The 52,105-nt window shown below is 37.8% G+C and overlaps 2 protein-coding genes and 2 long non-coding RNA genes across 6 annotated transcripts in view; all 4 read left to right on the forward strand.

Moving 5' to 3' along the window:
- The first annotated feature begins 4,101 nt into the window (after positions 1-4,101).
- LOC126824434 (temptin) lies at positions 4,102-6,797 on the forward strand. Its single transcript, XM_050553658.1, has 3 exons — positions 4,102-4,361; positions 5,954-6,110; positions 6,736-6,797. The coding sequence occupies exons 1-3, from the start codon at positions 4,182-4,184 to the stop codon at positions 6,795-6,797; spliced, it is 399 nt and encodes a 132-aa protein (XP_050409615.1). The 5' UTR covers positions 4,102-4,181.
- Positions 6,798-10,799: 4,002 nt separating this feature from the next.
- Positions 10,800-13,186, forward strand: LOC126825651 (uncharacterized). Its single transcript, XR_007682083.1, has 2 exons — positions 10,800-10,933; positions 12,502-13,186. It is a non-coding gene; the product is annotated as an uncharacterized LOC126825651 (long non-coding RNA).
- Positions 13,187-14,916: 1,730 nt separating this feature from the next.
- On the forward strand, positions 14,917-30,203 carry LOC126825650 (uncharacterized). The gene is made up of 8 exons (XR_007682082.2): positions 14,917-15,053; positions 18,001-18,088; positions 18,961-19,152; positions 21,416-21,490; positions 22,864-22,947; positions 23,310-23,438; positions 28,131-28,214; positions 29,007-30,203. It is a non-coding gene; the product is annotated as an uncharacterized LOC126825650 (long non-coding RNA).
- A 5,705-nt stretch (positions 30,204-35,908) lies between these two features.
- Positions 35,909-52,105, forward strand: part of LOC126825634 (scavenger receptor class F member 2) — a 17,832-nt gene continuing 1,635 nt past the window's right edge. The window contains exons 1-10 of one of the 3 annotated variants that reach the window (XM_050555361.2): positions 35,909-36,114; positions 37,954-38,069; positions 38,820-38,966; positions 40,016-40,153; positions 42,672-42,797; positions 44,378-44,491; positions 45,071-45,097; positions 46,037-46,115; positions 47,118-47,264; positions 47,934-52,105. The exon at positions 47,934-52,105 is cut by the window's right edge and continues 1,635 nt beyond it. In XM_050555361.2, coding sequence (XP_050411318.1) covers positions 37,964-38,069; positions 38,820-38,966; positions 40,016-40,153; positions 42,672-42,797; positions 44,378-44,491; positions 45,071-45,097; positions 46,037-46,115; positions 47,118-47,264; positions 47,934-48,318 — 1,269 coding nt within the window. In that variant the 5' untranslated portion in view covers positions 35,909-36,114; positions 37,954-37,963 and the 3' untranslated portion in view covers positions 48,319-52,105. The remainder of the gene's footprint in view (positions 36,115-37,953; positions 38,070-38,819; positions 38,967-40,015; positions 40,154-42,671; positions 42,798-44,377; positions 44,492-45,070; positions 45,098-46,036; positions 46,116-47,117; positions 47,265-47,933) is intronic. The other 2 variants (XM_056101893.1, XM_050555362.2) reach the window with 2 other exon arrangements.

A 52,105-nucleotide genomic window follows, 5' to 3' on the forward strand; every position in this document is an offset into this window, starting at 1 on the left:
ATATAAAGCCATTACTAAATCATGTATGATGATGTTATCGCGTACGCTTTGGTCTTTAATTGCAAAATTTAGATATCATTCGCTAGTACCACGAAAATATAAACCGTTGAGAATGGATCTTTAACATGCTATGAGTAAACTATCTGAAGTATGACTCTTTAAAACATGTTGGAACAATAAGCATAATATACACACAGACGTTTACAAGAAGCAATAAAGTCATTCAGTTAATTTAACAGATAACTCTGCTTTAGATTTTAAAGAAAATTGTGTATCGTTGAAATGTCAATATAAATCATTTTATGTTTTATTTCTTAAAATCAGGTGCTTTTAACTTCCAACGTTTAAATCGAAATGAACAAAATTATCTAGGTATTTAACTTAAAGAATTGTCAGAATAAATCATTTTATGTTTTATTTCTGAAAATCAGGCGCTTTCAACTCCCAAACGTTTAAATAGGAATGAACAAAATTATCTGTGTATTCAACTTAAAGACTTAAAAGCTTCTTAATATAAAATATTCTCATCAAAAATGAGCTTATTATACGCTAGAAGTAATTGGGCTAGTCGTCGTCGTCGTGGTGGTGCTTGTCGTGATGGTGCTTCTCATGATCTTTGTCATGATCCTTCTCGTGGTCCTTGTCATGGCCTCCTGACACTTGGCCCGTTACCCCGAACAATGTACTACCACAGGAGAACGCCTGGAAAGAGCAGGCAGGGGATCCAACAGGTTCACAAATACCTGAAAAAGAAAAAAAAACCAATTAAATAAGTTCAATGTAATATATACATGTATTGCGTAAAAAGGCCCTGTTCATAATTCGTTTGAAATGTTTTCTAAATTGAATCTATGAGAATGCTAATCCGTAAAAAATATGCCCCATTGGGAGGTTTTCACCTTGGGCATCATCTCAGTATATACACCACAAGAAAATGCTGACCACAGTGGCAGGTTTAGATCTGGAGTCCCAGGGACCCAGGCTCCTAATCCTAAATAACAGTATAACAAAATACACTTATTATTCTATCTCTATGAAACGTGTAGTTTATTGTTGATTTGATATAGATGGTGGAATTGGATGTTACAGTTCACAAATATGCTACATTCGCCTCTGTCTGGCGAGCTTGGGGATAAATATTTATCTTTTTGCTACACCCTGTTCTCTAAAAATGGTTTGTATTTAGAGTAAAGGCAAAGTACCATTGCAGATTTCGTCATAGACCAAGAGATGCCAATAGGGATGGGGCACCTACGACAATATCTGAAATGGGTCTTGGCTTTTAGCCCTAACCGACAGACTAACCTGGATGTCCCGTTGGTGCTGGTAGATTGTGACTACCGCTACTGGTCCATATACAGGAAGGATCACCCAGTTCTTGTCCGTTAGTTTTACCATCTTTGTCCGAGTCTGCCATACACAAACCTTTACCCCATTGCTTATTGTGGCGTTTAAAGTCCTGAAAATATAACGTACAATTGACTAAATATAAAACATGTTCAGATTAGTGACCCGTTCGAGGCAATCTGATTAAAACACGGATCCTATTTTGTTTCGTTTTTATAGTTCAAAATTTCGTTTTACTAGGATCTGGAAGTGTTGTTATCATTAACGTATTCGGAATGGTGTGAGGCATTAGCCAATGAAACCGTCTGTTACGACGAGCTTTAGGGGTGTTTTGCACGGACCTGCGGGTAATCCACTAGTAACACCAATGCTGATTGGTTAATCAAATGTCTGACGTGATAGAGTCAAAAGCCTCTCGTGTCAATTAATCAAACATATCCAGATTAACCCTATAACCTCAGTGGATACCAGTTACATTTCTAAGCGTACTATAACCTCAATGGATACCAATTATATAACCAGTGGATACCACTTATATTTCTAGGCATACCATAATCTCAATGGCTACCAGTTAACATTTCTAGGCGTACTATAACCTCAGTGGAAACCAGTTATATTTCTAGGCGTACTATAACCAGTGAATACCACTTATCTTTCTAGGCATACCATAATCTCAATGGCTACCAGTCACATTTCTAGGCGTACTATACCTCAGTGGATACAAATTACATTTCTTTGCGTTCTATACCCTCAGTTGACATCAAATACATTTCGATGCGTACTATAACTTCAGTGAATACCAATTATATTTATAGGCATGCTATAACCTCAGTGGATACCAGTTATATTTCTAGGCATGCTATAACCTCAGTGGATACCAGTTATATTTCTAGGCGTACTATAACCAGTGAATACCAATTATATTTCTAGGCATGCTATAACCTCAGTGAATATCAGTTATACTTCTAGGCATGCTATAACCTCAGTGAATACCAGTTATATTTCTAGGCGTACTATAACCAGTGAATGCCAATTATATTTCTTGGCATGCTATAACCTCAGTTGATACCAGTTATATTTCTAGGCATGCTATAACCTCAGTGGATGCCAGTTATATTTCTAGGCGTACTATAACCAGTGAATGCCAATTATATTTCTAGGCATGCTATAACCTCAGTGGATACCAGTTATATTTCTAGGCATGCTATAACCTCAGTGGATACCAGTTATATTTCTAGGCGTACTATAACCAGTGAATACCAATTATATTTCTAGGCATGCTATAACCTCAGTGAGTATCAGTTATATTTCTAGGCATGCTATAATCTCAGTGAATACCAGTTATATTTCTAGGCGTACTATAACCAGTGAATGCCAATTATATTTCTATGCATGCTATAACCTCAGTGGATACCAGTTATATTTCTAGGCATTCTATAACCTCAGTGGATGCCAGTTATATTTATAGGCGTACTATAACCAGTGAATGCCAATTATATTTCTAGGCATGCTATAATCTCAGTGGATACCAGTTATATTTCTAGGCGTAATGTGTTTCGACATCAAATACTAACATAATATTATAAACATATTTAGATAGTTAGTTTCGACCTTTTGACCTTAAGATTGCTTCAAATGTATCAATTTTGTATGTCAAGCAGATAGTTCGGTGAAATGAGCGGTTTTCTTTCCATTTTTTTTATGAAATCATTTAAATTTTGTATATGATGTGTAAAATATCCTTGTCGGACACTTTTTGCACTACTTCACCAAATACATTGACACCACTATGGCCATCCAGTGGATCGTTATGACCTACAGCTTGCCAGATTTCACTCGGCTTACACGGATGTTTAACCTGGTGACCATTCGGAATTTGATCCATATAATCCTTGTGACAGGATACCAGGGAGAGGCTAACAATCAAAATAGCTACACGCAACATTCTTGAAGTTTTGCAAAAGTTGATATGCTTATTTATGGTCAAGTTAATGCTTGTGTGACGGTTTTATAAAGTCGCATTATTTCTTATCGCGAGAATTAACATCTGAATTTCGTATCTCTTAATCTAATGCAGAAACCCGGTCAATAGTGCAGATTGGGTTTTGTCCAATATATTTCGATCTAGCCGTGCTGGTTCAGTGAGTTAAACACTGTCTCGCTAACCAAGACATCTCGGGTTCGCTCCCGGCGTTGGTCTAGAAGGTTCCTCGGAATTTCAGTGGTGCAGGACGGAAGGCCTGACCAGAACACTGTCTAGTCATCCGGAAGAGACGAAAAACAGAGGTCCCGTGCGCCCGTAAAAGAACCTTTGACAGTTGGAATTCAAAATAATCTGCCTCATAGCACAGTGTGGGGCGTGTGTCCGTCTTCATTAGCCCACTCGGTACAGAATGGTGTGGACGTTCTACTCCATTTCATTTCATTTCAGTTTATGACAAACCCAACATGTATAAACGAACAATCGGGGTCCCGTTTACTCCTTGGCCTGCACGGAAAAGACCCCTTGGCAGTTGCAATTGGATTAAGAGTAAGGAGATATGCCACCGCCTGGTCAAACTTTCTTTCATAGCACACTGTATGGTGTATACCCGTCTTCATTATCTCGGTTGCTGCCGAAAAATAGGACGTTTAACCCCATTTCATTTCCAACTACTTTAGTCTAGGTAGCCACTTTAATGTGTTCACCGAAAGAAGATTAGTTGTTTCTCCAAATTGCATTTAGAAAAATATTGTCACGAAGGTTACACTTATCTAAGATAGCTGGCCGCCTGACTAGCTTAATATCTGAATTAAACAATTCATAATCGTTTCGGTAATCATCGGCATACAAAATGTTCACATGTGTAATTCTTTTTATTAATTTATTCGTAGCTGTGTCAGGACTCTTCATTTACCGCGAAAGAATACCGAACGGCGATTCTGTACCTAATCCATGTGGCACTGGTGGTATTTGGAATGGAGTTGGGCATTATAACCAAAATGGTGGTGGGACATTGAATCCGTTTGGACTTGTGAGTTACACAATTCTATTTATTTTACGGAGGAGGTGGAGACGGTGAGGCGAACACAATATCACAAGAATTGAAATAGGGTTTAGTGTCTTCCGGGATAATGACCCCCGGCAGCGTTCTTTGTGGGGAATTTCGCCAAGACCCCGTCGCTTATTGAAATTGGGTTCAGTGTCTTACGAGGGGGGGGGGGAGTTGGATGGCTGAAATGTTTGCACGTGCGCGCTGTATCATAAAGTCTTTCATTGAGTCAACTGGCGTGGTTTCGATTCCCCGGTTGTACGTGACGAGGAGTAGGGTCGCATGTCCAACCTCGTGGGTTATGCGAATTATTGAAATGAAAATTAAACCATTTGTTAGTCCCGAAATGACCTAGTTTGTGTCAAGTGGACGTTAAACCCCATTTCTCTCTCTCTCTCTCTCTCTCTCTCTCTCTCTCTCTCTCAGTGTCTTACGTTTCTGTACCAACTGTGATGATCATCCCCAGCAGCGTTCTGTGTGAGGAATTTCGCCCAGGCAGCATTAATGTATGTACACGCTCTGGCTTAAAATGTAATCCTACATTCTGCTATCCATGTCAGTTAGAGTCAATGTAAAGCGTGTGTCTATCTCGTGTATCTGGAAACATGTTAGGTTTAGTCTCTGAATCTCAGCAGTGAAAGTATTTTAGGTGTACATTTCTTTTAATTCTAAGGACTATATACTTAAACATACATTATGCAAGAGCAAAATCTGATTATTGCAAGTCTTAATTTAGGCTTCAGATGTTATAGAAATTATAAATTAGAACTTTATTTAAACAACAAGACCCACGGATGGCTCGGCTACAGCTCGGATTTAAATAGTATTTCACTTATTAATTAATTCAAATATGGCGCATCCTGATGAGAATACGTCAGTTAGATCGAGGCTAAATGATAGAGTGTACCTAGCGAGGTTGCTGTAGAGCGTTTCCGCATGCCATTGAAAACTTTACTTGATAATCGAGATATGTAGGTGGAGTTAACGCCTGTCAATCAAACAATCGGCCAAGGTGAAGGCACATTTCACTACCATTTCTAGTCAAATATTACAACGATGATAACTATGTTCAGAATAAAGTAATTTGACTGAAATTTTCAATATATTCTTCTTTCATCATCTACTTTTGAACTGTTATAGCAAGAATGGCCAATTCTCTATAAACGACCCCCATAATGTATCTTTAAGACCAATTGCAACCTCACATGTTTGATGCGATGCAGAGACAACAACATCATCCCCAAGGGCCTACGACACAAGTTCCCCGTCCAGTCAGCAGAGCCCCATGTGTCATAGGCCTTTGATTTTGTTGTTGCTATGTATGGTTTCAACCTTGTTGTTGTAATTTTGTCTATATATGTTGGTTCAAATTTTGTTATATTGTATTAGCTTGAAAACGTTGAGAGAATACTCTTCGAAACGTCGCCTAAATAAATCAGTAGCTGTTTTCCATAAGTATGTTTATAGTTTATTTATCTGCCCAGTTACTAAATGCCAATTAAAGAATAAGGACTATATACTTGTCCAAAAACTACCCGAGCTACTGTTGATTACAGCTATGTGTTATATTTTAGGAGTTTTCACAAAATTATCATATGTGGACTATAGCTTTGTGTAATGCTGATAGTGATGGTGATGGGAAAACAAACGGCGAGGAACTGGGCGATCCGTTTTGTGATTGGACGCAGGGTGTCAATATAAATCATCTAAAGGACACTACTGGACATCCGGGTAAACTCAACGATGATGGCTTGAGAGAGAGAGAGAGAGAGAGAGTGAGGGGGTCGATTCTTAGCTTGTACGTGACAACTAGTAGGCTCGCTTATCCAACCTCGGGGGTTTTCCCGGATCTTCCCGTTTCCGCCCACTGCTAAAGACCCCAACGCACAAGCATAGTATTGAAATAAAATTAAACCATATGTTAGTCCCGAAGTGACCTAGTTTGTGTCGACTGGACGTTAAACCCCATTTCTCTCTACTAGTGTAATCGAACCAGGAAATGACCCTGGTTAGTGAACCAACGCCTTATCCACTGCCCAACCCTACCCGAGCGTGATTACGAGGGGTGTAAAGTTTAGTCCGGATTCAACGATGAAAATTGACCGAAAATAGTTATCTCTCTAATGACTGTATATAGATGGTTCATAATTTCTATAAATTATGCTAATGCCTTTGTCAATTATTTGATATAAAATATTGTAAACTATAAATGTTATTTCTACGAGACACATTATTTTACTGACCGGGGGAAGCAGCGCCTGTACATCCCACCCCACCCTTTTATCCTGCTCTTTGCCATAGAGGCACACATATAAAATATAATGTTTTATAATGATATATATTATATATATTCTAGGTATATGTGAACCCATTGGATCTCCATTATGTGCTACTCAGGAAGGCAAATTCAGCTGTTAGAAATATACTACTACTGACACAATATAAAGTTTCTTTAAAAAAAGTATTTGTTGGGCATTTTTATTTTTCAAACCAGGGAGAAATAAAAAAAATCCAAAAGATAAAACAAATATATGCATGAGGAAGAGGTATTTTTAAGATTAAAACATGAAATGAAATGAAATAGGGTTTAACGTCCTATTGCTCTGCGGCGAATGGGCTAAGGAAGGCTGACATACGCTATACAGTGTGCTTTAGGAGAAATTTTGCCCGAGTAGCGGAACTACGTCCTACTCTAATATCGACTTCAAACTGTCAACGGTTCTGTTACTTGTCCATTAATGTGTACAGACGTGACTTCAGATGTTCATCCCATCCCTTGCCAAGACCCCCCCCCCCCCCCCGTCCTGCACCACTGAAAAGTGGGACCACCAGGTTAGCGAGCCAATGTATTACTTACTGTAGACAATATTAATATTACTAGATCGGTTTTAGTAGTAATGTGCAGAAATTAAACCGAAACAAAGTAATAATACATGTTAGGAAGATAAGGGGTATAATGGAATGCCAGTGAATGCAGTTTTGAAATCGGCTGCAGTACAAACTGAAATGAAATAAATTGGTTTGTGAAGACCAATCTGGTTAAATTACAGATCTATATTTCGTTTCGTTTTAATATACTTTCCATGGACAACCCTACGGTCAGATCTAAATATTAAGGCCACCTGCAGATTTCGTCAAGGTCACGATATGTAAACAGGGTTAGGGCATGTGATTGATGCCGAGGATTGTGGATTAGCGTTAGGGTTAAAGCTAGGTCTAGGGTTAGGGTTAAGGTTGGGGTTGGCGGACAAGTAAAACCAGATTTTGAAATATAAAATACGAAACGAAATATAATCTGTGTTTTAATCAGATTGGGTGAAGACGGACGTGCGTCATGCAGTGTGCTATGGGGAGAACGTTGCCTAATCTTCCTCGAATTCCAACTTTCATATATCTTTAATGGTCGACAAAATTCAGTGACAAAAAGACACGTACATGTTGTGTGTCTGGGTTAGATTCTTTTAAATTCTAATTTTATGGCATGTACATGTAAATTTACTGACATGTATAAGTTCGAGGCAGCAGGACAATTTCACAATTTATTAGGCCTATTACAATAATTCATGTGTGCACCACTCTTTAGAAATGTGTCATAGTGTGTGCACACTCACGAGGTTAGTGACGCTATGCTTCTTGTAACTCCCAATCCCGACTGTATGATCCACAGGTTCCTTATTTTGAAGCAACCGGTAAAAACTTCTCCTTGACTAGTATTTCCAATGGTTTTAACCATCAGGATGGAGTTATCTTCCGTTATGCCGAACAAAATTGTCAATAAAAAAACATTACACCAACTACAAAATAAATAGTACCTAAGTTCATTGAAAAAAATAAAAAAATATGATAGGTCCTAATTGTAATGTTATTTTATTCAACCGTTTGCTTTCAGGTAGAGGGGGGTTGGATGGCTGAATGGTTAGCATGCGCGCGCTGTATCATAAAGTCTGTCATTGAGTCGACTGGCGTGGTATCGACTAACATATGGTTTAATTTTATTTCAATAATTCGCTTGCGCGTAGGGGTCTTTAGCAGTGGGAGGAAACCGGAGGACCCGGAGAAAACCCACGAGGTTGGACAGGCGACCCTACTCCTTGTCACGTACAACCGGGGATTCGAAACCACGCCAGTCGAAATTAGACTACCAAACAAACATTCTTTAATACATCAATTCTTTTTAAAAAAAAAAAAAAAAAGCTATTCCTCTTCTTGAATTATCAAGCGACGGTCACACAACCGGTTGAATTGTCGCAGTCGGTTGTCAAGTCATTTGAAAAATGCAAATGTCCCAACTAAGCTACCATAGTTCATAGAAAATAAAAGACTCCGTAATCGCGACTTTGTTTAAACAAAGGGAAGTAATTCTCAGAGGAACGCATGGTGCAAGAAGAAAATTGAAAATTGCGACGTTGTTGGTAAACATTTTGATGTTATTAACTTAATTTCACAAATTGGCGAGTTGTTATTAGAACATATTGCCAGTAGCCTGTGGCCAAATTTCAGGAAATAGTAGTTCAAACATTTAATTGTTGTTGTTACTGTATCCCATCACTGATACATTGCGGCAATTGGGGAATTGCGTAAAAACCAAAATTTCAGGTTTTGTCACATTTTGATTTTCATTTGTGCTCTTTTGTTAAACTTTCACGAACACCGAACCTACATGTAGTTAGACAAAATATTATCATGCTCTAGTATTTATATACCCATCCAAAGAAAAGATTGGAGAAATTTCTTTTTAAAAGCAAGACCTATTATTATACGTAACCTGAAATGCAAACCATTGTTTGCAATGTGATCTAGATTACTGGATATTGATTCAATTATATTTCATTTCGGTCCGCGACATTTTGGACTCAAGAAAATATGTCCTCAATGTTTTGGACTCGGGAAGGTGACATTTCAGACTCAGGTACGTGACGTTTCGGACTCAGGAATAAGTTGAAAGGAAAGGTTGAACACAACTGTCAAATCAATCCTATAATAAACCAAAAGCGATTTTATAAAAAATAACATGCAGGTAAAATTTACCGCTCGCAATCAAATACAGCATGTGGAATCATGGATCACGCACCATATAGATCTCTCAATATGCAAGAAACTGCAAAATTTTCATTGTTGAATGTTTATGAAAAGAATGTTTCATTTCTTTATATCTGTAATATGTATATAAAAAAAATGAAAGAAAATATTAACATGAAATATGCGGTTATTAAAAGAATCTACCAAACGATAAAACATAGTTGGACTTACGGTTCTTTATCATCTTTTCCCGTAAAAGTAATTTATTTTTTTTTAAAAAGAATAATATGCTGTAGAATTTATTTCAAAATGAACTACACTAAAAAACAAAAGTAAATATTTACTCGACATTCACTGTTTTTACAAGCCTCTGGAATTTTTTAACGATAATCCGTAAGATACACTACACGTTGACATGCATTCCTCGACAAGCTTGCCATAGATAGCAGTACCAATCGATAAATTAGTGCGTACAAAGAAAACTCTTTTTGGAAAATATTAGAAATGGCAACGATCAAAGTGGGATGATTAAAGCTGATTAACTGATAATCCCTATGTTATTGTAGTAAGGTGCAAAGAAACCTTACAGTTCTTTAGTAGACGAGGAAAAACGTGAGTGGTCAATCAGCGATAATGGCGGCCGTGTGTTGATTCGATTATTCCGACTCATGTAAAAGACATTTATGCTTACACAATTATAAAAATATTAGCAGTATTACTAAATTACACAAATTTTCAACAATATTTTATTGTCAAGTTCAATACACAAGCAGTGTAAAATCAGTGTTATCTTTTTATTAGCAGTCTCAAGAATCACCGATCAATTAAATAAAACAAAACAACTATCGGACTCCCATAAAACGCCCCCCCCCCCCCAGCCCCAGCTATTACAAATATATCACACAAATTTTCAACAGTCTTTTAATTATTCATACGAGTCCGAAACGTTGCCAGACAGAGTCCGAAAAATCAAGTAAGTCCGGACCGTCTCAAACTGAGTCCGAAAGGTCGTCTGTGTTGAGTCCGAAATGACGCGGGACAAAAATGACGTGCTACCATTGATTCTGGTGATAAATCAAATAACCATCATAAACAGCAGTAGTAGAAGAATCACCGCAGGCCGTCTCTGACAATGTGAAATACTTTTTTATTGCTGTGAGCAGTATATTTTGACTAGGATTCTCTGGTCTTTGACCGTTGCTTGGTTTGAATCCTAGTTGGAACGTCACTCAGTAATAATTAGTAATTGTATTTTATGAATTGCGTCCTGTATTTCTAGTTTAATTATTAACTGCCACTGAAATAAAACCATTTAGCTATATAAATAAAACCATTTAGCTATATAATAAATTAAAATAATAAAACTCCTATCTTTTAAATACTAATATGTTACCTTTTCAGATTTTCCTATAATAAAATTGTGAAACTAGAGCTATAAGAATGATTATACCAGTTCGATGTTTTACGTGTGGTAAAGTTATTGGTAATAAATGGGAGGCATATATTGGTTTATTACAGGTGGAGTATACCGAGGGGTATGTATACTTATTACTAATCAACATCTTATTTTTCTCCTTAAGAGCCGCGGTGGCTCCGTGAGTAAGAGAGAGAGAGAGAAATGGGGTTTAACGTCCACTCGACACAAACTAGGTCATTTCGGGACTAACATATGGTTTAATTTTATTTCAATAATTCGCTTGCGCGTAGGGGTCTTTAGCAGTGGGAGGAAACCGGAGGACCCGGAGAAAACCCACGAGGTTGGACAGGCGACCCTACTCCTTGTCACGTACAACCGGGGATTCGAAACCACACCAGTCGACTCAATGACAGACTTTATGATACAGCGCGCGCACGCTAACCATTCAGCCATCCAACACCGCCCCCCCCCCCCCCCCCCCCCCCCCCCCCGTGAGTAAGAATCTGGCTTGCTAACCAGGTCTTAAGTTTGCTCCCATTGGTTGAGAAAGTTCTTTGCGATTGTCAGTCGTGCAGGACAGAGGGCCTGACAAGGACAGATTTCTCTAATCTCACACCACATTGTTCATGCCTGTATTCATTATTCCAGTTGGTGCAGAAATGTAGAGCGTTGAAGCCCATTTTATTTCGTACTACAGCCTCTTTTCAAAACTGCAATCACTACCGTCCCATTATACTATGCGGCCATTTTATTATCTTGACTTACATGCATGTAAAAGAACAGTTGTAATTTGAAATAAGAGTAGGCCGCTGTCAGGGCTAAATTTCCCTCATAGAACACAGTATGGTGTAAACCTCTCTTCATTTACCCAGTCGGTGCGGAGAAGTAGGGGCGTGAAATTTCAAAGCTCCAAAACCGGTCATTTGAATGGGATAAAAAAACTGACGTCCTGTGTACACATTGATGTTCACGTAAACAAATCCTTGACAATTGGAATTCGATAAGGCATAGTGTTTTTTTACTGTTTGTCTGATACACTCATAAAATTAATTATAAGGTAAATCTGATCAGTGTCCTTTAGCTCTCGAGGTGATCACACTATGCAGAGTTTTTTGAGGGAGACAACGTACAGTGCTACTGCCTACTCTTATTATAATATCCAACTACTCTTATTTTAACAGGGAGCCGCGGTGGCTCAGTGAGTAAGGCATTGGCTTGCTAACCTGGAGGTCTCGTGTTCGATCCCTGCATTCGTTGAGAAAATTCATCGGGATTTACCGGCGTGGTTCCTTATCAGTTGTGCAGGACAGATTCTGGCAAGGGACAACGTATAGTCGTTCAGATGGGATGATAAACCGCGTTCCCGTGTACAATTTGCATGCATGTGAAAGATCCCTTGGCAGTTGGAATTCGATATAAGAATATGACAAAATTTCCCTCATGGCAGGCACTGTATGGCTTATACCAGTCTTCATTATCCCAGTCGGAGCAGAAAAGTAGGACATGAAACCCCATTTCTTATTTTAACGTGCTGCTTCTGGTACATGTATACCCTTAGCCCCGTCTTCCTTAGCCCAGTCGAAGCAGAACAGTCGGACGTTAAACCCCATTTTATTTCGTATACCCTTTGGACCACTAGACACTTTTGTTTTATTTGATCTCATCAACTGATTTTTTCAATTTCAGTGATGCCTTGGATGCTCTTGGATTACGAAGATATTGCTGTCGAAGAATGCTGCTTTCTCATGTGGATCTTATTGAAAAACTTCTTAATTACGCCCCTCTTGAAAAATAATCACTTTGATTAAAATGATTATTAAAAAACAATAACTGTGAACTTTTTGAAATAACAATATAAATATTTTGGAGCTGAAATGTGTAAGCAGTGTTAATAGAGATTGTTAAATACCAGGCTGGGAATTAATGAGTTTAGTAAAACCTGACTTTGTAACAACTGTCATTCAAAAGCCATTAAACAATAAAAGCACTCTAATAACATAACATACAGATGTGACGTCATCTTTTTCAGTCAGCATACCATTATTTCAAATAATGGTAAGGGCAACATGCCAATCGTACATTAGTGAAATATTGAACTCACTGATGATTTTGTTGAAATGTACATGCAGGATGGTGTCTGTATTGTAAGAATAGTCTAGAGCTAGACATTGCATTGTATATTGATACAATTTACTGTATCAATATATTACTTAATGTCTAGTTCTCAACCATTAAACAACACATAATAACAAAATATTTAGATAATTTTTCAGCAGACAAAATTTATATCTTTCTTTGTTATTGTGATTGAATTATCATTCTGCCATTTGTATTATATTCATATTGTAAAATAAATCCATTTATCAACTGCTTTAGATTTTCTTTCCCTGAATTTTTTATAAAATTGTTTGTCATTGATTGACTGCAGGACTAATGCTAGTGATTTAAATACACGGATGTAGTTTGTATATTTCTACAATTATCTCTTTTTCCCTCGTCCTCCCTTTGGCATTGGGGCGTTGGATGGCTGAATGGTTAGCGTGCGCGCGCTGTATCATAAAGTCTGTCATTGAGTCGACTGGCGTGGTTTCGAATCCCCGGTTGTACGTGACAAGGAGTAGGGTTGCCTGTCCAACCTCGTGGGTTTTCTCCGGGTCCTCTGGTTTCCTCCCACTGCTAAAGACCCCTACGCGCAAGCGAATTATTGAAATAAAATTAAACCATATGTTAGTCCAGAAATGACCTAGTTTGTGTCGAGTGGATGTTAAACCCCATTTCTCTCTCTCTCTCTCCCTTTGGCATTGCCATTTCTGTTGAATTTTTGTCTACAATCAAAGAAGAGCGTTTGAATTTACAATTTCTGCTAGGGTTTGGTGAATATTTTAGATTGTGTGTAAAACATACCGAAATCATCAACCCCCTTTAATAGTTTTATCAGATGATTGTGTCATGATGGGCTCTTTCTGGTTAAGATTATTTGAATTTTCAAATAATTTTCTTTATAAGAATTAGTAAAGGTTGTCAAAAACTGCATATACAAACTAGAGTTATTTCCCTTCTGTAGAAATGCAAAGCTACCCATATTTCTGACTACCATATTTCTCAAATTTGAATCCTCCAAAAGTGGCAAATTTCTTGGACTCTGTAGCTTACCTAAACTCTAACCCAATGCTCAAAACCCATGAATTCAAGGGTGGCCAGATTATAGAATTTGGTTTAATGTCTCATCAACACAATACTTTGGTTATTTTGAGACAGGCATGATGTGTTAATTCTTATACATGGTGACCTGTGCAATCGCAGATGTTAGCGATCGCCAGGATGAGCTCTGAGATCCCAGTTTGATTGTAACAGATATTTTCTGGTTACAAAGTGGGTGTAGAAGAATCTGGGTGTCAGGGTACGTGTGCCAGATTAACCAAGGTGGGGTCCCTGGGGTCTTGAGTATGTCGTGACCAGACCTTAGGGTTGGGTACCACTTTTCCCGCTAAATAAACAATGAAAAGAAACATGGATACCAGTCAAAGTACGACGTGGCATCGCCGGATTACACTGAATCTCGAATGTCAACCACAACACGGGTCCACCATGGATTGAAAATCCGATAATGGGCCTTGAAGAGCTCGATCACTGCTAATAGAAAATGGAGTCCATGCTCACATTGCTTTTTGGGCAACTGAAATTTCTTGGGATGGGCCCCCTGATGTGCGAGTGTGTGTGTGTGTGTGGGGGGGGGGGACACTGCGCCCGTGCATAATCCAGCACTGTCGAGGCTCTTATTAATAAAAGTGTCCATTGTCCACTTCTGTGAGAAGAAGCGCGGGCAGTTGGCAATTGAAAAAAAAAGAGCTGGTGAAAAGGCTGCTACCCGAGCCACTATATTTCAGAACGCAATAAGGAAATTAACATTTTATTTATTGTACAGTTCAAGTGCTCCCTTATAGTTGTGCAACGCGCATAACTGTTTGACAACTCAGCTCTGAGTGACGAATTGTTTGCCGCGCGCAGGTAAATTTGTGAGCAGACGACAGGCAACAAAAAATGGCGACCATAACAATAGAAAACCGGTCTGACGGGTTGATTGAATAGACTACAGGTTAAATATAGAACCTATTATGCGGGCAATCCTCTTAAGCATGCGTGTTTGGTGTTATTATTAAGGTTTTCAACGTGAATATCGAAGAGACTTTCTGGATATTATTGTTGCAGTGGGAGAGTTTCGGATAAACATTGATATCGTAAGTTTTATTTATGTGCAAGAATTAGAAATATTGAATTTCGAAGATAAAAAACGGCGTTATGTTTCATGCTTGATACTATTGTTATTATTATTGTTTGGCATGTTGAAGCTTGAACGGTTCAGTTGTGAATGAATGGAAGGCCGCTGGACGACAATTGCCAGGCCACAACTGCTGATTTCTTATTTTACATCGTTTCGAGGAATAGGATTTCAGACTTTGGCTCATACGAACACGGCAAGCGAGAGTATTTAAATTGGCGATTCTCTCAACATATCAAGATACCACACCCTACTCAAAACCCGAATCCCTACCAAAATCTGTATTCAAATCAAAACATTTGGGATTAGATGCAATGAGCCACGTTTTGGCCACCTAGGTTTTGACCCTATTCAGCCCCTATTAGCACCGGTTATAGTCCCTAATGAATCTGGGAGGCCAACACCTGGGTTTACCGTTGGAATCAGCCCTACACGTGATTTTACCGTACCATGGTCCTGATTTCACGGTTTTATTATAGTCATAGGGGTCGTGGCTTTACACATGGTTAATGTACCGTAGTTATGTCCATGGTTTATTAAAGATCTTTTTCACATAAAACTTGTTATAAAATTTTAAATGGTTATATTGTAGACAATATATACCCTATGTTTAATAAAAGAGAGAGAGAGAGAGAGAGAGAGGGGGGGGGGGGTAACATCCACTAGACACACACTATGTCATTTCTTGGGCTAACATATAGTTCAATTTCATTTCAATAATTCGCTTGTGCGTATAGGGATCTTTGGCAGTGGGACAGGCAACCCTACTCCTTGTCCTTTTTCGCGTAGAACCTGGAAATGGAAACCACGCCACTTGACTCACTGGCAGACCTTATGATCTAACGGGCACGCAGACCATTTGCCCCGTCTCACACACCCTACACGCACGCCCACGCGCCACACCCTGTGGTGTAATAAAGAAAGGTGTTTTAATTTTTCGAAAACATGTTATGAAATAAACCTGTAATGGTTTTAATATTCTACTTCAAAATACACGGAAGCGGAAGACATCAAATGAAGATTATAAATTGAGTATGGCCAACCAACGTTTGAATCAGAATTTATAAACGTTTTGTTTGACCAATATTTCAATATTTACATGTTTACTTAGATGAAGTCTACCTTAACTCTTATATTATAACTACAACACATATACACCACACCTTCCTTAAGTGTGCAGAATTATTTGAATGAAAACAAAGATTCTTAAGAATAAACACATGTTAAATTTGTGAATAACAAGACAGCATATTGACGTAATGGGAGTATAATAATAATATATGAACATTTGTATAGCGTCAATTCGACACTTAAAGTATGCTTTATGCGCTATCTACACACAATTTTAAATTAAATATAGCCTTGAAATATGTATGTTTTAAAGTTACAATTTCATATTTTTAAGTTATATTTTTAAAATGTATATTAAAATAAAGCCCTAAAATAGATGGTATCTATAAACAGTCCTACCTTGTTAAAGAATAATCCTATTAATCCTATAATTCACTATTGCCATTTGAGAAATTATCAAAAATATCATTTTCAACTTCAAATTCAAACGTTTGAAGATAGCTATTCCATGGTGGGGAATAGGAAAACAAGGGAGGTATTTGTGTTATTATTTCCGGTGTGAAGATTTTTAAGTGTGAGAAAGATAACCTATGATCGTATAATAGTGAGTTGACAACCTATTGAGCAAAAGACATAGAAATAATTATGTTTTGACTTTCTTAGAAAATATGAAATTGTAACTTTAAGTCTGGATTTGAAACACTCAATAGAAGGAGCACTTCTGATGAACACTGGTTAAGATCGTTTCATTTTGATGGAGCAAGTAAACGAAAAGCTCTTGCCCCAAATGTTTTCATTTCCCACCTTGGGGTTACCAACTGTATTTGGCCACATGAGCGTAAACTCCGGGAAGGCTCGTAACTTTGAAATGACACTTTGATAGGTCAGCGATATAACATTATATAATGTTGAATGGAAATGACTGGATAAACCAAATTGAAACATCACTCGGTAATAAAGATAAATTATTTTCAATAGAGCCATGTCCGACGTGGTTTCACCTTGTCAGTGGTGCATAACGGCGGGCCATATTTATCTCGTTCGCCTTTGTTTAAAGACCACTTCGTAACCCATTTTGATTTTCTAAACCACTTCAACAAAATGTTTATCATTCCCCCCCACACACACACACACCACACACACCACACACACACACCCCACACTTTAGTTTTTCCGGTGATTCGGTGGTCAATCCCAATGATGACCGAGAAACATCCTCGGGAATTTCTAGCGTGTTTTTCCCTATCAGTGGTGCATTGCGATATGCCAAGATCCCGTTGGTGTGCACGTAAAACAACATTTCACAATCGGAATTCAATACCTAGGAAGAGATTCCAAGAATTGGTTCACATCAATTTGAATTTTATTTCTTCGTGATCACTTATTAAAAGGGGCTTTATATAAGATTTAGAAAACGAGCTGATAGATAATGAATATATTGAAAATATCATTTAAATTACTTTTTTGGGGAGCTAAGTTATCAATAATTGTGGGGTGGGGCCGAATGGTGAGCGTGTGTGCGCTGCATCATAAGGTCTGTCATTGAGTCAACTGGCGTGGTTTCGATTCCATGTACGTGACAAGGAGTACGGTCACCAGTCCTGTCCAACCTCTTCTCAAAAACCTAATTGGCTTTTTAACATGGTTCAGAACACTCGAATGGCTATTAAATTATCAATAACCCGAAAAACTAAAAAATAGAATTACTTTGGCTTTATTGCAAAAACAGACGCAAGGTATACATCACCCCATTTACACCCACACTATACTTGTCTAACATATAATCTAGTATATTGATACATGTAGTATTCATTTATCTTTTCTTTGATATTCAGGTGTTCCTAATTGCCAATCATCATGCCGCAAGTCAAGTCATTTGCGTGTGTCCGGATCATTTTTATGATTCTAAATGTATTGTTATTGGTAAGTAAACTTTGTATTTATATATCAGCCAGTTTATAACTCTACGATTAAAGATGTGATCTAACATACATTGGTATGATCCCTTTTACCAATGAAATGGATGTAATTAATTCTGAATGGATACAAATGATTTTGAAATATATCATATTCATGTATATACTTCAGCTAATTATCGAAACTCCAGCTCCAATACTGGCCTATCAAGAGTTCATTTTAAAAAATCCAAAAAGACCAAACATCTGGAATACAATGACATGTGTTTTTAGATATTATGTCGGAACGTCGCTTCATATATTTAATAAACCTGTCATTGTATTCCATATTGTCATTGATATATAAAAAAAAAGAAAAAAAAAAGCAAATATGGGTATTTATGCTTACTTGGCCACAAACTATCAAACTATAGGGTCGATCTGTCGCAAAATCATTTTTTTCCTGCTTGGGTTTTTTGCAAACCTAACCAAGACTGATTGATAGTTCCTGGCGAATGAAGGTGGGGGTGGGGGGGGGTATGGTCGGCGATTTGGCCTTAAAAATAAATAGGGTCGGTTGGGTAACCGTTTTATTTTTAATGGAGTAATCGCTATATGTTAGAGAGATGAGTTTAAGGCCCACTCGACACAAACTAGGTCATTTTGGGACAACCATATGGTTCAATTTTATTTCAATAATTCCCCTGCGCGTAGAGGTCTTTAGCAGTGGGTGGGGGGGGGAGAAAACCCAAGATTAGTTAGAGATGCTCAAAGTTTAAAGCGACATTATAACTCTCGTCAAGAAAATAAAAAAATAAATATAATCAATATTATACTCAAATAACCCCAAATTAATCTAGCCTACCTGTTTATAAATTTGATTTTGTTTTGTATCTACAGTTAATGGGAATAGCTATGATAGCGGTTGGATGTTATGTACAACTAAGTAAAGGAAACGTCCTCATTTTATTACCAGACTATGAGTTTGTCAACGTGGTAGCTGTGATGGTGGCATCAGGGATTATCGTTCTTGTAGTGTCTATCATTGGATTCTGTGGAGCCTGTATGCTGAGTCAATGTATGCTGATTATTGTAAGTTTAATTTTATTCCAGATATATCGTTTTTACCGAGTGTTGCTAAGTCTCTAACTCGATATCATCCAAAATCTTCGACATTGAAAAAACGAATTATTTGTCAATTTAAATCAACATTGATGTTGTGATCTTACGGGGAAAAGATGGACTTCTGATATCCAATAATTAAGACAACATAAACATTTTACCGTTGGTACGATTCGTGTACCATGGTGCATTTCAGCACCATTTTTAACAAGGGACTGTAGAAAGAGGCTAAATATATTCCACAAGTCATGTCAAACAGTGACGCCATATTCTTATCTGGAGAGCATGCGCAATAAATAATATCGGTATAGAGTGGAATAACCAGATGCTAGAGATTGACATTCGACTGAGACTTCTGGGGTATTTCGCCGAACATAACTGATTAGAAATTGCAGTAAAAACAAAAACGATTGAATGTAAATCAGTTTATATACATTCACATTACATTATTATATGCGGTGCAACCCATTTCTGTCAATTTCTAGTGATTTAGCTCCTTTTAGCCTAACTATCAACCCGCAGTACGTGCTACTCGTGCGTGCTAATACGGACACTCTACGGGGGAGTTTATAGTAAGCCCGTGCGTGAGACTTTCGCGTCACTTAGTGTGTGTTCGGTATCGTAGTAGTCTCTATACTGGCCGTAGAGGCTTTCGGTCCTACACATACAAAATTTTTACCAGGTTTCTTGCGGCTGGTCTGCGAACTACCAAACCCTAGGCTTTACTTGTCATCAGTATTTTAGACATGTGCCGCTTGTGTTTGTCACAAATATTTGACCCCGTTATCCAATAGACGTACTATTCATACTTAATACTGGTTTGGGCTTTGTCTTTATTTTTCGTGTTTTCTCGTTGTTCTACTTGTGTTTTGTTCTTTATCATTATGCTATATCTTATGTTTATGTTTTGCTTTATCTTTATTTACGTTTTGTTCTGATTGTGTTGTTCTATATCTCTGTTGAATCCTACTGTTTGGTATGTAGCTGGGCCGCATTTAAATATACATTATGCAAGAGCTAAATCTGCCTATTGCAGGTCTTTCTGTAGGCCTGCTGTATCATAAAGCCTGTCATTGAGTCAACTGGCGTGGTTTCGAATCCCCGGTTGTACGTGACAAGGAGTAGGGTCGCCTGTCCAACCTCGTGGGTTTTCTCTGGGTCCTCCGGTTTCCTCCCACTGCTAAAGACCCCTACGCGCAAGCGAATTATTGAAATAAAATTAAACCATATGTTAGTCCCGAAATGACCTAGTTTGTGTCGAGTGGACGTTAAACCTCATTTCTCTGTCTCTCTCTTTAGGCCTGAAATTTTATCTTAATTATTAATTAGACATTAAAGATACATTATGGAAGATTCGATAACGAGTTGGCAGTTCTCACTATAATAGCTAAAAACTAGATAATATAAAGGCAATTTGCTGAAAATTTCATTCAAATTCCTCCACTACGAACCGAGAACTAAGCGTTTGAAATTTCCGCCTAGCCTCGATCATCATTACTAAAATCAGCACGATAAACAGCAAAGTCTCGATTATCCACTTAATCGTTAAATCGTGAAGGAAAGTTATACAGTAAATCGGCTCACAATTCACTTAAGATCGCAGGCTAGCGATGCCATCTAGATTTTATTATGGTCTGGATAGGTTAATTAATGTCTAATTAATAATTTAGATAACATTTCAGGCCTAAAGAAAGACTTGCAATAGACAGATTTAGCTCTTGCATAATGTATGTTTAAGTAACTTATCCTGACCATAATCAACTCTCGATGGCATCTGATACTCGAGATTTTAACTAGATTAGAACGGTTCGCCATTTAAAAATTTAATTTAAAAATGGGAAAGCGAGGCTAAGTATCGAATATAGCAGTGCACACATCTTGTCAAAACTACAAACAGTGATAACTTGACCCAGAATGAAATAACTCGAATGAAATTTTCAATATTTTCATTTTACATTATCTATAATAGCAAGAATGGTCAGCTCTTTGTCAAAATCTTACATAATGTATCTTTATCATGCGTTCTAATATTTTCTTTTCTCTGTCTTTCTTTTTACCATTATATTACATAATATATTCTTTCTTATATTTTCTTTTGAGTATTTTACAATACATAATATATTCTCATTTTATATTTTAGCATTTTCCTATTATGAAACATAATATATTCTCATTTTATATTTTAGTATATTACTATTATGATATATAATATATTCTCATTTCATATTTTTAGTATTTTACTATGATACTGGTTGTGTTTGCCCTTCAAATATCAGTTGGAATAATAGCTTATATCTACAGAGACGAGGTATGTCAAACATATTTTTATACGTTCATATTTTAGTGAAGGCGTAATATGCCGCACCCCTGTCCGCCAATCCGTCGGTCCACTCTTCCGTTCTTCAACCCCTCGTTCCTGCAAGCGATACGCACTTCTACCGATTGTTTATATATTTGTTTCGAAAGCTTGTAATCATAAGAGAACGAACCCTATCGATATTCAACGTCATAGAAGTTTGTAACGGATTTTGCAATTTTTTTGTGAGGCATTATGTTATTGAGAAGACGAACCTTGTGAACGCGATAGACGTTACAGTTTCAAGATAATGAACACCATAGAGATGGGATTCTTGAAAGCTGCAGCCATTGACTATCATTTTGTCGAGACATAGCTATTTTGTGGGCGTATTGCTACGCTTTGTAAGACTATCTTTACTTTTAAATGCTTTTATGAATATTCATCAGCGCTGGTGTCTTCAGAATTACCGACTCTTAACACCAGACAACATAGCGAACAATATTCAGTTGATTGGATGTTTTAGCATCTAGTCTCGGTCAAGAGAGAGAGAGAGAGAGAGAGAGAGAGAGAGAGAGATCGAGTTTAACGTCAACTCGACCCAAACTAGGTCATTCTGGGACTAACATATGGTTCAATTTAATTCGCTTGCGCGTAGGGATGTTTAGCGGTGGGAGGAAACCGGAGGACCCGGAGAAAACCCACGAGGTTGGACAGGCGACCCCTACTCCTTGTCACGTACAACCGGGGAATCATCGAAACCACGCCAGTTGACTGAATGACAGACCTTATGATAAAACGCACACGCGCTAACCATTCGACCATCCAACCCCCTCGGTCGATAGTAATTAGACGGAAAAATTCTGATGTTATCCTTGTAAAAGAAGGACAAGGGCGATTAACCGACAAGTCTAATTTTGTGAAGTTACGTGAACAATATATTGTAAGAATTCTAAAATTTTGCCAGAGCAGCAGCATTTCCCCTACTGTTGCTACAGGGCCCATTACCCGAATGATTGGACACTCTTGTCTAAAAGCATGACATGGCAACGCCCCTTGTTATCATATAAAGATACTGTTCCAACAGGGCCCATTACCTGAATGACTGGGCACCCTTGTCTAAAAGCATGACACGACAACACCCCCTGTTATCGTATAATATATACTGTTTCTATAGGACCCATTACCCGAATGACTGGAAACTCTAATCTAAAAGCATGATACGACCACGGCCCTTGTTACCGTATAATACTGTTTCTACAGGGCCATTACTAGAATGTCTGGACACTCTTATCTAGCCGCATGACCCAACAACACTTCTTATATTATCTCCCGATGACGTCTACTTCCATATAATAATATGTGTATCTTTTATGATATTCCAGGTCAATCGAAGCCTCGAGGAACAGTTGTTGGCTGGATTAGAGAACCGTAAAGTACAACAATCATGGGATGCTATTCAAAGAGGTGTAAGTTGATATTACAGCTATTTCCTTTAATTGTAAAAATTATTCACCGAAGTTAAAGAGGAATTATTATAATTTTGATGTTAGAGAAATGAAACGAGGTTTAACGCCCTACAGGTATAAGAAAGACCGAGATCACGCGTACACGTAGGTGTGCACGTAAAAGATACCTTGGCAGTCGATATAAGAGTAGGCCACAGTGAAGCTGCCCGGGCAAAATTACTCTCATTGCACACTGTATGGCACATGTCCGTCTTTATTAGTCCAGTCGGCGCAGAACAACAGGACGTTAAACTCCCATCTCATTTCGTTTCATTTTTTCAAATTAACGGGATTGTATACCATCTATTGTTGTGTTATTACAGTTCCAATGTTGCGGTGTTCGCGGACCGGAAGATTGGAGTAATCGCGGAGCGTATTCTAACAATGATGTACCCGATTCCTGCTGTCAGTATTCAGGCTGTGGAACTGGTGGAGTAAACGCCTATAAAGCTGTAAGTCATCATATTATTACCATGACTTTATTTATTTACCTCAAATTTATTTCTTTTTTTCACTGAACATATAAATGTGACAATAAACTAAAGTTGAATAATGGTGAAGAGAGGTTACAATCCACGGTAAATGAGCAACCCGCATTTTGCCAACCACTGTCTTAGGAGGGATTAAAGACAAAACGGCAATAAACCAAAAAGACCCAAACGCGACAATAAACTCAAACTGAATAATGACAATCTGATTAAAATACAGATCTATTTCGTTTCGTTTTTTTGTTATACTTTCGATGGCCTACACTACATGAAGATCTGACAAGATGTACTCGAAGGTCGTGCCAGGGGTTGTACCAGCGGCTTTTGACCCTATGACGTCAAACATTGATTAATCAATCAGCGTTGGCGTTTCGAGTGGTTTACCTACAGTTCCGTGGATGACACGCCAAGAAGTCGCCGTAACATTGGCTTCATTGGCTTATCCCTCTCTTCAGACAAAACGCCAGTAATATAACAACTCTTCCAGATCCTAGTGTAGTAAAGACAAACGAAATTTTTAACTACATGTATAAAAAACGAAACGAATAGGATCTGTGTTTAAATCAGATTGTAATAATGGTGAAGACAAGAGGGATTAATAATATTCATATCTAATCTACTGTGGTCTCACTGATACATGTATCAGTAATTATATCTGTAGTCTGGACTGAAATCTAGTCCGCTGTGGTCTCTCTAATATATCAGTAAATAATTACCGTCTCAGTCTCAAAATGACCACAGTGAGATTAGATAATATTATAAATCTGTTAGTACCTGCAGACTGGTAGAGTTGATTGATATCCCCTACGAAAGGTAATAATACCTGTAGACCAGTAAAGCTGACTGCATGATGTCAATAATACCTTTGGGATTAAATACGAAAGGGCAATAAACTCTAAAAACCCAAATATTTGGTGAAAACGGCCATACTTTTTGTTCAGAACGGCCAAACATAAGGGAAACAATAGGAAGCTTGAAAGAAACAGACGAGTGATGCACTGGAATCAAATACTTACAGTATCGCCCATGGCCTAGTTTCATAAAGTACCCGTTAAGCTTAAGTATACGCAAATGGAATATTTGACTATAAATTAAAGTCACCAATTTGATCAATCAGTGAGTATTCGCTTGGCCGCTGCTACCACTGAGATGGATGACGTGAGTTCATTAGCTCCCAGTACTAACTCTTATTCTTCTGTAAATTAAATTCTAAATCTGTTGATCAAAAGTATTTTTTTTTTCATTTTCTTATTTACACTTTTTTTTTTCATTTATTTTATTGTAATTGAAGGCGTATCAAAAGGTTTGTATATGAATGTCACCATCTTGTATTATTATAAATATGTGTTTGTATAATGTCTGTTATGTTATCGCTCACTACCTCTATAGTAGATGACTTGAGGATAACTTGTGATTTCCGTTTTTTGCGTCACTTCCTGATACTTCAAATCTTTGTCACGGATCTGTGTTAAAATTATATTTGGAATGTGTTTCACCAGGTCTATCACATATGTAATATTGACTGACACCAACATTGTCTTTTAAGTAGTGTCAATTACTGGGTAAAATATTGGTCTCGGTCACCCAGACTTATAATAAAAGTTATGCAGGATTGATAATTATGTCGAGCTCGGACCATGGATAATATACAACAACATTTGACCTAACATTCACAGAGGTAACTGTAGAAAATATTGAATTCTGCAGCTAATGAACATTTTTGCCTGTGCTAGAGTTCAAAATATGTTACTGAATACTGGAGTCACGGTGGCTAAGTGAGTAAGACACTGGCTCGCTAGCCTGGGGGCCACGGGTCCGCTCCCGGTGTTGGCCGAGAAAGTTCATCGGGATTTTCCGGCGTGATTTGCCCTTGTCAGTGGTGCATGACAGAGGGCCTTGGCAAGGACAGCTGTCTAGTCGTTCCGACGAAAAGCCAAGGTACCTTGTACACATTGGCGTGCACATAGATCCCTTGGCAGTTGGAATTTATAATAAGATCCTCTGTCCTGGAAAAAATTTCCTCATAGCAAACTGTATGGCGTTAGTCCGTCTTCAATAGCCTATCCAACACAGTATGTCGTTAAACCCCACTGAATTTCATTTCATTTCGTTACTAAAGACTAGAAAATATTAAAGTCGGCAGATAGAAGGAACATCTTTGTGTATATTGAATCTAAAACTTGTTTGCCCATTCAAATTGTGTTGTGAATCGTGTCATGCACAAGGCAGAATGAACATAATCATTTCATCGGGTAATCCCATACTACTTGCCATTGGGCTCTGATTCTTTCGGCTTTCGTAATCACTCTTAATTGTGTATTCTGTGTTGCCATGGTTTGTGGTGTGTGTGTGCAGTATTGCGCAGTGTTGTGCGCTTCGTCGTATCTTTAAAAGTCATGTCTTAAACTATTTGTAACATTTTCATTTGCACGATAATTACACAATGTTATGGACAGATAAACAGAACAGCTAAAGAAATGACAAACAACTTGAATGTATTCTTCGCACTTGGACGGTCGCCATATTTGAAATAAGTATTATGATTATTTCTTAATGCGGTTCTAATCAGTTTTACATCTTTCACAAATACTAAACAAACTTTAAATTTTATTAAATGGAAGCAAAATAAATACTTTTCAACATTCTCGAAGTATACTTAGTGTTTCGACTAATATCGTAAATTAGGAAATTTGTTGGACAACTTACGTGACAAGGAGTAGGGTCGCCTGTCCAACCTCGTGGGTTTCCTCCCACTGCTAAAGACCCCTACGCGCAAGCGAATTATTGAAATAAAATAAAACCATATGTTAGTCCCGAAATGACCTAGTTTGTGTTGAGTGGACGTTAAACCCCATCTCTCTCTCTCTCTCTCTCTCTCTCTCTCTCTCTCTCTCTCTCTCTCTTGTTGGACAACCAGCAATCTGATTTAAATACAGATCCTATTTCGTTTCGTTTTTTATAGTTCAAAATTTCGTTTTACTGTTGGCCATCGAAAGTATAAAAAAACAAAAACGAAACGAAATATAAATCTGTATTTTAATCAGATTGTACAACCAGCTTCGAGTCTGGTCTAAAGCGGAGCTAATTGTAGACAGACAGCGTAACTCTCGTATAAACTTCAACCTGTCTAACAATAGGAAACCATTAAGAGGGTCATTTTATGAAACCATACCGCTCCTTCGCAGAATACACATTCATTGTTTTCTAAAGAATATATGCATACATGTTAACGTTTCTTTAGCTGTTCTACGTACTATAAAAGAATTAATCTTTTAACAAAGTAGTTAAATGGGTTAGTGGTCACTGGATTAAAGACTTATACAAGTATATAAACAGTCGAACCTCAGGGAATAACATATTGAATGTTATGTTCGCTTAGTAATGCCAATTAACAGCTTCTATTTACATTTATCAAAGAGTATATGTCTTTGTATGTGAATTATATATATGTAAAACAGTATAATTAGTCAATGTTTACTATATATGTTATTTCAAGATTTTAACTTTTGTTATGGACTGGCTGTATCGTGTCAACGTCGCTTAAGTCTAGTATGTCGACTTTTTATATATCGAAATCTTTTGCATTGACGTCTAGTATATCGAAGTCTAATTTGTCGAAGTCGTGTATATGGAAGTCTTTTTACGTCGAAGTCTTTTACATCGAAGTCTAGTATATCGAAGTCTAGTGCGTCGAAATCTTGTATATCGAAGTCTGGTGTATCTAAGACAAAATATAAGTCTAGTATATCTAAGACGAAAGTGGAAAATAAAATAGAAAACTTATGAAATCCAGCGCTTACATGTATGTGTGCAGCATGTAAATGTCACTCACTTAAACTGTACAGTGTGTATTTGTTATTTATGTAAACGTCACATTATATCGTCACTTGTATAATTTTATTCTCTTATAAAGTAATAATCAATATGCATTACTTAAAGATACATAATACTTGAACTCAATTATACAGGGTTTTCCCCTTTATAAATATGATAATATGGCGGTATAATACAACCTTTGGGTATATTTTACGGGATTTCCCCTATACAGCATAAAATATGCCAATATCAACAATACTGTCAAAGTACTTCGTTTCGTATATTTTCATTTCATTTTAAGCTTTCAAATACACATTAACCTTAACATACCCGATTTAAATCATACAAATGTTCTAGTTCACTAGAAATTTTGTAATAGCGGATTGAACAAGTATTATCGGAAGTATTATGTTCCTTTAAATGTATATCAGATAAATTATATGTCATATAGTATATTCATCCTCTATTTACTACTCACTGTCATATAATAACCAATTTTAACATTTTTAAGAGATTGTTTTCTTTTTGGGTATTTCTATTTTCATATATTTTTATAATTCAGCTCGATTTAGGAAGTAGATTAGTTTTAATGAAGAAAATAAATGGAAAAAGAAAGATTTATTAGATCATGAATTCTATAGATTTTATAATCATTCCTCCTCTTTCTCCATAGACTTACTTATATTCTCTATAAGATATGCATTATATTCTTGAAAGTTTTAGAGAATTATTATAGCTTTTAGAATAATTCTAGTACTTCTATTTTTGTTCATAGAATTAAACGAGGATTATATACTTAATGTATCTGTTGTTTAAGATTGTCACTGTCTTTATTTATAGGGATGTTTAAATACAGCTAAAATGTTTATTAGTGATAATTTCCTGGCATTAGGCGCCACTGGCATCGCTTTAGGACTTTTACAGGTATGGTCATTCTTTTACTATCTTTATATGTTTCGGGTATTTTTGCGTATGTTTTGAGAGTTCAATTTGGGGCGGCTGTGGATCAGCGATTAATACGCTGGCTCAATAACCAGAGGGTCATGGGTTCGACCCCGGTCTTGGCCGAGAAAGTTCCTCGAGATTATCTTGCGGGGTGGTACACCCTTTTCAGTGGTGCAGCTCGAGGTGGCTTTTCAAGAGGCGTTGTCTAGTTGTTGGGACGAGATGAAAGAGAGAGAGAGAGAGAGAGAGAGAGAGAGAGAAAAATGGGGTTTAACGTCCACTCGACACAAACTAGGTCATTTCCGGACTAACATGGTTCAATTTTATTTCTTTAATTCGCTTGCGCGTAGGGGTCTTTAGCTGTGAGAGGAAACCGGAGGACCCGGAGAAAACCCACGAGGTTGAACAGGCGACCCTACTCCTTGTCACGTACTTGGATGAGATGGAACACAGAGATCCTATGTACACGTAAAAGAACCCTTGACAAATGGAATTCGAAATAAGAATAGGCCGGAGCATTATTGTCCGTGCAAAATTGTTTGTATGTCGTATGCCCCTCATATAACTCTGGATGGCGTATATCTCGGTCCAAAGTGAAGCAATTTGACTGAAATTTTCAACATACTCTGTTTCCATTATCTATTTTTAAGCTATTTTAGCGAGAACTGTTAGCTCTTTATCTAATCTTACCTTACGCCCCTTTAAACAAGACCACTATTTTACATTTTATTGTGCCGTTAATAATTGTATTGGTTTCAAATTTATTTTCAGTTATTTTTAATGGCTATAGCACTAGCAATGATTTGCTGTCTTAGAAAAGGAAGACATATAGAAAGTACCTTGGCATAAACATAACATATTTCATAATATAGCATTGTCCAATAATAAACCCGGAAACAGATCACATAGAGATACTTTAGTTGAATACAAAGAAGCAGATAATTTGGGCAGCAAGAAACCTTGATTACGCATCTATCGTAGCAATGATCTCCGTGTTAAAATTATATTTGGGACGTGTTTAACGAGTTCTATCACATGTGATAATGAATGACACCAATATTGCCCTTTAAGATAAATCTTCCTAGTTTAAATGGGTGTAAATATGTTTCCCAAAGAGTTTCGAAGAAATTTCCTAAATATTTGGGCTACAATATCCATAAACACGTTCGTGTTTCGTATTAATCGAGGGTTTATTGTCCATTTATCCATGCTTCAATTATCCATTAGCACACCTTGACGCAACCGCGTCTCGTGTTCTAATAATTCAAGCATGGTTAAATGGAAAATAAACCCCCTCTAAATACAAAAAACGTACGTGTTTATCTCCAAATTAACATGACAAACCCATAATCAACTCTTTAGATCATCGGATTAGAACATCTGTGCCATTTAATAATTTAACGCTAAAATGAATAATCGAGATTTTGTTTATTATCGTAGCAATGATACATGACAATAGAGACTATCTATAACTTCGCCTAGGATTGGCAAGTTCCTGTCCAAATCTTGTAAATAATGCATTTGTAAATGTATATAGCGGAACTATGATCATCTAATTCCTGGAAGTCTGTTATATTTAACTCTTAAAAACATTTTCTACTCTTTGTTTAATTCTAATCGCCCTAGGCCCTTATTCACGAAAACTTAAACTAAGATACAATCGAAATTTTAAGAAATACTGCAATTCGATTAGCTGACCAATATGCAAATTGGATATATGCAAATTGATTTTACTGGTCAGCCAATCGAATTGCAGTATTTCTTAAAATTTCGATTGTATCTTAGTTTAAGTTTTCGTGAATAAGGGCCCTGCACTGGGTAATATAAAGTAACATTTTAATAATTTCCCTAGATCAGGGAAGGTTGTTTTAACCATCTGTATATTATATTGTATGAAATGTAAGATTAAACAAAGTAAATATTATTGTTATATATCTTGTAAAAACAATAAAAGCAGTTATTTTGTAATCTTGCTTTCTTTCTTACGCACCTGACAAGGACAGCTGTCTAGTCATTCGGATGGGACGCAAAGCCGAGGTCCTGTGTACACATTGGAATGTACGTTAAAGATCCCATGGCAGTTGGAATTCGATATAAATGAAATGAAATGAAACGGGGTTTAACGTCCTACTGTTCTGCTCCTAAACTGGACTAATGAAGACGGGCATCCGCCATACAGTGTGCTATGAGGGAAATTTTGCCCAGGCAGTGGCACTACGGCCTACTCTTATTTCGAACTCCAACTGCCAAGGGATCTTTTACGTTCATTCTAATGTATACACGGGACCTCGGTTTTTCGTCTCATTCGAAGGGCTAGACAGCTGTCCTCCCTCTGTTCTGCACCACTGACAAGGAGAAACCACGTCGGGAAATCTGGATGAACTTTCTCGACCAATGCAGGGATCGAACACCCGACCTCCAGACTAGCGAGCCAGCGTCTTAACCACCTAGCCACCGTGGCTCTCGTTTACATTGTGCGGTGTGACCTAACCTTATTTACATCTCAAATGACTTTGACGAAACCTTAAGTGACGCGTAAGTCTCACGCACGGGTTAACTAACATTTTCCCCGTAGACTGCCAGTAGTGGCACGTACGACGGGTTATAATCTAGGCTTAAGGGACATAATTCTGATCGCCATTTCTGTTGCCGACAACGACATCTTTATACGCTACCAAAAATACATTAAAATCCAGCAACGGAATGTTTTATACAAATTACAGACTGACAGCGAATCATACAACGGATCACAATATATAGACCATTTCTTATTAGCCCAAGCATGTCAACACGCTTCCTACCTTAAAGTCACCAAAGATTTTATTCACATAATCAGTTTGGCGACCCAAAGTAAATCGTTTTAATATCTATTGACGTACAGGGAGCATGTACACAAACATCGATAATAACGCAGAACTGATGCAGTTAGAAAAGCATTTCTTATGAAGCATCCAGACCGGACGGAGAAATCCTCAGATTACTCGACATCTGCCTGAAGAGAAATGACTTCGCTTTCAACGACTAATATTCCTCCAGCCTTCCGGAACTGCGATGGGAAAACGATTTGCCCCGAGTTATGCAAATCTCTTCATGGCGGATTGAGAAAGGAAAGTTCTGCCACTCATTAAAACAAGATTTCTATGGACGCTTTTTAGATGACGTTTTCATAGTCTGGACGTACACCTATGACGAATTGTGGCCGTTTTTCAGCATTCTGAACAATCAAATTAACCGGAAATATAAGTCATAACAGCACACGACGTAGATTCCCTTGACACCACCGTTTATATAAATAGCAACACCAAAAACACAGGCCAATTGGAAACTAAAGTATTTTCAAAGAAACTGATACACATCAATTATTGTTCAAAAGCTCCTTTCATCCAAAACCAAAATATACGTTCTCTGGCATCATAAAATCTTAGCAAACTAAGAGAAAGGGGATACCCCAAACGCTATCTCTGACGTATAAAAAAACAATATTCTAGCTGGACTTGCCAACAAAGAAACAAACACTATGTATTTAGCAGTTAAAACCAAAACTTGTGGCCACCCAAGATGTTAAACATAAAAAATCATTGACATATCCGACCAGTTCCATAACAAAACATCTGGCACACAATTTCCAATATTAGACCAACTTTTATGCAGCAGTTCAAATATCATTTATCTAATTTCATGTAGACATTGTGACAAACAATACGTAGGGGATACCCAAAATTCACCTAGGGAAAGATTTAACGGTCACCGGTCAGACATAGTCACCAAAAGTCATAACAGCATAGCTTTCCTTGACACTACCGTTTGTAAAAGTAGCAACACCAAAAACACTGGCCAATTGGAAACTAACGTATTTTGTCAACAATCACCTGCCCTAAAAATAATTACATCTCAGCGACCTTGACAAAATCTTGAGTTGGCCTTAATAAATAGATCTAGCCCAAAAGACACAACTAGTATACTTGGTTGATGTATGTACACATCCCGGGTTGAAACAAAAATGGGTTAAAATGGGCCTTTTTCAATATCCCCCGCCCCCTTAACTTCATTCGGTGTAGGATTCTTCTTTTGCTTGCGCTTAGGGATTTTTTTTAGCTGTGGAAGGAAACAGGAGGCCCCGATAAAACCGACGAGGGTGTGTAAGCGTAGACGTTAAATAAATCGTGATATATTGCTGATGTAACCATAAGTGGGAATAACGACGTATATATCCACTGTAAATATTTAAAGTAGCTATGTCTCTAACTCAGTATCACCCAAAGTCTTTGACATCCAAAACACGAATTATTTGTCAATTTAAATCAACATTCGTGTTGTTATCATATCTTGAAAAGATGGGCTTCTGATATCCAATATTTAAGAGAAAATAAACATTTTACCATTGGTACACGAATCGTGAACCACAATGCGTTTCAGCGCCATTTGTAATAGGGGACTCGAAGAACGAGGCTAGACATATTCCACTAGTCATGTTAAACGGCGAAGCCATATTCTTATCTGGAGAGCATGCGCAATAAAAATACTATCGGCGTAGACTGGAATAACCAGACGCTAGAGATAGTCATTCGGTTGACACTTCTGGTTTATTTCGCCGAACATAACGGATTTGAAATTAGAGTAAAAACGGAAACGATTGAATATAAAACAGTTTATATACATTCATATTACATTATTATATGCGTTGCGACCCATATTTGTGTCAATTTCTAGGTCCCAAATATTAGCGATTTACCTCCTTTAACGTCCTTGAATATATAACATCCGGCTGAATAACATGTCGTTTTATCATGGTCTGCACAATAGCAAAAAACGGAAACATACATGTATAGATACATGTATATATTTAGTCATGTTTACAATATTTTATCTATCTTGGACGGATAAGGCGTTGTACATGGTTGGATCTTTCCTCCTATCCTGTTCACTGATTATCTAAATTAATTGTTAACAAAAGGAATTCGAATGAATTGAAACGGGGTTAACGCCTACTTTCCTTTTTTTTTTTTTTAAATTATTATAATTTTGAAGTTAAAGAGGGAATATTATAATTTTGAAGTTACATAAATGAAAAGAAAGGGGGTTTAACGCCCTACTTTTCTGCACCAGCCACAATTAGGGTGCCCCAACATAAATAAATATCTCCAAATATCTCGACAATTACACTACAAAATCTCTCTCTCTATATATATATATATCAAGCTTAAATAAGTTCCGCACACGTATAGTCAGTCACTAAACGACCATGTTGTACTTAATAAGCTATGACCATTTAACCATCAATAAATCATGGTTACGAGTGTCGGCCATAACAACCGGGCACTTTTGAGTAAAACATAGGTTACGTGCCCTTGTTTTGAAATTAGTCTCGCTTAACCAGTCTACCGAACATTCTCCGTCTGATTGACATTCCGGCATAATCAAGATACATAACGGAAAGCTGGAACAAGAAATTGAATTTAGAAACACGCACTTTTGGCAATTCAACAATTGTTTTAAGAACCTTGTGAAAGTAAAATGAAACTACTGCAAGTATCATGTTCTTGTCTAACCCGAATGTTTCGGAGATATTATTTGTACTAAACCAAAAGATGCCGCGCCTAACGGTATAGTTAATGATAAAGCAATTTTAAAAATAAAACGAACGTAATTTCTTAAGCTGCTGTAATAACAAAAAATCTAAATATTACTGCTATTCAGAGTCTTTAACAATGGATTTTTTTACGGCTGTAATAATTGATAGATGTGTAGAGAATTTCACATGCCGAGTGTTATCGCACCGTATGTCTAGTCCGAAATCACTTCGAGACAAGTCACTGAAGCTTGCATATTCGCTGTGTCGAATTCAACTTTCATTAGGGAAAATTTTGGCCACACGGGAGCACCCTACCAGGATAATGAATTCGGGAATACGCTGTGCTTAGGGAACTTTGCCTAAACAGCGGCGTGTCCGTAGGCTTTTCATAGAATCAAACATGTTTAAAGGCTCAATAACACTCTTGTTGTAACTGAATAATATGTCCCAATCTTTATTCTGGTCAACAAATTGTAGATTTTACAATATTCCAATTAATTGGGGATACAAATTTCATCTTATCACACCTAATTCAAAAAAATTTGAAAAATTCAACTAAAGGATTTGAAAAGACTAACGTAAACCTTTTCAAATGTGACTTGGATTTAAATATATTTTCGAACCCTCTGGACAAGTAAAATAGGATGTAATGGATAATTTACACAACAGGTAGGACACTTAAACATCTAATACTTAGAATAAGGCTATTATTTATTTTCTGGAGCTGTCAAGCCAGCAAGGGTGTTATTGTCCCTTTAAGGGTTCTTTTACATATATGCCAATGTGAACACGTTACCTCAGCTATTCACGCCATCCGGAACCATTCGACGCTGAAATAAACCATGATATCGATATCGTAATTTTATAGATGGAATACTCGTTCACACTTCCGTGTACTCTTCTTACAGTTATAATTGTTCTCGTCTAGGTCAATGAGCACTCATTTTATTTGACAGACTACGCCCAATTTCTGTACAACCGGCATGACCGCTGACGGAAGGGAGCATCATGTAGAAGCATTTGATACGTTGTCTGACCTGTACGGGAGAAAACGACTCAGGACTCATACTAAATCATAATAAACACCAACAAGATAAATGTTCTGCGCCGACTGGGAAGACGAGCTTACGCCATACAGAGTGCTATGAGGGAATTTTTTTATTCCAACTGTCAAGGGTTCTATTACGGTACGCCTTGGTGTACACGGGACCTCGGCTATGCGCTTTCATTGCCAGGCCCTTCGTCGTGTACCACTAACAAGGGGGAATCACGCCGGACAATTCCGATGAACTACCTCGGTCAACACGGGACCTCCAGGTGAGCGAACCTACGACAATAGCGTTTTGTTTTGGTCAGTAGCGACCAAAGTATGACAAAACGTGACCAACAAGGAAAGCTATGTTATAGATATATACATTCTACACATCATAAAAAATCAACAAAATCATGGACAATTGCGATTTTAGCAAAAGTAATCTGGCTAATCACCGACAATATTGTATTTTTGTCAATTTCAGTTATCCATAATGTTGTCAATGTTTTATAAAATTTTTTCGATATCTGCATTGGTCGAGAAAGTTCATCCAGATATTCCGGCGTGGTTTCCCCTTGTCAGTGATGCAGGACGGAGGGCCTGACAAGGACAGCTGTCTAGTCGTTCGGATGGGACGAAAAACCGAGGTCCCGTGTACAAATTGGCGTGCACGTAAGAGATCCCTTGGCAGTTGGAATTCGATATAAAAGTAGGCCGTAGCGCCGCTTCCCGGGCAAAATTTCCCTCATAGCACACTGTATGGCGTATGCCCGGCTTCATAAGCCAAGTTTAGGATCAAAACAGTAAGGCGTTAAACCCCATTTCATTTCATAAAATTTTGATATTATGTGCAGAATATGCATATCTATAACATATCTTTCACTTACTCCCTGTCAATCACAGCCTATGTACTAGCAAGCGCCAATAAAAATCGTGCAAGTTTCCCCGCTCATATTCCCCGCCTAGTTTTTCCTGTTCTTGTATCATCAATGGGAATTGTCCAATTCGTGTGGCGTTATACTAGGACGTTAATCAATTTTATATTATATATAATTAACAATTCTCCGAAATCATTTTATTTGGTTTAATTAAACAACCAATGAACTACATTCATACGTGAGCAAAGTGTATCATTACTTAGTCATCGTTTCCGGGCTAATTTCACATATCCTTGTGCATTCTATAAGATTTCGTGTTACTTGGACGAAGATCAAGTACTTGGAACGCTTTAGATCCTTCATTAGAATTATTCACTGACATTTCGACATTATTTTGTAAGTATTTTACTATATCTTGCTTGTATATATATATATCTAAATCTATCTTGTTTCAATGGGGTATTATCAAAAGGTTTAGAATAATGACCGAGTGGAATTTGAATAATAGGAATGGCTAATAAATTCTTTATTTAGTCTGATGTATTTCGATAGTTTTAGTCCCCCAGATTAAGTCCAAAAACGAATACCCATACGTCGTACACATGTTCATAAATAACGTGTAGATTTACTATGAAATGAGGGGGGTCACGGTGGCTAAGTGGGTAAGACGCTGGCTCGCAAGCCTGGAGGTCCGTGTACACATTGGCGTGCACGTAAAAGATCCCTTAACAGTTGGAATTCGATATAAAAGGGATCTTTTACATGCAAGCCAATTTGTACACGGGACCTCGGTATTTCGTACCATCCGCACGACTAGACAGCATATTCTATTTAAGTTATTTGTTTTTTAAGTATTATAGCGAGAACAGTCAACTCCTTACCTAAAGATAAAGGTATCTTTAAAAACACTTTAGGTTTATACACGGATGTGATAACATCTATTATACCAAGACATAAGATACCTTTTAATAGGGTAAGATAGCCGCCAATATATACTATTCAAAAAAAGTAGGGGATATTTGATTTTGGGGGCATAATACTAAAATATGCAAATGACTACGAAAAAAGTCACTATAGAACCTAACAGAAGAAACATTTCCAGTTACATGTGACGCCCAAACGCACCAATAGCTACCGCATGGAATGCAGGTGATGCTTGGGATCATCATGGGGGGTCCAACCCAAGATTTGCACGACTCTGACTTTGAATGTTACAGTCATTGTGGCATTGAATTCCAGGGTGGAAACATCAGTTTAATTGTTTTAGTGACCAGAAAACAAATTTTGATATGCGTCGGCTTACCCAAAATGAAAGGTTACGTGCCCTTGGCATGCTACAGATCGGCACAACACAGGCGGTTGTGGCGCGGACGATGAATGTTTCTCAGTCTGTCATAAGCAGGCTATGGTCCAGATACCGTGATACACAATCTGTACAGGACAGACCACGCTCAGGTCGACCAAGGGCGACAACTCAAGCCCAGGATCGATTTATCCGTACCTTGGCCTTGAGAAATCGTGTCATCACAGCAAATCAGATCAGCGCTCGTCTTCAAACAGACACTGGTGAGAGAGTGAGTGGCCTTACTTAGTCTAACGATCATTTGGAATAAATCGATGAATGTGAACTTCATTTCATTTTGTCATTTGTTTCTTCGTCAGTTTCATTAGGTGACTTTAATAACACTTAAAAATCAAATATCCCCTACTTTTTTTGAATAGTATATCTTCCCAGGTCCTGGAGCCACGGCGACTCAGTGTGTATGACGATGGGTAGCTAACCCAGAGGTTCCATGTTTGATGCCTGCGTTGACCGAGAAAGTTCATCGTGATTTTCCGGCGCCCCCCCACCCCCTTGTCAATGGCACAGGGCCGAGGACCTGGCGATGGACAACGTATAGTCGTTCCTATTTGACGAAAAACCGAGGTCCCAGGTACACATTGGCGTACACGTAAATGATCCTTTGAATTCGAAATAAGAGTAGTCGGTTGTGCCGCAAATTTCCCACATAGCACAGTCTCTTAGGAATGACAAGCACCCGGGAGATTCGTGTCGAGGGGCGAGTTGCCCACAACCCAATTAACGCGGACCCAGGAATGTATGTTTGGATAGATGAACTAGGAAGACTGCTAAAAAGGGTTTACCAACATAACTCTGTAAACAAGAAAGAGGTTTAGAGATTTGGGATAATATTTTAATTTTATATAATTGTGTCGTTTACTGTTCTATGTTAGGTTTGCAGGGATGGCGACATACCGGAAGTACGGTATAAGTGGATTTATAAATAGATTTATCACTTCCTCCTTCTTAATGGTTATATTATGTAAACAAGTCACGAGCAAAAACGAAAGTAAGATTTATTTATTTCTTCGACATGGGACTATCTCCATTAAAATCTCCACTAGCTACAACAGACAAAAAGAACCCTTGGCAATTGGAATAAAGTCGAGGCACAATTTACCAATAGCACACCAGTGTCTTGCTATGTTATTATCCTGTTCATCCGACCTCCAGGTTCCTACGCTTGATGTGTGTGTGAAATAGCTTTATTTAACGTCCGCTTCCACCGAGGTGATATCGCAGACAATCACATGTTATATATACATAGTGAAATATGATTTGACAGTGTTATTTTTGTATGTCCGTGTGTGGTATTGTTTATTGTTTAATATGTCCGTGTGTGGAGTGTTTTGTCCGCGGGTCTGTCGTCTACCTATTGAAGACCAAACAGCTCTTTATTCTTAGTTCTTAATTCATAGCTCTTAATTCTTATTTCTTCATTTATTGTCGTATGTGGCGTTATCTGATTTGAAAAACAAATATTGGTTTTAAGATACAAATGCCAATTTTAGTATAAGAATTAAGGACTATGATTTAGAACTAAGAATTAAGAACTAAGAATAAAGAGCCGCTTTGTCTTCCATACCCGCCCAAACTCGTAGGGGTTCTCTGTGTCCTCCTCTGGTTTCTCCCAAATGCTAAAGACATATTCGCCCATGCGGGGTATTCAAATAACATTGAAGCATATATACGTCTCTCTCTCTCTCTCTCTCTCTCTCTCTCTCTCTCTCATCAAAGTAATTGTTTATATTTATTTTAGCATGTGGAGACGGTCGGTATTATACCAGTGATAAGAAGGGGTGTATGGACTGTGGTAATTGTTTGGGTAATAGTATATGCAAATCAGAGAACGGACATTGCCAATCTGGGTGTGCTGCAGGATACCAACCACCATTATGTAAATCAGGTAAGTTCTTTAAAGGTCACGAACTCTAAAACCAGTTTTCCTCAAACGCATATACTGAAAAAAAAACGGGCCTAAATCATTTCATTTACATTTAATCCTTGAGTTGCATTTTTGCGATAGAACACAATAAAACGCGACAGCCATTTTCATATTGAATTAGAGACGTATGTATGGCATTTAATGTTTGTTCCCGTGAGACATACGCAGTCAGCTTTACTCTTAGATCCAGTTAACATTTATGATACAACTAGACAGTACCGGATCTAGTGGTTGACGGGGTAGGGTGGGGTGGGGTGGGGTGGACTAATTCTGCCCATAACTGTTTTTGTTTTAATTTGGCTTCAAATGTTATATACATTATTTTTTAATCATTTATTCACATGGCAAGCCTATAATTAACTCTCCAGATCATCGAATTACGTGGAAGTAAACTGGTTGAATACAATCGCCATTTAAAAATGGAGACGCGAGGTTGAGTATCGATTAACACGTGACGTTGCTACGATAATAAACAATATAAGCCAAAGCTTCAAACAGTGATAACTTCACTATGAAACTGTCAATATATTAATTTTAAATTATATATTTTTGAACTATTAAAGCAAGAACCGCCAGCTCTTTGTCTAAATCTTACATACCGTTAATGCATCTTTAAGTACAAGAGAATGTCTTAGATTATTCAGGGTATTGAACACCGGTTGAGATCCACATTAATTACATATGAATTTAAAAGCGCTTATATGGATATACTACTTCTGAATTGATTAACATGCTACGTTGCTTGATAACGATATGTGTGTGTGTATCGAAGCGTAGCATGTTAAATTCAGAAGTAGTATTTGCTTGATAAAGATATCTATATGTGTATCGAAACGTAGCATGTTAATAAATTCAGAAGTAGTATTTGCTTTATAACGATATTTGAATGTGTATCAAAACGTAGCCTGTTAATAAATTCAGAAGTAGTATATCCATATAAGTGTTTTTAATTTGTGAAATCTACTTCTATATGTCTTAAATGGATTACATACGAATTTGTATTGTTTTAGAGTGTGAAGAAGGAACATTCGGTGGTGATTGTGGAGGAATTTGTCTAACCGGGTGTAAGAATGGTCAATGTAATAGGGTAACGGGCATTTGTAATAATGGATGTATTTCAGGATATTTGGGGAAATTATGTAATGTGGGTAAGTACACTTTTTAGTTTTTTTCATCAAAGGACAAACACGCCCTATATGTATCTGCTCAGTAATTCTCTTCTAGTTGACTTGAATGTTAAATTTGTTAGGGCTTTCAACTTGTTTTAACATTAGGGTGGTCGTTCGTTCGTTCGTTCTTGGTGTTTTACGTCTGCTTCCACATAAGTGATATCGCAGACAAGACATAGGAGAGCCGAAGCTGATTCCTGTTTTTTAGAATATGATTTTGCAATCTTTCCATTTGGCCTTAGGCCATGGATTTGGTTTAGTGGGAAGTTCTTCCCTTTATTTAATACAAAACATATCGTTTGGTAGATGATCTCGTCTGCTTCTGGATTGGTAGATGTCATCGTTTGGGGTTAGTGTTTAGGTGCCAGTCCCGTCTTATCGTGGCCTCCCCTTCGTCCACTGTCCCACTCTTTGGGTTTGGTATCAGTTTTATTTGCGGAATAGTGTTTAGGTGCCAAGTTCGTCTGACCGTAACTCCCCCTTACTCCACTATCTTGCTAGTTTGGTAGATGTCATCTTTGTGGGGTTTGTGTTTAGGTGCCAGGCCCGTCTTATCGTGACCTCCCCTTACTCCACTATCCCATTCTGTAGGTTTGGTGTCTGTTTTTGGTGGAATAGTGTTTAGATGCCGAGTCCGTCTGATCGTGACTCCCCCTCACTCCACTATCCTGCCAGTTTGGTATAAATCCCCTATGTAGTTTAGTGTTTAGATGCCGGGCCATTGTTATAGGGGAAATAACTCTTAGTTCGGGCGTAAGGACAGTCTAGTAACTCTTTTGCAAGTGACTCCAATGTCAATTCCATGAAATATATAGGCATACACAATCAGTATCTAACATTCTGGTGATCTTAAACCCTCTTTTCGACCAGTGGGGGGGGGGAGGGTAACTCTTGGTTCATGTGTAAGGACTAACAATTATCTCTCCACAATGACTTCAATGTTATATACATTTCATTCCCTGGCCTGTAACCTTGTGAATATTTCCAGTGATTTAATTCTTTGTGACCCCAAACATGTCACAATCATCTGATGAAAGTATTGAAGAATCTTTTGGCTCTGATGTCAGTTTTGTGTGTGATTTCCCAAATTCGTGTCAGTATAATTACCATGCGACTACTTACGAAATTCAACCCGCAAATGAAAATTCAAACACCCATCTTCAATTCTAAACAAAAAAAATAACGTAAAATGACACATAAAATGGGGTGGGAGAGACAGAGAGAATTACTAGAAATAAACGCACCATATTCTGCATCATGAGATCAGGGAGAGTCCGTAATTCTGTACTGATTAACTTATTATGCAGGATCATTTTTAGGACTATAGCATTCAAGGGACAGACCCCCCTTCCCCTCCCCTGCTCAGCTACATAAAAGTAATGGTAAAACTATACTTTTTATGAGAAGAGTGTCACGGTCATGTGCTTTATCCTTTATCATCAGATGGTTCTATTATGACGGATGGTCGTCTGACATGCTTAGTCCTAATGAGAGAGAAATGGGGTTTAACGTCGACTCGACACAACCTATGTCATTTCGGGACTAACATATGGTTTGATTTTGTTTCAATAATTCGCTTGCGCGTAGGGGTCTTTAGCAGTGGGAGGAAACCGGAGTCCTAATGAACGGTAACAATACTTTCGAGTTAGATATCGATGGAATTATACAATGGTTCACCCAAAAAATATCCACGCCGCTTATTCTTCCCATTATATTTGGAGTCATAACTGTGCAAAGCTCTATTTTAGGCTCCCATGAAGTTATCTGTGCCCCGGCGTATTGAAAAAAAAAATAAACGAATAGTTTATGTGATGACTTTTCTTGATATTTTGGTGTTTGATACAATCGCGGTCGGTTTTTATTTTTCTAGTTTACTTCCTTAAAGTTTCCTGTCAAAATCGCGCTGAACTGATTTTATTGCATATCAGTAAAACTAAAACATAGCGTAGTAGTTGTGTGTATTTAGTGTTTTATGTAAAATCCCAGTTTCTGTGTTTTTAAAGGTGACATCTGGTTACCCAGATAAACGCCAAAATGACGATAAAGGCCATGTATTTTTTCAAACATTTCCAAGGTATTGTCTCGGGAAAATAGCAAACTCCCTCCTGCAAAAATTCCTGGATCCGCCTTTTCAACAAGAGAGAGAGAGAGAGAGAGAGAGAGAGAGAGGGTGTAGCGTCCTCACGACACAAACTAGGTAATTTTGGGATTAACATATGGTTCAATTTTATTTCAATAATTCGTTTCCGCGTAGGGGGTCTTTAGCAGTGGGAGGAAACCGGAGAAAAACCACGAGGTTGGAAAGGTGACCCTATTCCTTGTCCGGTACAACCGGGGAATCAAAACCACTCCAGTTGACTGAATGGCAGACTTTATGATACAACTTTATGATACATCCAATCCCCTTGTGTGTATATGATATCGTGATTGTTATCTATAGAACTGTGTTGTATTATTTTATGTCCAATCATGATGATTGTATTGTTGTTGTTTGTAGAGTGTCCTGTTGGTAGCTATGGCGATGGTTGTATCAATAGATGTAGTGATGGATGTAATAATACATGTGATTTTCAAACCGGAAAATGTGGTTGTAAGATAGGCTATAATGGTACTTTATGTCACGGTACGTAACTCATCCATATATACATAGACACTGTACTTAATATCGCGGTCATATACACGGGGCACCCATATACACATATAAACTTTAGAATATATCTCTGTACGTTATACACATAGACACTTAATGACACGATACAATGACACGGTACGTTACTCAGTCAAATAGACATAGAGACTTAATGACACGGTACGTTAGTCAGTGAAATACACACAGACACTTACTGACACGGTACGTCATACTACATATCACACAGGGTCTTCTGTATATATATAAATATCTAATAATTCTTTAATCCCTTTTTCACTAATCACATTGTAAAATACTGCACCATGTATACATATAATTGGTATTGTCTGCGATATCACCTCGGTGGAAGCGGACGTAAAATACAACTAACTCACCCACATTCTGCGGGCCTTCTCTAGCCTTAATCGCTTTTTATAGAAATATTCAGAGTCAAGTATCATGATAAGAAGTAAATTGAAAGGAAATTTTTTATTGTTAAATTTTTAATGCTGAATGTCAAATACTTTTATTCTGAACTACTAATATGAGTAAATAAATAGGGTACTTTAAAATTGAAAAAAAAATCAAAATAACTCTAGTGAAATGGTCAGTTTAAAGGAGCCAAGTCTTTAACACAATGTCATCCACAATCTTCGACATTGCAAACACGACTTAATTTTAATTAACATTGATGTTGTTATCTTACCGTGAAAAGTTGGACTGGTGATATCAAATATTTAAGACAGAATGAAAATATTAAAATTTGAATGAAGCGACTCGATGAACGAAGCTAAACATATCGCATGTAGAGGGATACTACCGGTGTAGACTAGAATAACCAAACGTCAAAGACTGCCATTCAATTCAGAATCTTCGCGTATTTCGCCGAAGATACCTGATTAGAAATTACAGTAAAAACAGAAACGATTGAATGTAAATCAGTTTATATACATTCATATTACATTATTATATGCGTTGCGACCCATTTATGTCCATTTCTAGGTACCAAAGAATAGCGATTTTGCTTCTTTAAAGGGCCAATCCCGATAATATTTTGGAGAATTAAACTGCTTAATTTTGTGTTAAAATCCCTTAAAATTCCCTACCTTAGTGCCGAGCAACTAACTCAACATATGTGATACGTTTTCAAACAACTTAAACCCGTCAGTCTTTATCTGGAAATGGAGACCGGTGTCCCAATACCGGTGTATTATGCGGTGTCTGGATAAAACCAGACTTTTATTTTATAAAAATAATGTGTAGGTGAAATTTACCTTTCGTTATCAAGTACAGCACATGGGTCATTCATCGTAGAGACCTCTAAAGTAACGGGAGTCGATTATCAGGTCACCCAACGAAAAAATTGACCCAAAATCTTAAAAGGGTTACGTGTCCGGATAAGGAATTTTGACGTTCACGTCCAAACAACTCAATATTTTGAGCTAAAATTTTGAGACAAGGTAAATACACCATTCCGCTTAAATTTCATACGAACTCAGACTTTTATTTTTGAGACTCTGTTCAAATCGGGATAGTCCCTTCAAAATGTATAATTCCTTTCATTGTTCTGACAGAATGCCCCGTGGGTACATATGGTATGGATTGCTTGAGTTCCTGTGAAAATTGTCCAAGTGGTGTCTGTGATCGTCTGAATGGATCGTGCCCGTATTCTCAACAAATAAACACAGGTTAGTTATTTTTGGTTTATATATTCCGCTTATAGAGGATTGGTGGGGAGGACGTAGGTGGCCGAGTGGTTTAACGCTTGTGCGTTAGTTCAGAAGGTCTTCTGTCATTGAATCAAGCGGCGTGGATGGTTCGATCCCCCGTTTGTACGTGGTAAGAAGGAGGGTCGACGGTACAAACTCGTAGGTTTTATCCGAGTTTTTCGGCTTTCACCCACAGCTAAAGAACCCTACCCTTTAACTTGAACCATATGTTAGTCCCGAAATGGTATAGTTTGGGTCGAGTGAAGAAACAATAGGAGCCGTATTTGTCATTTTTAATGGTACAATTTGGCATTTATTAAAACTCGTTCTTAAAACGTATCAGAGCGAATGGGGACCCCAGAGAATTTCTGTCATTGTAGTTTTGTTTCTTTTATTTAAAATGAAGGCCACGAATTGTTATTTTTGAAAGAATTGTTTTAACTTTCAAAAAAGAAATTTGAAAATCATAGATTTCATATATGGTAAAACTCTTACTATATGAATGTATGGTTGATTTATTGACTTCTTGATTGATTTATTTTTTTTTTTTTATTTCAGACACATATTGTTCTGAATGGATTATCTGTAAGTTTAACAGTTTTTACAATGAATGTATGTTGTATCGATGTTGATTGTCGTTACTCATGTCGGATAGTCTATCTGTCTGTCGGCCCATCTAACATCATTACGTTATCTAACGTCATTATTACGAATCACGAAATTTGGGTTTTCTTGGTGCGGACAATTTGAGTACGCCTTTGTTTTACACGAGATATTTCTGTTTCAAATAGTAGGGGTGATTGTTTGAGTCACCTAAGCCGTTCTGAAGATTCTCTGGGGTCGTGAGAGTTTCTGCATTTAGAATAAACACTGATGCAGACTATGCATGTCGGAATTTCAAGAATTCTTTAGATAAAGAACTGACGGCTCTTACTATAATATTTAAAAATAGTTAATGAAAACAGAATACCGATATGCTGAAAGTATCAGCCAAATTGCTTCAATCTAAACCAAGATATTAACGATTCAATTTTCGATCATCATTTCTAACGTAATTAACAAAGTCTCGAGTATAAATTTTGACGTTAAATTATCCACCACAACATGTATTCAAATCTACTAAATATCACAGGCTAACGGTGGCACCGAGAGTTGATTATGGCCTGGATCAGTAAATTAATGTCTAACATTAGATAACATTTCAGGCTTAAAGAAAGACCCGCAATAGGCAGATTTAGCTCTTGCACAATGCATGTTTAATTGTTGCCGAGTTAGCAAAGTTCATGTTATAAGATTGTTATATATATTGTAATTATGTATTTCGTTACAGTATTATTATATATTTTGAAATAGTGTTTCTACATATTTCGACATAATTATATATTTTGACATATTGTAATTACATATTTCGACATATTATAATTATATATTTCGATGTCTTTGTAATTATATATTTCAGCATATTGTAATTGTATATTTCGATATAATTCGATATATTGTAATCATATATTTTGTTATGTTTAGATGGGATACCGATAGTTAGTGTTGTCATAGCGGTAATAGTAATTATAATAGCAGTCCTCTGTGTGGCTCGTACAAACAGGTAAATAGGATAAAGTTACATAACTCTGTTATCAACAAAAGTATATTAAATCTAGCAAAAGGCACAGCTACTTTATAAGATCGGTGTGTTTACAAAGTTTCATAAAAATATATGCACTCTAAACCAAAGGGAGAGAGAGAGAGAGAGAGAGAGAGAGAGATGTGGTTTAACGTGCACTCGCCACAAACTAGGTCATTTAGGAATTAACATATAGTTCAATTTTATTTCAATAATTCGCTTGCGCGGAGGGTTCTTTAGCAGTAGGAGGAAACCGGAGGACCCGTAGAAAACCCACGAGGTTGGACAGGCGACCCTACTCCTTGTCACGTAGAACCGGGGAATCGAAACCACGCCAGTTGACTCAATGATAGACCTTATCATACAGAGCGCACGTGCTAACCATTCGGCCATCCACACACCCCCTCCAACCCATAAACAAAAACGGGGCGGAATGATGTTATGACGGACGTACTGACAGACCCCTTAAATTTATTCCTCGGGATCATATTACTATAGCAATTATTAAATGTTTATTTACTCCACGTGAAATAAGGACATAAAGGTCAATTACACTTTGAGTATTGTGTATATAATAACATTACTCTTCTAGAAGATTTAATTCTAATTCTGGTTTACTGTAGGGGGGGTTGGATGGCCGAATGGTAGCACGCGCGCGCTGTATCATACGGCCTGTCATTGAGTCAACTGCTAAAGACCCATACGCGCAAGCGAATTATTGAAATAAAATTAATCCATATGTTAGTCCCGAAATGACCTAGTTTGTGTCGAGTGGACGTTAAACCCCATTTCTCTCTCTCTCTCTCTCTCTCTCTCTCTCTCTTCTCTCTCTCTCTCTCTCTCTCTCTCTCTGGTTTACTGTACTTGGCAGACTCTCTTTGCTATGAATAAGCTTATTCTAGTACATATATTCAATTTCATTTGGACGAGATACGCCATGGATTTCTAAACATTAATGGGTGTCATTTCTTTGCTTTTTTACAGAACTGCAAGGAAGCACTCGTTGGCAGAAGAAAAACTGGGTTATGTACATTGTAAGTTAAATACATTCCATGGCCGTACCCAGGGATGTGTTGTCAACAGCGCAGCTGACGATACAACAGATAATGTACCTGACCCATCTCCCCCACAGTAAGTATATATATATATATACGCCTTCCGCAAACCCTGAATTTCTCTCCCCCACCCCGAAATCTATTCTATTAACCCCCAATTCACTCTGAACCCTACATTTTACTCTGACAACCCTGCAGTCTCTTGTCCCAATCCTGCTTTCTTCTTTCACAAATATGCATTCTGCTCTCTCAGCCTTGAATTCTCCTCTGACAACCCTGCATTATCCTCTCCCAACCTTGAATTGATCTCTCGCAATTCCTCATTTGACTCTCACAACCATGCAATCACCTTGAATTCTCGCCTCACAACCTTGATTTCTCCTCTCACAACTCTGCAGTCCCATCTCCCAATCCTGCAGCATTCTCCTCGCATAATCCCGCAGTATCATCTCCCAATCCTGCAGCATTCTCCTCGCACAATCCCGCAGTATCATCTCCCAATCCTGCAGCATTCTCCTCGCACAATCCCGCAGTCCCACCTCCCAATCCCACGTTCTCCTCTCCTAATCCTGCATTATATTCTTTTAACTCTGCACTTTCCTCTCTTAATCATACATTTTATTATCTTGCAGTCTCCTCTCCATATCCCGCATTTTGCTTTTGCAGTCCTGCACTCTGCCCTCGCCCTTATACAGGACGTCAAAATCACTGTTAGTTCCATCTGCAATTATTTATTTCTTTACAGATCTGGAGAGTCTGACATAAGGATAACATTTTCTTCACATCAAAGCGATACTCTATCCAAGAAGAACAAGTCATTTACAACCAGCGACGAAGATGGTTACATCAGATCCATAAGTAATGTAGCCGTCAAGAAGACCAATGCAAGTACAACTAGCGAAGATGAAGGTTACATCAAGTCCGAACGTTATGTAGGCTTCAATTTTTCGCAGGGTGTCGTTTCCGCTAAACCATCCAACGTCAATGCTAACGATGATGGTGAGAACTATATGAACGTCATTACCCAACCACTTCCGGGTCAGGGAGAAGAACTTTACGTTAACATAACCGATTTGGAAGAAACTCCATCGACTCCAATCTACGAAAACTATCGTAAAGATGTTAGATAAACCAGTAAATTTTGAGCCATGTGATTGACACGGTGTATCTAATTATTGTATTATCTGTTACCATCAGTGCGCGGGACTGGGGTTCGATCCGAGTGTTGACCGCGAAAGCCTCTCTGATCAGTGGCGCAGAATGTAGAGCCTGACCAATTTAGAGCCTAGTCGTTCGTGTGATATTACATTACCGACATCTCGTGTCCCTTGTCCCGCGCGATGGAATTCGATAAAGCATAGGCGGAAGCGCCGCTGCCAGGAAAAAAAACCCCTCATAGCACACTGCATGACGAAATGCCTTTCTGAAATATCCCAGTTGGTGCTAGTCTCTATCATCCAGAAAAATATTCTACGAATATTAGTCTAGATGCGTTGTCAACATTTGAGAATAATAGGTCATTGGCTAGATTATCCGGTCTTTTACATTATCACAAACAAAGTCTAAGGGATGTAACTAGTCCCAATACAAGATGTTGATGCCCATTAAATTCATTTAAGAATGCTATTTCAGAAAATCCGCTTGAGTACCTCACGACTCACGATTCATATTTGTTTACACTAGTGCAAGAATTATGAGATTTATTACGGGAAGGGCACAACTCTTACTTGACTAGGCCAAAGATTGCCAACAACATAAAAATCCAAAATCCTGGTTACGCATGGGCAATGAAACTTTTCGTCAAATATTGACAACCGTCCTAGACCGTACGTTGAAGACTAGGAGGTTCTAGATGATCGAGACTAGGTTGGTACAGAAAAGTAGCCCCATTGCATTTCATGTGTACAGTTGATTTAAATCAAGACATTTCAATTTCTGAAAAGTCAGTTAAAATTTAAGAAATGGCATTTTAAAATGCGGGTCGGAATTTAAAATTTAATTTTATTTTCGAATTGTGTACTTTAAAGATTTGACTTAGTAACGTTCATTAACTTGGATAACATTTCTTTGAGCAAGATGCATTAAGTTAAAAGCTGAATGGATCCTGTATTACGGAGGCAGACCACAGTTCAATTTCACGATTTGTAGTAAGTCTAAATATAGCAATTCGCCCTGTTTCTATTTTCTCACCCTTTTCATGACTATTTTTGTTGATTTTTTGGTTTAAAATCCAAGAACATTTTCTGCCAGGTTTTGGTAGAGTTATTCCCCCTGTCACGATTACTCTTCTTCTGGGTTCCAGTATGGTTAGATCCGTTAGCTCTATTTGATAATGTTTGATCAAAGGTCACGAGATGTAAACAGGGCTAGTGCTAATCCCAACACTATTCCTAACCCTGGACCTAGCCCTAATGCTTAAGGTAAGCCTAACCTACAATTTCGCCAACACTTACACGTGCCCTAACCTTATTTACATCTCAGCAACCTTGACGAGCTACCAAACCCAACTACCCGTGCGGCGGGGTGTGAGGTAGGCTGAACTTAAACGTGGGTCGTTTTGAAAAATTGTACATAATGTTACGTACATATTAGAGCTCCGCGTCTACTGTTTTGGGAAAGTTTTCATTAGGTTTTTACTTATTGGGCACTGACATGTCTTTTTTTAATTTGTGAATAGCTTAGAAACATTCAATCTGATTAAAACACAGATCCTATTTCGTTTTTATAGTTGAAAATTTCGTTTTACTTGTCTTTACTATACTAGGATCTAGAAACTTTATTATCATTGACGTGTTTGAATAGGTTAGGTATTAACCAACGAAACGATCTGTTACGGCGATCTTTAGGCGTGTTTTGCACGGAAATTTGGGTAATCCACTAGTAACATCAATGCGGATTGGTTAATCAAATGTCTGACGTCATAGAGTCAAACGCCTCTCGTATGACCCCTGACGCGACCTATCGCAACAACCGGTCAGATCTTCATGTAGTGTAGGCCATCGGAAGTATAAAAAAACGAAACGAAATATAGATCTGTATTTTAATCAGATTGAGAAACATTGTACATAATTGTTCATGTTTGCATGGTCTATTTAAAAAAAGTTTCATTTTTATTAAAAGTTTCATCGTTGAATAACAACATATACTAATAATGATGTCTTTGCTTTCCAAGTTGTATCAATGGGCGTATTGTAGTGTCTTTTGCGGTTGGCGAGATATATGAATTGTTTAACAGCATATATAAGTAAATCGGGCCTTGACTGCGGGCTAATGGTCAATCTGTTTCACAGTGACATTGTGAAGGCCTTCTTGTTATACCTATGCATGTTCTAGAATTAAATTGCAGAAGGAAAAGGTTAATATTGTGAGCTCATTGACCTACACCGATGTCACCCCTTTCAGTGATATTAGTCGCCTAGCGAATATTAACTGCTGATCAGTGCGGCTAAGGCGGCCCACCGGAACATACTTAGTTGATATTTACGCTGCTCAATCCTCATTATGCTTACTGGATCATTAGTTTTTTGCCATTGTAAATTGATGTGATTAGCCGATTTCATTAGGATAATTTTAAGACCAGCTGCATATTTGGTCAAAGGTCACGGGTTGTAAACAGGGCTAGCGCTAACCCTAACCCTCACCCTATGCTTACACCTAGTCCTAGCCCTAACTTTACCCCACAATCTCGTCAACAATCACGTGTCCTAAACCTTTTTACATCTCGCGACTTTGACGAAATCTGCAGTTAGCTTTAGTATTTAAATCTGACCACCGACAGCGGCATTTCCACCCTCTCTTCGTGGAAATCCAATTAAAAGCGTGCACCACAGTGCGTACACCGAAGGTTTTCCGTCCCATCCTAACGTCCTAACGACTAGCAGACGCTACTACCCTTTACAAATGAGAACCGAACTTGAAACAACGAGATTCTTCTTATCCCTCACCGGGGTTTGAGAACCTAGGCCATGGACTGCTCGCCCCCCCCCCCCCCCACATTGAAATGAATAATATAATTTTGAAAATAACCCGTAATTCACCTTGTTCGTCCAGGGTAAGAACTATATTATATATATATATTATTTGATAACAGATGGGGGCACGGTGGCTCATTGAGTCAGACGTTGGTTCGCTGATCTGGAGATCCGGCGTTCGATCAGTATGTTGACCGAGGAAGCTCATCGCTATTTCCCCTTGTCAGTTTTGCAGGACGAAGGGCCTGGCAAGGGGCCTGGCAAGGGCCAGGCAAGGGACAACATAAAGTTGTTCGGATGTGACGAAAACCTGAGGTTGCGTACTCCCGTTACAAATTGGCGTGCACATGGAATAAAAGTAGGTCGTAGCGCCGCTGTCCGTTCCAATTTTCCCTCATAGCACCCTGTGTGGCGTATGTCCGTCTTTATTAGCCCAGTCGGAGCAGAACCATAGGACGTTAAACCCCATTTCATTTCATGTTAGGAGCATGTTAAACTCTGAACCCCTAATAAATAAATCAAAGTTGGTTAGATTTAAACATCGGTAGATTATAGATTTAGGATCTTAGGTTAAACAAAACGAAACGAATTAATCATACGGGGTGGATCGTAGTTGACATTCTTTTGTTGATTTAGATAATACCGACTTCAATTCGTTTCTCATTAATAAAATATTGATAAAATTTGTGACAGGGCAATCTCACAATTAAATGATTCAATTCTTGTTACTTCGCTTTATCACTGTTCTACTTCTGTCATAAAAAAACACGAGTCTTTAGACTGTTACCGTTTTCTCTTAAATAAAAGTATGGGAGTCTTTAGACTGTTACCGTTTTCTTGGGGTAAAACCGCGGAACTCTTTAGGCTGTTACCGTTTTCTTTAATTAAGCCACGAGAGTCTATAGACTTTTACCGGATTCTTTAAGTAAAACCACAGTAATCTTTA

This window comes from Patella vulgata, chromosome 6 (assembly GCF_932274485.2).
Source record: "Patella vulgata chromosome 6, xgPatVulg1.2, whole genome shotgun sequence".
NCBI lineage: Eukaryota > Metazoa > Mollusca > Gastropoda > Patellidae > Patella > Patella vulgata.

What these genes read in the sequence shown, in the direction of transcription:
- LOC126824434 (XM_050553658.1), top strand. Translation starts at nt 4,182, where the DNA reads ATGTTCACATGTGTAATTCTTTTTATTAATTTATTCGTAGCTGTGTCA. An exon ending in CATTGAATCCGTTTGGACTT is followed by an intron (nt 4,362 to 5,953) that starts GTGAGTTACACA and finishes GTTATATTTTAG; the next exon opens with GAGTTTTCACAAAATTATCA. An exon ending in GGACACTACTGGACATCCGG is followed by an intron (nt 6,111 to 6,735) that starts GTAAACTCAACG and finishes TATATATTCTAG; the next exon opens with GTATATGTGAACCCATTGGA.